Raw genomic sequence first — 72089 nt, forward strand, 5'->3', positions numbered from 1 at the left:
GCTACTTCTTGGTTTCTCAGTTTTATTGATTTCCAAAAACAAAGAATGAGTATTTACATCTCTTTTCCTATCCTCTCAAATATACTTCCTATTCTCCACCTTCCCGATACATCGTTATTATTTTGGTTATATCCAAATCGTTTCACATTATTGGCACTCTGTATGCTCTATTCATAGCTGAGCCAGGTAGTATGCTTAACTGCTCTTCCTTTTTTGCACACCATTTTATTTCTGTTAGGTGTAACTTTTTTTACTTGCTTAGATTTCTGTGTTCTTGTGAAAAATCCATACCCAACCTACCTCAAAGTATGTAGGTCTCTTCTAAATAACACTCAAGTGTATCAGGTATCCTATCATTTTCACCTTGTTGAGCAGTCTCTGCTGTGGGTCCAGCCTGGACCGGCCCCACGGCTGCTGTCTGGCTAGCGACTCCCTTATTCCCACACTAGAGGTTCCCTCTCTCTCTCTCTTCTACTGCATCTTGTGTCCCAAGTCTTTCTGGGCTTATTGCTGCCTTTGGTGCAGTCTATTCCCCAGTAACCTTTGGGAAAGGCAGTATTGCAGGAAAACGTGTCAAGAATTTCTGCGTCTGAAACTATCTTTATTCTTCCTCACACTTAATTGCTTTTAGGTTGCAGTCTTTTCTTCTCAACATTTTGAAGACATTTTCCATTGTTTTCTAGCTTATACTGCTGCTGTGAAGAGTCCTGATAATATTCTGATTTGGACCCTTCAGATAAATCCCACTTTTCCTCTCTGAAAATATTTGTATCTTCTTTTTTTTTCTTCTGTGACCTGAAATTTCACAATAATGTTGTCTCAGTCCATTTGGGCTGCTATAGAAAAATACTATAGACTGGACGCCATATAAACAACAAATACTTATTCAACACAGTCCTGGAGGTGGGAAGTACAAGATCTGGTGAAGGTTCTTCCGGGTTGCAGACGTCCGGCTTCTTGCTACAACCTCGGGTGGTGGGAAGGGCTGGGGAGCTCTGTGAGACCTCTTTTATAAGAGCCCGAATCTCATTCATGCAACATCCGCCCTCATGACCCAAACAATTCCCAAAGGCCCCACTTCCTACCACCATCACCTTGGGGACTAGGTATGAATTCATAACATATGAATTTGGGGAAGACACAAACATTCAGATGATAGCATGTCTAACTGTGGGTCTATTTTCATTTATCATACTGGGCATTCTGTGGGCCTTTTCAGTAGAGAAACTCATGACCCTAAGTGACCAAAAAATGTTCTCTGTTTATGACTTTAATGATGCCTTCCTTTTGTTCCTCTAGTCTTTCTTTCTGAAAATCCTACTATTCAAATGGTGAAATTCTGGGTCTAGTCCTCTAATTTTTTTTCTTTCATTTTACATCTTTTTCTTTTATTTCTATTTTCCAGGTCATTGCCTCAACTTTATCTTCCATCCCCTCAGTTGAAGTATTTTAGTGGTTATGTTATTCTATTTTTAGTTCCAAAGATTCTTTCTGTGGCCCCAGTATGCCTTTTTATAGCACCCTGTTCATAAAGGCAATGTTCTGTTGGAGGTTAGTATTGATCCCTGCCCTTCCCCTCTTTCTAGTCATGTCCCCCCACCCCCCTGCCCCTGCCCCAGCTTCCTTTCTCCGTTTTCTCCTTCACCTTCTAGTCGAGCTCATAGAACTGGATTCTAGGTGACACCATACTGGCTCTTTCTGTTTGTTTTGCCCTCTGCATTTAATACTGGGTGCTTTCCTAGAGAGACTAGTGGGCTGTGACGGTTTGGCTATACTTTTCAGAGTAGGACATTGAAGAGCTGATTGGAAGGTCTGTGAACAAAGTGCGTAGGATGGTTCTTGGCTTCACTGTAGGTGTGAACATTTCATTAGCAAACACCCAGAGTCAGTATCTTTCAGTGTTTTCTCCTGGTGATCAGATTCTCCAGGGAGGACCGTCCCAGTCTCTTGCCAGGAGGAGGTAAGCCTCGCTGCTGGTGTTATATGTTAACTGTCACTGTATCTCTCTGTTTTGGAGATGGTAAACTCTCCCTCAAATGCTTCCGGAGTCTCACAGTCCCCAAATCCCATGTTTCCCCCACATATCCATATATTCTATTGCTAGGATGGAGGAAGGGATGGTTACTTGGTTGCTTGGGGTGAGGGAGGCATCTGAGAGTCTGTTTCTTAAACTGACTTTGAACAACCGTACGGTTCAGTTCCACCTTCACTTCACTTCTTATGGACTCTGGTGCTGCCAAGTCTCCAGTCTCTTGGGGGATTCCGCAGGGTAAAGCAGCTTGCTTCTTGGCTTCCCTCGCTTCTGGCTTCATATTTAGCTTTCTTAGGCCAGCTAAGCCAGTTTGCACTCACCCCACCTGCTCTCCAAAGCTCTGTTGCTGTTGCTTCCTCTCTCTCTCCTTATCCTCAGTAGTTCAGGTCTGGTAATCCCTTCCTCCTACTGTTCACACCTTTAGAAATCCCCTTCCCTTGAGTGTGGCCAGGACTTGTGACTCACTTCTCGCCGATAGAATACGGAAAAAGGTATAGGATGTCCCTCCCCTGATTACCTTATATTGGACAAGACTCTGTCTTAAAAGCAGACTGGACTAAGAGACTCTCCTTGCAGGCTTAATGACATAAGCGGCCATTTTGGAAAATCCCAGTGGCAGGGATGTGTAGGTGACCTCTAGTGTCCCAAGGTAGCCTCTGGCCAATAGTCAGCAAAAAGCCAAGGTTCTCTTTACCACAGCTGCAAGGAAATAAGTTCTGCCCGTAAACTGAATGAGTTGGAGGTGGATTCTTCTCCAGTCAAGCCTCCAGATAAAGAGGTAGACCAGCTAGCTCCTTCAGTCTTGTGAGACCCTGAGCAGAGGACCCAATTAAGCTGTGTCTGGACTCTTGACCCAGGGAAACTGTGAGAAAATAAATGCAGGTTTGTTTTAAACCCCTAAGTTTGTGGCAGTTTTTTACACAGCCATAGAAAATATTCCAATGTCTTTCTCCTTTTTTAATTATTTTATTGCTGTTTCAGTAGCATTCTGGAAGGGAGCTGAGCTGAATGTGTGTGTAGTCAGTGGGTTAGACAAACATGATATATGGTATGTGATCCAACACACTTTTAAAAGACCCTAATTTCAATTAAACAGGCAAATAAAAATTCTAGCTAGTTGTTATGGACTGAATAGTGTCCCTGCAAAATTCGTATGTCGAAGCTCTAACCGCCAATGTGATTATTTGGAGACAGAGTCAGTAGGGAAGTAATTAAGGTGAAATGAGCTGATGAGGGTGGGGCCCTAATCTGATAGCATCGGTGTCCTTATAAGAAGAGGAGGAGACACCAGAGAGCTGTATTTGCATGTGCATGGAGAAGAGGCCATGTGAGGACACAGACAAGACAGAAGAGCAGTCTCACTAGAAAACAAGCCCAACGGCAGCTTCAACTTGGACTTCCTGGACTCCAGAACCATGAGAAAATAAATTTCTGTTGTCTAAACCACTGGTCTGTGATGTTCCGTTATGGCAGTCTGAGCTGACTAATATACTCCTACAGATAGCAGTAAATGTGGACTTGACTTACTTTTGTAATCACAGGCTGCTGAGCCTTAGGACATCAGGGTTACTCATAAAATAACAGCTAAATGATACCTGAGCTCCCTTGCAGACCAAGTAGTCTAGGATTCTAATTACAATTAAATTAGCAGTTCCAATCCTGCTAGGCTGACTTATATAACCCTCTTCTTATTGTAATTCAACTTCCATAACTACTACCCTGGCATAGCCATTTGCCATCCATGTTGCCCTGCTCACATCTCACCTCTCTGTGCCTTAGTTTCAGCAGCTGTAAAACAGGGATAATATTATTCCCCCTTCACAAGCTTATTGTGAAGATTACATGAGTTAATAGATGCACAGCACTTAGAATAATGCCTGACACATAGTGAGGACCCTCTACATGTAGCTTCTTCTTTTATGACTTCTTACCACCACCATCATCATCGTCATCACTGCAATTGTTATTGAAAGAAATCAACACTTGCTTTAAAAATGCCACAGCGGATTGTTAGGAGGCTCTGGAAGCAAGGATGAATCAAAGGGCTTAGTTCTTCTGGGCACTGTGGTCAGGACTGAAACTCAGGTGAGCCCAAAGTGATGGCAGTATGGAAGGGAAATGTTGCTTCCTGCAGTGCCTTCACCTGCTGCTCTCTATCTCATCCAAAAGTAGCAACGGCCATACATGTAAATAACTTCCAAAAGTGCCGACAGTGCATCATGAAAGAAAACCAGGTGCTTTAAGGTCTTTCTGGATGCTGACAACCAAATTCTCCCTCAATTTTCCTCTTACATAGAGAGAATTCTGGGAGTGATGAATCTCGTATCTAACCTCATAAGGCTTGCTTAGGATTGCAGGTAATTTTCAAGGCTGTTATGAGGCTGTAGAAATGGACTAGGAACCAAAAGTCCTAAAAGCGCCCTTTACTGGCTTCACTTTGGGAAGTCACTTCACTTGTCCAAGCCTCTATTTCATCATGTCTGCACTAGGTCTGCCTGGACACCTCACGTCATTGGATGGGGGACCAGATGAAAGTGCCTTGTAAACTGAAAAATAATGCATTTTATATATATATATATATATACTGCTTTATACTTCCTAAGTAACAGCTATGAAGCTATCTGAAATGGACACTTCTATTTTGTTTCTGATTAACTTTCAAAGTTCAGTGACTGTACCACAAAAACAAGCATAAAATCCAACTGGAAGTTTTTGGAGGAAAACGCCTTTTCTCTAGGAAATTTCACCAGTGACTTTTTTTATAAGAAAGTGAACATGGTCCATCAATGCATCTAAAGTGATTTCATGACATCTCCTTACTCCAATTCAGGTGATTAGAAATGTCACATGAATAACGCTATTTTATGAAAAAGGAAACCATAGTTTGTGGCAGTGAGAGGCTAGTACAACTGACATAATTTCCGACAAAAACTTAATCTTCTACATTTATGAAGCAATTCCTTTGAATCAAACCCCATGGAAGTAAATCTCTCCATTTAATTGAAGATAAAGATGGCTGTCATGAAACTGCTGAGAGTTCCTTATTATATTCTCAGACTCCGAAATCAGAAAAATCCATTGAATATTGAGCATGATTTCTTCACTGACATTTAGCTCTAATGTCAATGTGCTCCAAAAAATTTTCCTTGATTTTAGGGTTCCCGGTTTTATTCAGTTGATGAAAACTGAGTTAGCGTGATGTCGTTTGAGGACTCTCCAGTATAAGAAAGTACATAGTTGCCTAAAAGAGGAAAAAGAGGATAAGAATTATTGCTACTATGTTGGAATCAAGCATAAGACCAAAATGAAAATAAGCCTATGCAATTCCTTACAATTTTGGACAGTGTTAGGAAGAGGTTAGGGTGTACAGCATTTTATTAATGCCATAGAAGCTTACATTTGTCAGACATCTCTCATTTGAGAAGAGAAGCACCGTATTTTCAGACGTTGGGGAATGAGATTGGTTTGAGATCACTGAATGTTACTGCTGGAAGGAAACTTAGTGATCTCTTAGTTTTTCTTTTTACTGATGAGGAACAAAGGTCCAAAAAGGTAAACAGATTTATTAAAAGCCCTCAGGCTGGTTGGTGGCAGTGATAACAGGACCCAAAGCTTCTGGATGAGCACATTGAGCATGTGGGGAGGGAAATACGCTTTTTCAAGTTCCGACACTTGAACTTTATCTGAAATCCAAAGAATTTTGATTGGACTCTAAAGTGAGTTGCCCGTGATGGATTCATGTTCTTTCTTCCTACCCCTGAGAACCTTTGGTTTGTTGTAACTCACGTTTGTGTTGGAATGGGTTGAAAGTCTTTTTGAATCTGGGTTTGACAGATGAATCTGATGAGTTTTGCTGCACAAAAGAAAACCAAGTCATTTAGGCATTCAAAGTATTCTTTCAGGTGCCTGCTTTTTCATTCAGACTCCCTCAGAAGATTACAAATACTCAATTTTTCTTCTGCCAAATGTGCATTTACTTTAAAGCAAATGAGCCACCTACCCAGAAAACAAAAGCTCATTTCTGTCACCTAATTTGAAAGTGAAACTGGAGAAGGGGTACAAATCCAGAAGATGCAAAGCCCTCACTGACCACTGCTGCCTTCTGAAAAAGGTCAACAATTTACATTAAAAACAGGGAGATAGGGCTTCCCTGGTGGCGCAGTGGTTGAGAGTCCACCTGCCGATGCAGGGGACACAGGTTCGTGCCCTGGTCTGGGAAGATCCCACATGCCGCAGAGCGGCTAGGCACGTGAGCCATGGCTGCTAAGCCTGCGCGTCCGGAGCCTGTGGTCCGCAAGGGGAGAGGCCACAACAGTGAGAGGCCCGCATACTGCAAAAAGATAAAAAATAAAAATAAAAAAAATGAAAACAGGGAGATAAACCACTGTCAGGCGTCTTTACTTTTGGTTTTGGTGTATTTTCCTTTTCAGTGTTTTTCTCTCTTTGGCCTTCCAGTGAGAAAAATTCTGACTTCCTGCTTTGTAGGGTGGGGAGTGTCCTGTCTTGCTTTACTAACTAAAGGTTTGACTTTAATGCAGTCACACATGCTGTAACTCCCTCCTTTTCTTAAGAGTAGAGAATGATTCATTAGTTTCACATTTTCTGGTTCAAGGGATTTTAGTTCTTCAAGACATAAAATCAAAATCACAGAATATTAGAACTTCTGCTTTGAGTAACTAGTCTAACACTTAATTTTTACATCTTGAGAACATTGAAACCAAAAGGTACTAAGTGACTTTCCCGAGGTCACACAGCCAGTTGGTTACTGAGTCAGAAATACAATCAGGTCTGCCAGCTCCTGGGGTCACAGCTTCCTAACCCACAGCCCTCTCCTATGAAATGCAGACCCAGGAAAATTATTTTATAAAAATGCCAGAGGCTAATTTCCTCACTGTTTTTTTAATTTCAAAACGTTATATTATCCCTTGTTAAGAATCTCTAAATATCCATGTAGTTTTTCATGCACTTAAATCGGCTGATTTTTATCACACACAGAAATTTCTGCTTTAGAACCCTTTCTGAAAGGCCCTCCGTGTCTTGCTAAAAGACACAAGTCTGAGTTAATGTCAAAAAGACAAAACCGAGAGGCAAGTACTTTTGTTCCTAACTACACTGTTCCTTAAGTGGATTGCACTTTTGTGGCAAAGAATGGAAACAAGAATCCTTTGTTTCCATACAAACTTGTCAGTTTGTAGACTGAAGAGCTAAAATTGCAAGTGACAAAGTCAGGTACACCAGCATAAGGGAAAATTCATAAAGATCATTTTACATATTAGAAGTTAATGAAGGCTTCCCCGTCTGATTTTCTGGAGAAGGAAGAGTGGTCTGCAGGAGATCTAGACAGGCAGGCAGAGAAAAGGACCCTACTGATTCTAGATATTGGGAGACAAGTCAGACTATAACAAGCAACACCGTTGAAATGTATTTGCTCACAAGAGCACCCCAGACCCCCATGCCTGAGCATCCTTGAAGCTTTCCACACCCTCGCATCCATTCATCCATTCACTCATTCACCCATTCATTCAACAGCTCTTTAATGAGTATTGACCATGTGCTGGACATCGTGCCAGATACCAGGAATATAACGGGACAGAAACTCAAGGGGTTTACACAAAAGTGGGCTTGCCGTGGGACTGTGTAAAAAAGTGCAAAACTGGAACTTCACGAACTGCCTCCACGGCTGCAGGAGATGATTACCTTTGATGCTTGGTTCCAAAAGCTTAAAGGAGAAAACTTGTTGAGCAGCAGCTGTCGCAGCTACAGGGCAAAAAAGAAATAGTGAGGAACTACACATAGGCAATCGTACAGAGGCAAATCAAGAGCAAAACTGAAGGGCTTCCCTGGTGGCGCAGTGGTTGAGAGTCCGCCTGCCGATGCAGGGGACACGGGAGGATCCCACGTGCCGCGGAGCGGCTGGGCCCGTGAGCCATGGCCGCTGAGCCTGCGTGTCCGGAGCCTGTGCTCCGCGGCGAGAGAGGCCACAGCGGTGAGAGGCCCGCGTACCGCAAAAAAAAAAAAAAAAAAAAGAACAAAACTGAAGAGTGTAATTGTTATTTAGTAGTAGTATTTCCCGGAAGCATTTAATAAGCGATAAGCATGTGGATCTGATGAAAGGATTTCTTTTCTTTTATTTCTTTTCTTTACCTGTAAACAAATCTAGAATGAAACAAAAAGCAACAGTTCCAAAAAACATAATAATTCAGATTCTAGACATTAGTAATTGGCAATAATGGCTAAATCGAAGTTTGTCTTTGAAGTGAAGAGTGTCCTTATCAAGTGAATGGTGCAAACAACAGAATTATTTAGTCCAATCAAGAAGGAGGCAAATTGCTTCTTTGTAAACAGGGGTTTGGAGGCATGTGCAACAATTATGATAATTATAAAATATCCTTATCTTCTTATTAAAACAGAGGCTACATTTTTTAGCTTATTGTCTTTACCTCTCTCTGCAGAATTGCTCAAAGCTTGGAAAAATAACGAAAGAAGTTTAAGTTTTTTTCTATTTTCTTTTACTTACATTGGTCATCCTTCATTAGGAATTCTATTTAATGTTAGAGGCTATGTAATATTTACTACATAAAATTCTAGAAACATACATATAGATAGGCCTTTCAGCATATTCTAAGTGAATGAATAAATTAAGTAAAGGAGCAAAAAGGAATTCACCCCTAAGGAAAGTTTTTCTGCTGGTTAATTATGCCAAATCATAATTTAAAAGTAAAAACAAGTTTCCCCTTTTTTCCTACAATGTTCACATTATATGTTGTGGTTAGTTCTCTACAGCTCTATTTTCAGCAATGAGTGTTTAGTTTCTTTGTCTCCTGATGGAACCTGCCTTTTGTGAAATTATAGAATTTTATTATGCAGGTACCCATGGTCTAACTTCTTATATATGAATAAGGGCCCTAGAACTGAAGGGGAGGGACTAGGTGCCTGGGTTAAAGGAGAAAGAGAGAAATGAATACACATACCTTACTATCCAAGAGCATTCCAAAACAGAAGATGAAAAAGCCCTTAAAAAAAGGAATAAGGCACATGTATTATCTTTTCCTTTTCCAGTAAAGAAAGCATTTATATGTATTACTATTCTATTATATCCCCCAACATTGAAATTATTTCCTTGTCTGTCCCCCTGTTGACTGTGGGTCCTTGAAGGTAAGGATACTGTGTAAACTCCACGATGCCTGGATTAACACAAAGTACGCAAACATTTTTTTTTTTTGGTTGAACATATAATTAAATTATTGCGTGAATAAAGTCTGAAACACACGTGGAGCACCATTTTCCCCTTTGTGTTATCCTAAACCCAAAACAAAGAACTTCCATTTGCTTCTATGTCTTAGTCTTTCTCTAGGCATTAAACAAACATTAACTAAGCGTCTATGATGTCAGCAGTCACTGAAGTCCGACCCCAAGGCCAAGTAGAGGAAGTTGACTATATCAGCATCCTTTCCATCAGGTCCATCCAGCCCTTGGGTAACCCTTGGCAGAGTCTTTCTTGGACCTTGAAATTCTCCTCCCAGGCAGAGGACCCTCAGTTGGTGCCTGTTCAGACAGCGTGTCACCAAGGGCCCTGGACAGCAGTTCCCTAAACCTGTCACCATTAGGTGTGTGCTCTCCATGACTGCCCTCTGTGCCACCACCTAAATGTACCCTGGTTTGTTGCAGTAGGTGGAGAACCAACTGGATTCAGGAGATACCTACTGAGCACTTACTCTGTGCCAAAATGATCTCATTTAATCTTCACATTTACTCTAAGACACAGGTAATAATATTATCAGATAATTAATATTAATAATATTAATTAATATTAAAAATATTATCAGGTACTTAATATTACAGGTAATTAATTAATTAATGAGAGAATTAAGGTAAAGAGAAATTAAATAATTTGTTAGCAGTCACACAGTTGGATAGCATGACACATTTGAGCCCAGAGCTATTTAACTCCAGAGCTCAAATGTTTAACCACCACTACCCTGAGTCGTTGTCCAGAGGAGACCCAGCAAATATTTCTTGAACCAGGACTGAAGGCTCTCTTCCAGATTCACCAACACCTAAGGATTGTTTTGCCCACCTACTCTCTGAATACTCTCTGATCATGGCATGTAAAACCCATCCTTGGCAGCAGAGTTCGGCAAACTTTTTCTGTAAAGAGCCAGAGAGTAAATATTTCAGGTTTTGCAGGTTATCCAGTCTCTTACAACTGCTCAGTTCTGCCTGTGTAAGGAAAACAGCCACAGGCCCTATATAGATGAATGGGCATGGCTGTGTTCCAATAAAACTTTATTTACAAAGACAGTGCTGCCTACAATTGGCCAGGCCCTACTTTATGGCACATTAGGGACTTCTTCTGCACCATTCAGACTCAAAAAGCACTCTGGATTTATTTCCCTTTCCCTGTGTGCTTTAACAGACATCAGCACAAGACAAAGAGGACTGGGTCAACGGCAAGAGAGATTAGTGTTAGCTATGTGAACTCTAACAGATTTAAAACCCTGGAATGGATTACTGAAGAAGCCCAATATTCTGCTTCAGTATGAGAATCACTGTTGGGAAGACTGGATCTTATTTTATTTTATTTTTTTCTATTCACTGTTGCCAGGCAATTTGGGTTATAATAGTCCTGCTAGAGGCAGGGAAATGAGATCGATCACCCCCAGAGTGGTTTTCCCATCCTCAATTCTCTACAATTATTCCAATTACCCGATGATGTAATAGGTTGTTCTCACCGCTCTCACCTGGGATGCATTGAGTGATGCGAAAATAACGTGCCAGGCCGGATTCTGGCTGTCAACCATTGTTCCTATGCCAAACCCCCAGGTGAGCCCTAGCAGGGGGGTCAGAACGAGAAGGCTCCTCCCCACGCGGACGACAGTGGCCTTGCTGTCCTGAGTCAGCCTTTCTCCAACAGCGGGCCTCCAGAGCTTCGTGAGAACTAACAGGACCACCACCAGATTCACAGCCACGATAGTCAGGGCGGGACCCGCAAAGGCCAGGAGAGGTTTGCTCCCATCGGACCAGTTAAGCCAACACACATCTTTCCTTTCATAGCCATTGCTGGGTTGTGTGACCGCAATGGTGACGATGGATATAATAAGAGGACACCCGTAGCCCAGGCAGAACCCGACAGCCACCAACAAAGGCGTGGCCATGTGGTGGAACACCAGGATAACCCGATAAGCCAGCAGGAAGCTTAGCAGAAGCATCCAGAAGAACAAGGAGAGGTAGAAAAAGTGTGTAAAGAACACTGCAGCTGTGCAGACTCCAGACGGGTTCGCCGTGGTGTGCACGGAGGCAGCGACAATAAACCAGATGTCTGCGATCAGGAGGCACAGGGCTATGTTCACCATGCAAATGTGACGCATGTGCGAGGTTTGGCTTCTGCTGACCTGCTTCCAAAACAGAGCTTCGATGGTCAGGCATAAGACAAGACTTCCGATGGAGACCCCCAGTCCCACAAAGGTGATCCATTTCACAACGGGAACGATGGCAGGGGGGACAGAGGGTGACATCAGCACGGAGAAGGAGGTCAGGTGAGTACAGCGGCACGTCACCGAGTCTGGAGTTTCATTCACTAGGTGGCAGCCATTATCGTTCCACTGCGAATGGTTGAAATCCCAAAACACACAATGAGGCTGGCTCAGATTTGATTCTATCTTGGAAAAAGTCAGGAAAATTTCATTGATGGAATAGTTTGGGATAACCATGGATATCACGGGCCCATTGACCTGAGCATTTCCATTTTTGGTAGCAGGTAGAATGTTCCCCAGGGTCAAGGAGGTCATGCTGATGATAGTTTCTGGAAGGGGCTCCTGGAATTGATCTGACCTAATTAATGCATGGCCTCTGATGGGAATGGAAGGGTTTTTTAGGAACATTTCAGTCTGATAGTTGTAACCCAAATTGCTTTGATTTGAGGATGCTGGAATCCCTTTCCAGTTAATGAATTCTTGAGAAAATTCCAGAGGCAGAGCTGTCGAAGGGACCAGAACACTGATGTTTTCCAGTGACGCTAGGAACTGGGACCCGGCATTCTTTTCTTTCTGAAGTAACACTGTCCAGTTGGTCACCGAGGTAGAATTAAGGATGTGGTCAGATATACTGATGACATTCTGAAATACAAGGGTGAAAGTCAGTTTGGATTTTGAGGAAACAGATCAGAGGACGACGGGTGGATAGTCGTGAGTCTTAAGCTCAGGAAAATGGCCCAGAGAATTGGCTCAGTTGAGGACCACATTAAAACTCAGCAGTGAAATTCAGCTCTGGGGCTCCACGCAGTGGAAGCATTGGGTTAAGAAAGGAGAGTCAGGGCTTCCCCGGTGGCACAGTGGTTGAGAGTCCACCTGCCGATTCAAGGGACACGGGTTTGTGCCCCGGTCCGGGAAGATCCCACATGCCGCGGAGCGGCTGGGCCCGTGAGCCATGGCCGCTGAGCCTGCGCGTCCGGAGCCTGTGCTCCGCAACGGGAGAGGCCACAATAGTGAGAGGCCTGCGTACCACCAAAAAAAAAAAAAAGAAAGAAATGAGGGTCAGCAGAATCATGTCAGTTCCACGGTGATCACCCCCGGGAATTCATACTCCGGTTGGGGCTTCGGAGGAGAGGAGGAGAATCCTGCAATGGGTGCTGCAGAGTGTGCATTTTCTTCCTTCTGAGATGGCAAACGGGACTGCATGACTCCTCAGGCTGAGGGTCCAAGAGTGAAACGTTACTTGTAATTGCTTTCCCATATCATGTTTTTTTGCTAATATCAGAAGTTCTAAACTCATGTCATGAATGTTCAAGTTTTAATTCATTTGTATTTATGACTTTTCTTTAATAGAGGAGAATATAAAGCAAAAATCCTTAAACACTGGACATGCAACAAGGAAGCATTGAATTGTTGTGGGTTTTAAGGGTCAGTCTCAGTTTGAGATTCCTTTTCAAAGAATTCCCTGGCAATTCAGTGGTTAGGATTCTGCGCTTTCACTGCTGAGGGCCCAGGATCGATCCCTGGTTGGGGAACTAAGATCCCTCAAGCAGTAAGGCCAAACAAACGAACAAAAACAATAGCAACAACAAAAACCAGGTTCCTTTTCCAAACGTACCTGAAAGGCAGCGTTTTCTCACCCAGGACCCTCACTCACTCTTACGGGTCTGGTTCCCAGGCATCTGCTGTGGGCGTCTATCCCTCTGGCTGAGTCTTACCCTAACTGAGCCCTCTGTGGCTTCTGGCCTGGATCGCATAGTGAGCTTCTCCTATTGCCCCAGCAACCTCTGCCTTCTTTTTGTTTGTGTTTGCTGCTCTGTTTTTGTCCTTCATTTTATTTTTAGCCTTTTTGTGTCATCTTGTTTTAGTTGGTCTCTTGTAAACAATGCATAGTCAGACTTTTAAAAAAAAAACAAATCTGAGCATCTTTGATTCAGGGAGTTTAACTTATTCACACTTAATGTCATCTCTGACATTATGTTCACCTTATACAGTTAAGCAGGATTGTGTGATTATGTAACAATATACATTATATAACCCAATTTTGTAAAATATTATATGCTTTTACATACAAAATGCACACATCCAAAGTGTTTGGAAGGATATTTATTTAACAAATATTTATTGAGTACATGCTATGTGTCCCTTGTCCATTTTCTAGGCACTGAGGTGACACGTAAAATGTAAGCAGTGGCTATTCTAGGGTGACAAGATTACATATCACTTATTTTTCTTTTTGTTTATTTGTATATCTTATAGTGAGCATGTCTCATTTGAGTAATTTTTAAAGTTAATTTTTAAATGTCCAAACTAAGTCATGAATTCCCCAGTCGAAAAAATGGAGCTCTTAAAATATACTAAATATGATATACTAAAGTCAGAGCTTATAGCCATGGGAAGGAACAATTGCCAACTCAATATTAAATATTAAAAAGTTGGCACCTGTGTCATTCAGTGTCATTCAGGGCAGAGGCTCACGCCTTCCCCTCAGCCAGATGCTATCCAGGCAGTCTGCCTGGAGGCGGCTCCCTCTCACTTTGAACTCACATAATTGATCCCGGGGGTTGCTTATACACTGCTGAGGAAGCAGTGAAGCTCACGTCAAGACTGTTACATGGCTCTTTGGTCCTTTTCAACAGCACCCCATCAACTGGGGCTTCTGCCATTCCTCCTGCAAGATTGAGCATTTAAAGTGAGCCATTCAAGCTCAGGCAGACCTTACCTCCATTGTCGAACTGGACACACTGAAGTGTCTTTCTAGGGACAGGGATGAGATATTGCCCAGAATTGACACCACAGAATCCAGATTCCCGGCGGTGGTTGATGGGTTTTGCTGAATGACCATTGAAAGATTCTGCACCAAGGATGACACGGTTGCCTCAGTGGCGTTGCTGGCAATCACACTGAAGTTCTAGGAACAGAAATGGTTATGTTCCAGAAAACAATGAAATGCTTGTGCTTCATCAGACTTAAATCAGATTTCATGGCCACGAATAACCAGCATTTGTATGGTGCATTATAACGTAGGATAATCATATAACAATGATAACAACGATACAATGGCTGTCATTCAGTGCTTTTTATTTTCCATACAGTGCGCTAAACGTTTTACTGGGGATTCACTGATTTCATCTTTACATTACCCTTTAAAGGAGGTACCATGATATTTTCATTTTATGATTAAGGAAATTGAAACTTGAAGAGATTCACTAAGAAGCACTTTTATATAAATTGTTACCCTGATTATACAGAACCTGATGTTCAGTGAGATTCAGTGACTTTCCAAACAGTACCCAGCTAGGAGGTGGAAAGGTAGGGTCTACTTGGCACTAAATCCTATGTTATATCCATTATACTGTGCTGAGAAATCCCTATAGAGGATTTAGAGGGACATAAGTGGAGACTTTGCTACACTTGGTCACTGGATTTGGGGTTTTACTTCTTCCTTGAGGCTCCCATCTGCTTCCACGACACTGAGCTAATTTGGAAGGCAGCCAAGAGGGATATTCCCTTTGTTCAAAGCACATCAACCCAGGATCCCAGATCCCCCCTGTTTTCCTTTTTACTCTTCTCAGCTGACAGAGCTGTTTTCTGCCTAGGGCGCCTGGGATCTGACTGTCCTCACACCCTGGGGTGACCTGGTCCCAGCTACAATTCGTGTCCAGAAACTGGGCCAAAGAAGGCAAGAACAAGGATGAACCTCAGAAGACACCTGCTCCAATCTCCCTCCCCAGTTTACAGATGAGAAAACTGAGGTCCAGAAAGAGAGCAGTAAACCTTCCACGGTCCCTTGGTGAATACTGTGGGGTTCTCTGCTTCCAAAGCAGGATCTCTGGCTGGGACTGAAGTTCTGCTCACTACGAACTATTTGCAGGATAGTGTCTGTGAGCTGGTCCTGGAGTTCCTCTTCCATGACTTGAGTTTTAAATCCTCACCATTTGCTTCCATCTTTCTATCTACTACATCTTAAGTACTTGAAACTTCCTAAGAGAGCGTCATGTGAAGGTCATAGCACTGGACCGGAAATCAAGTGACCATGTTTCTAGTTCAACACTACTGCTACCAGAGGGACCACTAGCCCCTTAGTCTCCCCTTTTCTGATCTATAGAAGGAAGTTGGTGAGGCACATGGCCCTGGAGAGCCACTGAAGTTCTATCATTCTATATGGCTGACTCATTCCCTGCCCCGGTTTCTGACAAATGTACTAAGGTTATAGCTTCTGACTTATACCTTCACTTGGATCTTTGATTCCCAGGCTTTCAGAGGCCAGCTTAGTTGCTGTTCTGCCATCTTCAGCTCTCTTCAGCATTGATTCACACCTCTGCAGCACCCTCCCCCCAAAACCACCCAATCTTACGTTTCTGAGGTACTCACTACTCACGCCTACACTCCCTGGGTTTCCCAGGGTCTGATGTCACTGACTTCTGACCAATGAGACAAATTGATACATTTTACCTTCCACCCAGCCATGCTCACTGGGAGACACCCACTGTGAAACTCAAAACCAGGGCAAATCTGCAAGGCGGAAATGCTTTTTTTACCTTCTTCAGTTCTTCCAGCTCAGAGAGCACACACGTCTCCCTGAGGACATGCCACCCAGAGGGTTGGCACCTGGCCGTGATGATTCCGGAGTAGCCGCTGCTACAGGGAAGAGTATACTCATCATTCTTAGACCCAAATCCAAAGACTATGCTGTTACACTGGGCTGGAAAAGAATGGAAACGAAGAAGAAAAATGTCTCTGAATATTTTGACACTCTCTATAAACTATAAAGCAGTACTTTCTAAGTCATGTTTTCAGACAAAACCCAGGCAAAACTCAGGAGTAGGAGAAGTTTGTCTTTGATGCCCAGCTTCACCCCATCAACCCCTTTTCCTCTTTCCTGATGTCCTACCCTCCCCAAGGCTGGCCCCCTTTCCCTCCAGGTGTCTGATCTATGCCAACAATCTGAATTTAATGGGCTATCAAATAGTTAAGTATTCGGTGAAAATAAGACGGGGTGTGATCCCTCCCAGGAAATATTTTCACTCTTTAAGGGAATACTAGAAAACCAGAAAATCTTCAAGACACTATGGGACAAAGCAGGCATGATAGGGTTAAAAGATGGGCAGTTGCCATTTGGGGGTGACATGTCCTACTTTGTACCCCTTTAAAGGCTTCTCACATCGTGATCAGCCACTAGTTCCTCCTGCAGCTGGCCCTTCATAATATACTCTTACCACGTTGGGACTGCGAAGAGGAAGCCTTGAAAGGAAGAACCACAAGGGCTATGAATTTTGTTTCTTTTCCCCACTGCTGTGTCTTAAGTGCCTAATCACTTTGGATACTTAGTAAATATTTGTTGAATAAATGTTGAAAGTGGCACAAAGCTTGGTAAGAGAGGTTTAAAACTGAATGTAAAGAATTTTTTAAACATCTGAAGAAAAGAAGTAGGGTGTGTGTGTCTATGTATATCTGTGTGTGTTTGTGTGTCTGGGTGTATGTGAATGACCTGGAAAAAATGCTTTCTCTCCTGGGTCCCTTGGATTATGATTTAGGAATTTCATCAGCCCCAGGGCTCTTCCAGCATGTATACCAGGAAACGATTGCTGAATCATTTCCATCAGCGCCTGCAGTGAATCAGTCTTGTGTGACGTTTACACTAAGAACTGGAGGTCAGCTGACCCATGAGCAAGCGTCTGAAATAGTGGAGCTGAAATTGAGTTTCATCCTGGTCGGGAGGAGAAACAGCTGCTTGTTTCTACTAAAAGTCAGTCTTAGAACAATTCCGTTTCGGGAACATCTCCAATATATAATACAATCTACTAATTAGGCTCCCCTAATCTACTTCCCTACAGAGGACGGGAATCCAGTGTTACCTTTTCCGAACACTCTGAAAGAGTTGTCTTCTAGTGGAAACAGCTGATGCAGGCCTGTCTTAGCCTTCTTAGCCGCCTGCCCAATGCCTGACAGCAGTTCAGATGTGTTGCTGGAACCAACAACTTCATACCCAGCAATGATGCTTCCATTTCTACAATGATGATGTGGAAAGAAACATGAGATTCATTCATTCAGTCACTCAAGGCTTATTCTGTGTGGGGATGGCATTGGGTCAGTGGGAATAGATCAAACAGATTTGGTCTTTGCCTTCTTGGAGCTTACGTGCCAGTGGAGAAGGCAAGGCAAATAAGAAACAAATAACCACCAAATATATAAAATCATAATTATAAATATATATATATATATAATTCCAAATTTTGTTAAGTGTTATGAGGGACAAGTTCAGGGATAGAGTTACAGATGTAGAAAACAAACTTATGGTTACCAGAGGGTAAGGTGGGGGGAGGGATAAATTGGGAGATTGGGATGGACATATACACACTACTATATACAAAATAGATAATTAATAAGGACCTACTGTACAGCCAGGGAACTCTACCTAATACTTTATAATGGCCTATATGGGGAAAGAATCTAAAAAAGGGTGGATATATGTATAACTGATTCACTTTGCTGTACACCTGAAACTAAGACAACATTGAAAATCAACAACATGCCAATACAACTTTAAAAATAAAATAAAGTTTTCTTCATGTAGATCTTTAAAAAAAAAAGAATATCAAGTAGACGTGAGGCCCACTTTAAATAAGACTGGTCAGGAAAGGCTTCTCTGTGCAGAGGATCTTTGAAGCTGAGACCTGAAGGATGAAAAGAAACAGCCAGTGATGCAAAGAGAATTGGTACAGCGTGGCCAGCACCTGAGAAGGGCTGGAGGCAAGAAAATGCCTGTGAGTCTGACAAACTTCAAGGCTAACGTGACTAAAATTCAATGAGCAGGTGAGAGATGGATAGGAGATGACCCTTGAGAGGTACCCAGGAGCCAGATGGAAGAGGGCCTTTGAGTCTGAATTTCATCTTTTATTAAAAGGTTTTACTCTTTTTGAAAAGGCATGGCATGATCAGATTTATAATTTAAGATCATCACTCTGGCTGCTGTGTAGAAAATAGGTGAAGGGAGGAAGCAGAGAAGCAGGAAAGCTAGTTAGGAAGGAGAGGGTGGTGCCCTGAACGGATTGAGTAGCAGTGTGTGTGGGGAGAAGTGAACTGGTCAGTTTCAGGTTGTATTTGAAGATAGAGCCAGAAGACTTGCTAACGGAGCAGATTTTGGGTGTGGGAGAAAGAAACCAGGCAAGAACGACCCCAGGGAATTGAAAAACAAACTGTAGTATATTCATACAATGGATTATTACTGGGCAATAAAAAGGAAGGAATCACTGATACTCAGAAAGCCAAGGATGAGTCTCAAAGGCCTTAGGCTGAGTGAAAGAAGCCAGGCCCCCCCAAAAACTATACACTACATGATTCCATTTAGGTAAAGTTCTAGCATAAGCAAAACCAGCCTATGGTGATAGAAATAAGATCAGTGGTTATTTCTGGTAGGGAGGTAGGAATGTACATGGAGATTGGCTGGAAAGGGGCACAAGGGAACTTTGGGGATAATGGAAATGGTCTGTCTTGATAGGAGGTGGCGTGTATTAGTATTTGTCAAAGCTAATAAAGCTGTACAATTAGGTTTTGAGCATATCACTGTATGTAAATTATACTTCAATAATTAAGTATAATTTATTGGAAAATAAATTAAGACAGGATAGCTCTAAGATTTGGGTCTGGAAATGAGATGGGGAAGACAGTGGGAGAAGGAGATGAAAGCTTATGATGGGGGGCAGTTGGAGGACTCCCATTTTGGACCTGTTACATTTGACATGCCTACTAGAAAATCACCTGGAGATGTTAATAGGCATTGGATGTTGGAGTCCAGAGTTTAGGGGAGAGGCTGAGGTCAAGTAATAAATTTAGAACCCATCTGTATACAGATGGTATTTGAAGTTACGAAAGCAAGTGAGATAACATGGATTAATTTAATCCTGCAACTCCATGAGGGTTAGGGTTAGGGTTATTCTCATTTTATAGATAAGAGAACTGAGTCCTAAAGAAGTTGGGTCAAGTCATTAATTATTAATTGATGGATATGAACCTCTGGCTCTCTAAAGCTCAAATTCTTAATCACTACATTGAACTACATTGAACTCACAATAAATAAACCCAAATACCCTTTTATGCTGTGATGATCACAATGCCTTTTCATTGATACGGCCCTTCTATCGTGTTTGAAAAGTATTTTTCTATTATTTCATTTTATGTAATGAGGTTAACTCAAATTCCACAGGTATTAACAGTCCTGTTTGACAGATAAATAAATTGAGACTGTGAGAGACTAAGATTTACTTTAGATCATGTACGTAAAGAGTAAAACCAAAATAGTTGTATTTTATAGACTTATGTGTACATTTACTGTGATTTTGTCTACAAATTATTGGAGACAGTTTGTAAGATATATATATATATATATATATATATATATATGATGGAATATAAATTAGAAATATAAATAGAAAACCAGGACCAAGGAAAAGAAACGTGAATATTGAATACAAAACTGTTGATTGAGTTTCAATGCTGTCTATGAATTCAATGACGGCAAAGTCAAAAACAGAAGTTAGATTAATTATATAGACCTTGATATAAGAAAAAAGAAGCAGTGTTTTTCCTAGCACTGAATTTTAAAGAATATTATATATGTGAGCCTTTTTTATAGGTACATGAGAAGACTTAAAGGATAATGTCCAGGACAGTATATTTATAGCAAAAGCTACTGAAAATTTCCTATAGCTCTTCTTTAGCTGTGAAGAAAGTATATAAGAAGTTAAGTTCTCTGACCTGTAAGTCACTTCCTCTATCAAGCAGACCATAAATAGCTGGTAATCAACACACAGGCGGGTAACTAACCAAATAACTTTTGAATTAAAGTATAAACAAAAGGGTAATTTACTAAATATCTCTTTCTTTGCTGTAGACAATGACTACTGGGCTTTGAACTATGGTGCATACATGATATCTACACAAAAATATAATATTTTACCCAAGGAGCCCCTTCTGGCCCCCAGTTATACAACATCACACCCTCTGTGTTCATGGAAGGAGAAAACGCATCCCTCCGCAACCCACAACCCTTGTCACCACCACTCGCCCCTTCCCATGCATGCACACCACGTCCTCCTGCTTCCTTCCAAGCCATGCGGGTTTCCAATTCTAGTTTCCGATCCATAGCTTCGAGAATGCCATTTAATATTTATATTCGCAAAGGCATTTAAATGAGAATATAGGCTTTCTTCTTAAGATTTTTTAAAGCACCACAGACTTTTATTCAGTTTTAGTAAGAATCCTGCTTCAAAAAGCAGTTGACGTATTTTCTGTCAAGGTCACTTGGAAACAGCATGAGGCATCCTGCAGGACGGGTGCATGATTCCAGGGATGCCCTTCTAAGACCGTTGTATTACTTACCGAAACTGGGTGACTTGAACTGACTCAAAACCTTGGATACTTTTGTAGGCTTCTTTAAGCTTTACAAAGAGAGCAAAGAGCAATACGTTGATCTTTGTTCCCACACAAGAAAGACATTTGAGCAAAAAATGATCACAGACAATAAATAACCAACGGAAGCAGCAAGAAAAGGAAAGAGATATGGTGAGAGGTAGTTGCATGTTGTAGAAATACATTTAAAATGATAGCAGAAAATGTACACACACACGCCTCCGTACACACATATAATTTAATGTTGAGGTTGCTAATAAAGAATGTAGAACCAACTGCTTAGACTAGAGGATGGGTCGGGTGCCAGATAATGTAATAAATTCATCCAAAATCTATTTTCTCCTTCCCCTAAATAAGCCATTGATTTCAATAGATGCTTAAACTGAATCTGCCTGCGAAGTGTTTGTGCATGTCTTCAGTTAGGACCACATCTAAGCCACCATCCTAGGTAGAGGTAGTTTATGTTACTTCATTATGAAGTCCAGAATTTTGGTCAGTAACCCTCTTTAGCCTCTAACAAGAGAGGCTTCTTTAAGGAACAAATCCCAAATGTTAACAATTGAGCTTGGATCATGAAAACTTTCTTTTGACAAATAAAAATCAGAAAATAATCAAGAAGGCTTGATTCACTCATCTAATTATGAGAATAAGGTGTAACTTTGTGGCTGAAGACTTGCAAAGAATGAAGATAACGGGAACTTTTATTCTCAACATAGTGACATTACCTGCAGCCACAGATTCAATATCAGACCTGAGAATAAAGATCCTTAGTACTTAAAAAAAAAAAAGAAAAGAATCAAGAGGGTGTGGTTTAATATTAACCCTAACAAATGAGCAAAACTAAACACTAAAGGAATGGGAAGAAGCCAATTGCTTAACGCTCCTTGAAAGAAAATGTTCAAAGTACATCACTTGTGGGTAGAGTGATTAACTGCTATGTAGTAAGTCATTGAAAATGAAAAATTAAGAATATGTGTTAAATAAATATGTTGAATTGGAAACACCTGAACTTAGGTTTAGGCAAGGATTTCTTTTGTAATAAGTAGAAGGTGCTTACTTGAAGTTCAATTCCAGTGGTATATTTGGAGTATATAGCAGAAGATGAATCCAAAAGATCTTTTGTAAATCTTTCATCAATTTTGAAAGTACCCCAAACCTCTATGGAAAATAAAAAGAAATTTACAGAGATAAAAATTACTCACTTGATATATTATAGCTTAAAGTTACAGAAGTCTAATTCAGCCCATCTATTTGACACTGGTACTTTCTTCTTTGTTTTGTCAATTTTCTTTTTATGATGAATGTTCACCTAAAGTAATATAGGAAGTATCCATAAAACCGGAATTCTCTTTTGTGGATTTGGAAGATAATGGGAAAGTGCGATAATCAAGATGACCTTATAAGCAGGTAAATGAGTAGCCACTCACATGTGGTTATAAAAGGCACTTATCCCAGTCTAGGCCCTGAGCTTAAACGTTGTCCCTATTTAAAAATTAAAAAAAAAAAAAAAATCACTACTTGCTAACTCCAACTTACCCCTTGCTTACCCATCACTGGTGCTTTTCTCCTCTGGGACAGGTTATTCCCCACCTCTGGATGGACAAATCCTGTGTATCTTTCATTCAGGACTTAGTTAAATGCGCCTCTTTAGCAAGACCTTCCCTGGGCCCCAGATGAAAAGAGTCTCCCTCTCCTTTAAATTCTTACAGTACGTTATCCATACGTCCCTTCCAGCCTCTTCACCTACACATCTATCCTATCTGTGAACACACCTCATGTATGTGTGTCCCCACTCTACTTTGGGAATCTCCCTGTGAGTGTAATCCCTATCTGATCCATCTTTGTATCCCCCAAAGATGGATCAGACTTGGGCCACTTTTCAAAGTGTAGGCTTTCATCAAAATTTGTTGAAGAGATCACATTGTCTTCTTTCATGTGTTAACAGCCTCTGGCCTCCCCAGGTAGCTTGCTAATTGATCGACAGCAAGAGAAATGCCTCATGGTGACCTCCCAGAATTTGCCCCAGATCTGGGTATAAAGATGGTGTTTAATAAATACGTGTTACTTGAGGCAGGAAGGATTAGGAGTCTGGGATTAGCAGATGCAAACTATTATATACAGGATGGATAATCAACAGGTCCTACTGCATAGCACAGGGAACTGTATTCAATATCCTTTGATAACCCATAATGGAAAAGAATATGAAAAAAGGATAGATAGATAGATAGATAGATGCATATAAAACTGAGTCACTTTTCTGTACAGCAGAAATTAAACACAACATTGTAAATCAACTATACTTTAATCAAATTTTTAAAATAAATAAAGAAAGAAGTGTTACCTTAACCTGAACTGCTGTGGTTCTGGGAAAGGGACCCAGGGAGACCCAGGAAAGCTGGGCTATTTCAGGTCCTCCTTCACTCTTTGCTCCACTCTACCAAAATCTGGAGCTTCAAGATAACTGGACTAGTCTTTGGGGACGTTTCTTAAAGTCCTTCAAGCTGTCGGAGCCCACGTCATGCGGCTCACCCCATCATCCACTGGGCATCAGCCTAAGTCAGCAGTAGCTCCCTCAGCGTCCACTGGCTCCTAAACTAGACTTTCAACTTGTGTTTGGTTTTGGCAATTCATTCAACACACATATTTGTTGGCAATTTACAGAATTTCTTTCAATGTAATCACTAGGCAGCCCTCCCTGCCTGCACAACTCTAAATTTTTATTTTCTGGAAATTGATGTTGGCCAAAGAAGTAAACAGAAGGTGGGAAGAAAAACGTTATTTACTCAAGCTGTTCCCCTAGTTGGAATTTCAGGGAATCTCCCTAAATCTCAGCAGGATCGTAGAATTGTCGAGGTGAGCTGGATTACCTCCAGGCTGAACTAGCGCCCAAACATCAGCTCGCATTTCTGAATTTTCTGCACTTACGAAGCTCTCGCTGTGTCCAGCCAAGCCTAGCAGGGTACGTCATCACTGCCCTTCCAACTCCCTGTAAACACCGGCTCTTCTCTGGGAGGCAAAGAGAAACACTGGGGCACAGACCCAGTGGTCCTTCTCTCTCTGTCACATGTGGAGGTGGGAGGGGTGTATCCTTACACACTTACTTGTTCTCTCACAGAAATGGACACTCTGGGTGAGGTTGTTGAGATGACAATCACAGCTCTGGAGAGATCCCTCCGTGTGAAGGTAGCATTTCTGGGGATCAAGGCATGAGGGAGGAAACCAGGAGTAGCCGTCGTCACAGGCACAGCGCAGGACCCCGTTCTGGATGCCACAGTCTGCACGAAAAAACAGAGCTTGGTCTCACGGGACCTGGTTAATAAATTGGCTATGGTTGAGTTCTCATCTTTGGTTCTGATATAGAATCTGAACCGAAAGCTAGAGATATTTCTCTCCAAAAGCTGTAAGGATGAAAACAAGATGGAAACAAGTATGTTTAAGGTTAAGGAAACGTCCCACTCAATAGATACTGAGGTTGGATCAGAAACCCAGCTAACATAACAATCAAGTGTCCGGGGCTAGCGTCCAAAAGAAGGATGTGTGCCCAGTCGGTACCACTTACATGGAGAAAGAAGCAGAAGAGGATATGTCGACCTGAGAGTTATTTAAAGGGTTCTAGATGGTATTTGTCCACTGTCTTATCGGAGGCTCCTATCCACCTAGCATCACTCCCCCAAAGTCCCTGTTAGCAATATGGCAAAGGCAGAGAGACCTTTTTGTTGAGAGTCATGATGAAAAATTTTATTAACCAATCCTGTATGCTTGTATTGGACCTAAAACTCCCACCAAAGAACCTTTCCTTTTCAATAGAAAAAAAAAAAAAAATGGGGCAAAGTCACCACATACGGTTGTGAAAATATGCACAATGGTGTGCAGTAAATGGTTCTCAAACGTGATCATGCATCAGAACCTTCTGGGAGGGGTCTCACCCCAAAGGTTATGATTCAGTAAGTCTGGAATGGAGCCAGGGATCTGCATTTCTTTTAAGTTCCCTGATGCTGCTGCTACTGTCGGTCTGGGTACCACACTCTGAGAACCCTTGCTTTAGATAAATCATTTAACTTCTCCTAACCCCATTGTGGTGGTCATTAGTGCTGATGGCCAGATATTTTTTACAAGCATCTATTCTTTTCAGCCACAGATATTGGGGGGATGATTGATTCCCCAGCAGAACCTAACCTCTCCTGACTCACACACCACCTTCCCCATTTCCACTCCCAGTTACCAGAGACTGACTCACACGTGGTGGCCTTTGCTCTGATAATCTTCACTGGCCCAAAAACAGGGCAAGGCTCCAAAAGCTTCAGAAAGTTCTTCACGTCTCTTTTCTCCTTGGAATCTCGATAGGCTACCTGAAGCAGCAGCTCGTATTCCTGGATTGGACCTAGAGAGAAAGAGAGACCGTCAAAGGCTTCTTTTCTCAGGCTGGGAGGGAGATACTGCAGAGCAAGTGACCTCGGAGCGCTTGTCAGATTCAGCCTGAGGGTCACGGACATGGCTTGGTCACTTCCATTCATCCAGACATGGACTAAAAATGAGCATCCCGAGCAAAGCATCAGACGGTCCACAGGTGCCTAAGACACCTCTCTCCTCTGACTTCGGCCAGGCCAGCTGCTCTGTGCTCTCTGACCCACCCCAGCATCGCCCTCCTGACTTTATATACTTCTCAGGTCACATCCAGAGTCAAGTTTCAGGGTCAAGACTGAAGGGAGAAGAGGTGAGAAAGTCCTGGTCACTCTACCCGACTCCTCCCCCAGCTCTGGTCTCCTGGATGTATCTTTGATATAAAACCCCCAGTCCCCTCTTTCCTCTCCAAAGAGCCCTTCCTTCTCCTGTACAAATGTTCCACTAATTAGCTGAGTTTGCTATTGAGATGAAATGCACGAGTAAAACCAAAGCAAACCTTACTTGAGCCTTGATGCACCCTCACCTCCACCCTATCGTTTCTGAGCAGTACCTTTTGTTTCCCTAAGAAGAGACCATTAGGTGTTTTGGGCTGGGAGAGAAGAGGAATCGCACCCAGAATTCACTTAGGCACGTTCACATGAAACTCTGTATGAAGTTCCATGGGGTCTCAAAATCCTCCCAAGGTCCTCTGTGGACCCCAGGTTAAGAATGTGAAGGGCCTCAGAGAAAAAGAGGCAAAAGGTGAACATCCTTTCTTCCTGGGTCTCATTTTGTTATCATCGGCAGTGAACTCTCTTAGAATCCCTTAGATCTCTCAGGACGGGACCATGCTTTCTACAGGCACAGGTGAGATGGGGAGCTTCTATGAGACTGTCCCATTTCTTAAGGGTCCGGGGGAGCTGGGAGATTTAGAGGGAAGAAAAGCAGCTGGATCAATCCCTAGGCTTCTCAGAAGGAAATCCAGAAGCTGCAGCATGTCCCGGGACATTTACAGGAGACTCCTGCCTGCTGTAGTTGCCACCAACTCACCCCTCTCCGCATCTCCTTAAGGCCGGAAACTCTGTCCCGGCCTTGGGAATTACTCCAAGGGATGTAAGCTAGGAGGCCCAAGCAGGTAATAGGTGGGGAAGGGGGGAAAGATGAATGGCTCTGGTTCTGGAGCCAGACTGACTGGGCGTTGAATCCTGCCCCACCTACCCACCGGCCTCGTCAGTTTCACTACCTGTAAAATAAAGATGGAGATTGTACCTAACTCAGAGGATCTTTGTGAGGCTTTAATTCATCTAACACACTTAGGATAGTGCATGGCACTGGTAACACCTTTCCATGGCATTCCAAGCTGAAGCTCTGGTTTCATTTTCCCAACGAATTGTAGCCTTGCTACAGTGTGGGAAGGTCTATGGCCCTATTAGCGCATTGCTGGATGGCAGATTCATGGCACCGTAAAAAGGCTTTTGAGGACTGACCCAGGAACCTAACCACCGTCTGTGTGTACCATTGTTTCCGTGAGGAAATATATACAGTGCTTGAAACATCAGACCCGCAAACCAAATTCCAGACCACAACTCATTCCTGGACTGAAGTCTGTGCCATGCATTACATTATGGGATCAAGGTGAAGAGGGAAAGGACAAGTATGCAGCAGCTACTGGCTGGCTATGGGACAGGATACTATGCCTCTATTATAGTATTTCATCCTCACAAGGAATTACTGTAATTATCGTTTTACGGATTTGAGGTATTTAACGATGTGCCAAAGATCATAAAACCCATCAGGAGCGCCCCTGGGATTTGAACCCTGCTCTCTGGGCTCCAGGGTGTGCTGTACCGTGCTATCTGAGGGAGTCTCACCTAGAGGCTTTTTCTTATTCAAAATGAGTTCTTGCTTTGTTTTGATGCCATCATCACTCTGTTAAGAGAAAAAAAAAAAAAAGAAGAAGAATTACAGCGAGGCTTGGTCATATTGTATTTCATAAGGCCTCGTTGGATTTCCCAGATAAACTGAAATCATGGATCTAAAATGCAAGCCAGGGATGGTGGGGGAGGGGGGCAGAAAAGGACATCGCTGAGGCACCTTTTGAGCACAAACCTGAAGGATCCCTGAGAAAGAACTTCCCAGGAGGAGGGAGGAACAGGTGCAAAGGCCCTGGGATAAGAATATGCCTGGCACGTGAAGGCCAGAGCAGCTAAGTGGAGTCGGGGAGGCGGGGCAGGAGGTGATGTCAGAGAGTATCTCTAGGGAGGCAGGTCCTGTAGATCCTTCCGGGCTGTGGCAAGGGCTTAGCTTTTGCTTGAGTGGGATGGGAGCCCGCTGGAGAGTTCTGAATGGAGGAAAGGTGTGCTCTGCTCCACTTTCTAGAAGGCTCAATCCTGCAGCCGTGTTGGGAATAGACAAGCACCGAAGCAATGAGAGTGTTTCAGGAGCTACCGAGATAATATAGGTGAGAGATGATGAAGGTGTGGATCAGGATGGTAGCCATGGAGTTGGTGAGAAGTGTTTGGATTCTGGATATATTTTAAAGAGAAAACCAGAAAAAAAGATCTAATGGTTTAGACGTGGATTATGAGAAGTGTCAAGCGTAATAATAATTTTTCTGCCTAAGCAGCTGGAGAGACAGTGATACCACTTGCTGAGATGGGCAAGGAGAAGCAGGTTTGGTGAGAAAAAACCGAGAGTTTAATTTTGGACATATTAAGTTGACGGGATATTGGCACCCAACTGGAGATATCAAGTAGGTAGTAGATAGGTGAGTGTGGCGTTCAGGGAACAGGTGTGAGAAGGAGACACAGATTTTGGAGTCATTGGCATGCAGAGAACATTAAAACCATGACCCCAGATGAAAGCATCAAGAAAGTGAGTAGAGTGTGGAGAGAAAGGAACCCTCCTACGCTGCTGGTGGGAATGGAAATTGGTGCAGCCACTATGGAGAGCAGTATGGAGGTTCCTTAAAACAACTAAAAATAGTGTTGCCGTATGATCCTGCAATCCCACTCCTGGGCATCTATCCAGACAAAACTCTAATCTGAAAAGATACATACACCCGAATGTTCACAGCAGCACTATTTACAATAGCCAAGACATGGAAGCTACCTAAGTGCCCACTGACAGATGAATGGATAAAGAAGACGTGGCATAGATGTGGAATATTACTCAGGCATATAAAAGAATGAAATAATGCCATTTGCAGCAACATGGATGGACCTAGAGATTATCATACTAAGGGAAGTGTGTCAGAAAGAGAAGGACAAATATCATATGATATCACTTATACGGGGAATCTAAAGCAATGATACAAATGAACTTACTTACAAAACAGAAACAGACTCACAGACTTAGAGAATGGACTTATGGTCACCAGAGGGGACAGGGGCAGGTGGGGAGTGATAAATTAGGAGTTTGGGATTAACAGATACACACTACTATGTATAAAACAGATAAACAATAAGGACCTACTGTATAGCACAGGGAACTATACTCAAAGTCTTATAATAACCTATAATGGAAAGGAATCTGAAAAAGAATATATATATGTATACATATATATATGTATAACCGAATCACTTTGCTGTATACCTGAAGCTAACACATTGTAAATTAACTATGTAAACTAAACTAAAATATGTAAATTATTACTTCAATTAAAAAAAAGGTTATTGGGAAAAAAAAAGGAAAGTGAGTATAGATAGGGAAGAGGCCAAGGACTGCTAATGTCGATCTCTATGCTTTTCCTCCATCAAAGAGGCCATAGGAGAGGATGCGCTGAGTTAGAAAACATCTCCAGTATGGCTTAGTCCAAGATCCCGGTTTTTGCAGTCAGGTCATCCAAGCTCCAAGAGATGAAGTGACTCATCCAAGGTCACACAGCTAATGCTGGTATTGTTGAGACAAGAACCCAGCACTTCTGATGCCAAGTCTATGAACTTTTGTCACTGCAGTTGCCTAGAGAGTGACAGACGCTCAAAGTGCCAGAAGGACAGAGGGGAGGTGGTAGAGAAGAAAACGGGACGTACGCAAACTTACCCCCAGGAAGCCATTCCAGCCCTCGGTGATCATGAAGAAGGAGAAGAGCCAGGGCATAGGAACTCTCATCTTCCCCTGGCCCCTCCTGCTTCTGGACAGGACAAGAACAGCTGGAGTCACAGTCTGTGACTAGATGTGTGCGCCATGCAAGGCTGAGGCACAAAAACAAGTCATTCAAGCCAACATTTTTAAATGCACACAGGGGTAAAGCCTAGCTGGGCTCATCAGAAGCCCTGAGCATATGGTTATATTTTTCCACCAGAGACAACATCACTTCCACTCCCACTGCAGAACTAGTGAATTTTTCTCTTTACAAACCTACTAGAAAATTTCTCCAGAACTCTCTTCTACGTTTAAGTTTGATCTAAGTGATCAAATTTGACTCAACACAGGCTATTTTAAAATCATGGCTTGCTTTACTTTGTAGCTGGGTGCATTTAACATCCAGCCTTTTATATTTCACTGAGGTTTTCTTTTCATCTCAGTAAAGACAGGCATTCAAATAACCAAGGACCCTAGAACCATTAATACAAAGATAGACTCTGAGTATTTCAGCATAAAAATAATAGTGAACCAATCCAGCAAAGTTCCTTGTTCATAGTTCATGTAATTAGCAACCAACTGTGCTCAAGTTCATGGGTATCTTAGAATAATTTAGACAAAACTCAGCCCATAGTCATGGTCACAAGATTTAATCATTTACACACAGGTTATTTGGTGGCAATGAAAAAAATCACGAGTTAGAACTGTTCTGTCCAATGTAGTAGCCACTAGCCACATGTGACAGTCTACTTTTAATTAGAATAAATTTAATTTTAATTAGAATAAAATGGAATGAAAAACTCAGTTTCTCAGTCATACTAGCCACATTTCAAGTGCTCAATAACCACATGTGGCTAGTGGTTACCATGTTAGGCAGTGTAGACACAGAACACTTTCATCATTGCCAAAAATTTTATTGGGTATGGAATATTACTCAGCCTTTAAAAAGAAAAAAAATTCTGTCACGTGCTATGATCGTGGATGAACCTTAAAGGCATTATGTTAAATGACATAAGCCAATCACAAAATGGCAAGTACTATATGATTCCACTTATATGAGGATCTAAAGAAGTCAGACTCATAGAAATAGACAGAAGAATGCGGTTGCCAGGGGCTGGGAGGAGCGGGTAGAGGGGAGTTGTTATTCAGTGGATATAGAGTTTCAATTTTGCCAAAAGGAAAAGTTCTAGAAATCTGTGGCACAACAGTGTAAATATATTTAACACTGCTGAACTTTACACTTAAAAATGGCTAAGATGGTACGTTTTATGTTGTGTGGGGTTTTGTTAACAAAAATTTTTTTTAACGTTTTATTGGCCAGTATTGACAGAACATGAAAGAATACTTCCCTGTGGCCTTCCTCATAGTTGATGTGGTTAGCAACAAATTGTCCTCAAGTTCATGGTTATCTCAGAATAATTTAGACAAAAGTCCATAGTCATGGTCATAAAATTCCCTTTCTCTTTACATCTCCATAGGAAAAGATGAAGAGCTATGATTCCCAAGCTCAGTAACCCACCATTGGAATAAGTGCCTGGGGACAGCAGCACAGAAGCCCAGGGTTGGTTCTCCAGCCCTTACCTTGCTTCCTGGGTGCACTTTAAACTTCATACACGCCTTGCCATCCCAACAGTGCGGCCTCAGGCTTTGCTCTCTGACCTACAAGAAAAGAGAACAGGTGGGAAAGGATGGAGTGAGAGGCGGAGATTAGCAGATGTAAGCTTTTATATATCGAATAGATAACAACAAGGTCCTACTGTATAGCACAGGGGACTGTATTCAATGTCCTGGAATAAACCATAATGGAAAACAATATTTTTAAAAAGAATTTATATATACATATAACTGAATCACTTTGCTATACAGCAGAAATTAATACAACATTGTAAATCAACTATGCTTCAATTTTAAAAAATATTGATTAAAAAGAAGAAAAGAGAAAAGGCATTAGAGACAGGGTAACGACTGAAGATTGACTTTCAGATAAATAACAAATAATGTTTTAGTGTGCGTATGTGCCACACGATATTTGGGACACTATTCATTGTCCAGAATTACAGCTGTTTTTCTGAAATTCAAATTTAACTGGACTGTATTTGACAACTAATCAAAAGGAGGAAAATCGTTATCTCCGGGTGCATGGGTCAAAACGGGCTCTGTGGCTAGCCTGCAAAGGCTTCAGGTCCTGGCGTTTATCAACCGGACTCCTTTTGACACTTTTTTAGGCTTTCTATGCCTCGGTTTGCTCATCTATAAGATGGGGAAAGTCGTATCTAATTCAGAGGTTCTTCGGAGAATTGAATGAGTCATTGAATATAGAGGACTCAGAACAACGCCTGACAGGTGGTGAGCCTCAATGATTGATAGCTGCTAATATTAGTACGACTAGCTTCAATCTCACCACCAGTTTTTGTAGTTACTTGTTGGATTGTGTCAGAATTTGACTTCAATCTGAGGCAAATTAACTGGTCAAATAAAAGGTGCCCCTGGGTTGATAGCTAGCACTGTATCAATGGAGGGATCCCAGCTTGGAGGTAGTAAAAATACATTTTTACAGTGACTTAGTTATCTGACTCTAAAGAGGGTCAAGAAATACTCTGTGTGTGTGTGTGTGTGTGTGTGTGTGTGTTGAGGTGTAATCTTAAATCCAACTTAACTTTGCCTTCCCTAGAGGCAAACCCCGTGGTATTTTCAGCACGTCCCTTCTAAACTGGAAGGGTCCTGATTATTTTAAAAAAAGTTCTCAGAATCCATGTTCCCTTGCCATAGACGAGAAGCTGTTTTTGTCATCAGAGTGTGTGTGCTTGTCTACAACACACGTCTCTCTGTGCAGCTGGGGGCCAGCGATGCCTGACCTACAGCTGTGTTGGCCCGGGCGTCCATGGGAGGCCCTGGCATCCATGGGAAGACTTGGCCGTGGTGGGACTCCCCTCACTTCCTTGAATTCATTCAAGTGAATTCATTCCTGATAATCCCTGTCCTTCAGTTTTTAGAGAACAATCATTAGAATTTGCTATTACGCCTCTGGAGACAGCTGCCCATTGTCTCCTCAATCTTCCAGTTATGTATTTACGGATCCAAATATCACTTATTTATATCAACAGCTGTCTCCTTATCAACAGTGGTGCTTAACTAGCACTGCTCTCACATACATTTTCTAGCATTTTTAGCAACATTCTATTCTTAGGCAGAGTTAAACTCTTGGGCTGTTTTCCTGGCATCAATATGTATGGGATTATGTTTCTTCCTCTATAAATAGAAGAATTCCCAGTAGAACTGTCACCCTCCTCTCTGCCTTGGACTCACATGTGCACACATGCATAACACACACACACACACACACACACACACACACACACACATGGAAAGAACAGATCTCCAGCTGGGATCTGAAAGAAATCAGGATTCAAATAGAACTGATTAATAGGCAGAGGACCTTTAAAATCTCGGTTTTATTTTACGTCTTATTTTATAAGTTTTTGGTCACATTTTCATTGGGATCTGCCTTTGTATAGGAGTCCTTGGGCCATTTGCCTTTGAGAAGAGTTTCTTTGCATTCCTTTCAGTAGGCAGATATGGTAAAGACAGGTGGGGATATAGGTGGGAGACGGAAAAGATAACCAATGTCATATATGGAAAAATGTTTGGTGGTTTGGTAATTTTTATGAGCTAGACCAACTTCTTTTGGAAGGACTATAAAGTTATTTAAAAGTTCAGTGAGTGTCTGTATAAACATCTGTTCCCAGTAAAATTTTAAACACATATTTTATATTGCAGCATGTTTTTAGTGTGTTCATGTTGAATAAACTTAGTGGGAAAAGACCTAGATGAATTAGACCCTAACTTCAGCATTGTCCCTTATCTGCTAGAATTTGTGAAAGTTAAAAAGAACACTTGCTGGACTCAGTTTCCTTTTCTATAAAGTAAGCAAGAAAATAGGGTGCGCTCAGATCTGTTCACATTCAGATTCCATTATTATGTGCCCATTTCCCAGTTTCTATTTGTGTATGTAATTGTTCTTTTCATTAGTGTCTGTCAGTCAGCAAATCTGAGTCTAGAAAGATTAAATTGTTTTTACTGGACTCTGTTCCTGTGTCCTCCTCATACTGGTTATTATCATTCCGGAACATCTTTGGAGATGGGCTGAGAACCTGATAAGAATTAAGCCCTTCAGTTGAGAATAGCGGTAGGTTTTTTAAGAACTACGGAGTTGGAAGGCTGGAAGAGACAAAAGGAATTATTTAGCTAAGTTGTCCCTTTCCTTGCAACACTTTACCAATCTGTTAAACTTTGATTTGTCCAATCACTTGTGTATCGAGAGCCTTGTGTATTGAGCGCCTCCAATTTCCCAGGCAGGGTGTTCGTGCCACCCACTTGGGGAAACTCCAAGAGCCATGATCAGACCTACTTTTGAAAACAACTGCTGGGTTGCTGGGGTCTCTCTGTTCCCTATTTAAACTCTCTGATGTTTCACTGAATGGATCTCCCTTCAGAGTCCAGTTTGTGGCCATGCCTCTTATCTGATTCTTTTCCATCCAAAAATTGAGATACATTTCTGACGAGGCCTTCTGTCCTTTGCCGCGAATTGGAACTTCAGCTAGAGAGCATTTCTCCTGTTGCTGGTGCTGTCAGCCTAGCTCAGCTGTCTGCTCCCTCCTCACAAGGATTCTGGTTTTTTTAAATTCATTTACCTCTGCTTTGTTTCTTAGAAGAGATACAGAATGACTGGTCGTTCTTAGCTCATCACCCAATACTGCTTTGGGTGTACTGGTTGAGTTTATCACTCACAGACAAGTCTAGCTCAATTCTGTCGTAAAAAGCCTGACTGCAGCCTCAAGGGTTGGCTCTATTCCAACCCCCTGTAACTGAGGATTTGCTCCTGTCACTCATGGTTCAGTAGAACACAAGTTACCACCAAGCCCTTAAAGCATGATTAATGGCATTCCAGGAAAGGTGCCAAGCTCTTTCTTCAGTCAAGACTTCAGCTTAGCAACTGGGGACCCAGCCTTCCTGGAATCCCCAGGTCATTGTTTCCCATCTTCCCCACTCGAATTTGCTTACTGACAAGCCCAGAGAATTTGACCTTCCTCTTGGACTTTTTGCTTGAAAAATGTACCAGAACCGCACTCAAGGGTGGGGATATTTACATAAGAAGAAATAGGATAATTCTTTCTAATTTACAAAATACTTTCATATGTACTGCTTTGATTATTTGGCAATTAAGTGGGAATTACTTGGGTTTTACACTTGTGTAAAATGAGAAGGGTAAACCTAAATTCTAAATAGAAAGAATGTATTGACTATTTCCTTAAGTTTCTCTCCCCAAAGGACCTGTTATTTCTCTCGGACTCTGGGCCCAGTTCGTTTTGTTGCTTAGTCACAATTATTAACATGATCCCCATCCGAGTTCCTGACAATTCAGCTTTCTTTATTCAGGAAAAAGAAGAATATATGTTTCAAAGCTATCCTCCTAACAATGTGAGTGTCACCAGTGTCCAAAGAAACTCAGCTCTTCAAGGGAGAAAACACAATTCATCAGGCCTACTGGAAAGAACCTACAGAACGGGCTTGGTGGGGCCTTCATGGGTGAAAGGTCAGATTAAAGATGTTCCAAACTGTTCTTGCGTAATCTATTTTTCAATAAGAGTGAAACAATATCTGACTTTTCATTCAGTGCTCACACTGCTAAACCTCAATTGTTTCAAATCTACCAAAAAACACTCATTCTTTGAGCTTCCCTAAGCATATGAACAGTGTTTTCATCATAATTTCCTAATAAGTAAAAGCACATTTTCCAATGATATTCCCCAAATGATTTTTCTAGAAATAAAGCCAGTTGCCCGGCATTCTACCTATCCTGCAAATGTCATGCCAATCCACATTCAAAAACCTTCTGGGCTTCACGTTATGTGCAGATGAAAATCTAACACGTTATCATGGCAAATTTGTTATTTAGGCTCCTATAATCTGCCTCAAATGTTCCTTCTGTTAACCTTCTTCTTGTGCATCTTTAATTCCAGGTTATTACATTTTGAGTTTTGATAGACATGGCCAAATGGCCCTCCTAATTTGTACCCATTTACAGTCCCTGGTAAGGTGTAGAAATGCCTGTTTCATCACACTGGCCCCAACATCTTTATGATATTTGCCAAACTGATAGGCAAATATTTATCTAATTGCTTTAATTTTTATGCCTTTGATTATTAATAAAATTAAGCATTTTTCAGATGTTTATTGGTCATTTATATATATTTTTTTCTGGCTTGATTATTTAAGTCCTTGTCCAAAGTGTTTCTATTGGAATGTTCACCTATTTCTTAAGAACTGCTTCTAGGAGCTGATCATAGCATGGATATCAGCTCTTTGTCACTCGTGTTATAGATAGGCGCTCATCATTTGTCTTTGGTCTTTAACTTTTTACGTTGTCCTGTTCGGCACAAAAGTTTAAGACATTCATCAATGAATGTCTCTGTCAATCCTTTCCATTATGGATTTTAAATTGGGGTCATGCTAAGAATTTTTTTTCTATAAAAAGATGGCAAACATATCCTCCTATAGTATCTGCCAGCGCTTCTTTCAGTGAGTTAGTTCATTTGTTATATACTTTAAAATTCTCAGTCCTTCTGGAGTTATTTTAGGTTTCGGTATAAAATAGGGGTTTACTTTCATTTTCCTCCAAATGCATAACCAGTTATGCTAACTACATTTCTTGACTAAACCATTCTTTATCAAGACCACCTGTAAAATTCTTTATCAATGTTAAAGGTGCACATGGTCATATAATAAAATTCTAACCTAAATATTTTTTAAATTCTATGCTATCTGTGTCTTTTCTTTTGCTAGTTACTTGCTTAATTGGCATCTTTGTTGACAATGTAGAAGAGTGTTATATGCCTAAGAAATACGTTGTTCTCTTAGAAATAATTAGCCTGATTCTCTTAAGAGATTAAACACAGGAATGTCTTTAAGCAAAATTAGGCTAACGTACAAACACAAGTGTGAAAAGTCGTCATGGAAAATATAATCTGCTTAATACAAAACCTCTTTACCCAAAACTTTGCAGGTGTGAATCTGTTCTGTTGTGACAAAGCTGTCCTAACACCACAAACTTAGAGTAAATGCCTGCTTATCCCTAATAATAAAGGAATTCTTATGATCAGGTTTTTAAAAATTTTGTCTTATAAGAAAGAAGCAAGTGATAAGGAAATTATCTTCAAGACTTTACTTAAAGTCTTTAGTTTAAAAGACTTTCTTTAAAACAAAACAAAACAAAACACTAGAGTTTCCATGGTTTGTGAGCCTCTGGGGATCAAAGACTGACATTCTCACTGAGGACCCAGAGACACGATGAAGACCAGATGACCTTCATCAACAAGATTTAACTATATTTTGCACATTTTAGGGCTACATACCTCATGGCTGTTCACCTCTGCATTTTATTCATTCAACTGACTGTGCATGGGAAATTTACTATAATTCTAGGAAATGCCAGGGCACTTTCACACTTATTAATTCTTATGGATTTTTGGCCTCAACATGCCAGAGCCCAGGTTTTCATCTGCCGTTGAACTGGAGCCTTGATGAGATTATCTGTGGCTTGCTGGGGCGGGGCGGGGTAAGAAGCCACCCCCCACCCCCACCCCACCTGCCTCCCCGCCCAGTTCTGTGTACTACAGTGGTGGAATTCAGCAAGGCTAGAACCAGCTGGGCATGGGAGAGAGGATGATGTTCTAGATCTTTTGCACCATCCCTCCAGGTTTCTAAGATTATTTTCATAGCTATCAAGACCGTGTATCCAGTCCAGAACTATGGAGACCTTGACATCCTGTGAGCACATCTCTGCTCAAACACACTCTATGTAGCTATGGGTATTCCCTGCCAAAGACCTTTAGAAAGAGAACAAGGCAGACCATTTTGAAAGTGGCAGAGACATACGTTTAGATTGGGTAGAACGTGGTTTCTTAAGGAGCGGCTGTAAGCAAAACTGTGAATTCAGTGACATTGTCCTAGGGATGCCATCCCTCTACTTTCTGGGTCGTTCACCCTGGCGACACACTGCTGCCACTGCTCGTGTCCTTCCGTACCCAGTATCCTCTTGCTTCATCCAGTTCACAATTGCTCCCAGCCAAGCTGCTAAAAAATGTCACTGACACCCTAGTTTGATTGAATGTGTTCATTTACTTTTTCTAGGAGGATATTTGTATCCCTTTAATTGTGGAATGAATGACACCAGAGGGCACATGGATGCCAAAGTATTGTGCTCGCCTAACCCTCAGCACCACAAGAGATAAACCCTGTGATGGGAACCCTGTCCTTGCTTTTAAAAAGGAATAAAGAAATACACTGTCTTTTTAGAGAAGCAAGACATATGTACCTTTGAGGCCTGTCGGCAACAATTTCAGTCAACTTGTGGTCATGCACAGAATAGGAGTGTTTGAAAGTCAAGTTTCTAAGACTCAACACAGACAGGCTCTCTCTTTTTTTTTTTTTTTTGCGGTGCGCGGGCCTCTCACTGTTGTGGCCTCTCCCGCTGCGGAGCACAGACTCCAGACGTGCAGGCTCAGCGGCCATGGCTCACGGGCCCAGCCGCTCCGTGGCATGTGGGATCTTCCCGGACCGGGGCACGAACCCGCGTCCCCTGCATCGGCAGGGGGACTCTCAACCACTGCGCCACCAGGGAAGCCCCAGGCTCTCATTTTAACACTTCATGCTCATGGCTATCATTTTGCAAATCAAGTGACCAGAATAAGGAAAGCTAAATAATTTGCTCAAGATGATGTTACTTGTTAATGGTTGAATAAAGTACTATATGTGGCTACATAATATACAATCCTTTTAAATTTGGGTTATGGTTGAATAATTAATAGTGGTTTTATTAAGAACATAACAAAAGGCTTGTGCTAATACTCTGATAAATTATAGAATGTACTTTTATCTGTTTTTGTTACCTCTCTTGTCTCTGTAATTTCCAGCCTATGTGTGTTATTATCAGGTCTAGTTTAATGGATTTCTCCATGGAAATGCCAAAGTCATCATTTTTCCACATTTCTCCACCCTGACCTTCTTCCTATACCTCCTTTGGTAACTTCTCATTATTTAGTATCTGGCCTGGATGGATTACATAGAATATCAGGTTTGCATAAATTAATTCTTCATGAAAAAGAAAAAAGGGAAAAGAAAAATGACTAATTTTCAAGTGTATCACTTTATATTTATTGGGGGAGGGAGCAGAGGAAAGGATTAAAAGGGTCAGTTTGTGGAGGTTTTAGAGTCTAGGGAAGGAGTTAAATTGGGAAGCACTTCCTGGAAATATACCAATTAGGTCAAAGCTTAAACTAATTCGTCTTAAAGTGAAAATAAACTTGATCCTATCAAGAATATTTTTATTTCAAGAGATGGCGAGGGGAAATCTATGACTGATTCATGGAAGCCGCGAGATTGACGTTTTAACAATTACCCTTTATTCCAGTCAATCCATTTCCCAGGCACACCCCCAAGAATAGGGGTCACCGTGTTGCAATCGACAGAGAGAAGGCTGTGCTTTGAGTCAGCAAACCTCTAGTCTGAGACTCACCAAACATCTCGATTTATATAATTACCGAGAAGCTGAACTCTGTCGTATCTGCTCATTGTTTTTTCCACTCTCTCTTCCTTTAGTTACCCTTCTTTAGGAAATGGGATATTGAAATCAGAGTTTTCCTCATGCGGAGGGGAAAAATCATCTCAGATTAACAGGTGATAAGGATGATAGTAAGACACATTCTAAGGAATCAAATCACAGCTTTGAGGCTTACCTGTGATTCCTCTCTTCACATCACAGCCCCAGGGAGCCCTTCCTCTGGTGTAACCGTGGCTCAATCACTTCTTGTTCTGTTTGGAAAGATAATCGTAATATGTGAGCCACAGGGGCTCGCTGGCAGGTGTACAGGCCACTGATTCACCAGCAACTCCTGCAGTACGTTGCTGCCCAGTAGGCAGACAAGCCCAGAACACACTCCCTTCAAGAAGGAAGAGAGAAATACCTTTATGTTGACTCTCCCTCCCACTTAAGTCCCTAACAGGCCTGGTAAGAGGAAAGAGCTCAGAGTCCAAGACCTAATGATTCTCCCAGCACACAGAAATCACAGAAGGAAAATGGGAGAAAAATGCTCTAGGGGAATGCAGGATACTTCTGTCCTAGATTCACGTGTCACATGATGCCACTCTGTCAAGCTTTCACATCAGCCTCTGGACACCCAGGGCCATAGCCCATAAAGCAGAAGGAATGTAGCCTTTCATGCATAAGTTTCAGCTGGGGAGAGGTGGGTCTTTCCAGGGAGGTATGGGGAGAGGTAGATATCATTTTTCCTTTTCCCACTTTCTCACTCAAGGCTGAAGAATCAACCTGCTACTTTCCCAGACAAAGGCACCTCGGACTTCTGGGTGGAATACTATGTAATGGGGGTGGGCAAAAGAGAGCAACGGCGTCCACGCCCAGGGCAAATGCTTTCGGTATATTCTTTGTCCTTAGAAAACCTCGAGCTAAACCTTACTAACTTCTTTCATAAGTTTCTTTCTAAGGAGTCATCCGATTTGAAAGCTGACACTCCACATTTACCAATGACTTGAGGTAGTTGACACTTTAAACCGCTCTATAACTTACAAATGATTTGAGGCAGCTTACAATATTAATGCATAAAATTACATTAGAATAGAAATAAAGAAACATAAATGTTCTATACATAAACTATATGTATGTACATGAATTATAAAAAGGGGAAACTATAAGAGTGGAGAGTCACAGGAATAGTGACGTAGACATAGAGAACAGACATGTGGACATGGTGCGGGGGGGAGGGTGGGATGAACTGGGAGATTAGGTTTGACATAAATACGCTACCATATGTAAAATAGACAGCTAGTGGGAACCTGCTGTATAGCACAGGGAGCTCAGCTTGGTGCTCTGTGACGACCTAGATGGGTGGGATGGTGGGGGGAGAGAGAAGTCCAAAAGGGAGGGGATATAGGTATACATATAGCTGATTCACTTCATTGTATAGCAGAAACTAACACAACATTGTAAAGCAATTTTACTCCAATAAAATAAAAAAAGAGTACGGAGTCAACTAAGAAAAAGAATGTAAATAAAAACCTATGAGGTAGTTACAGTGTTTTGTAAATTTAAAATGTAACTCTAGGGACAGAGCTTCCTAGCAATGAAAAGAGGAAGCTAGTCAGATACATTGTTCTTATTATCAGAAAAGAGGAAGCAGCCATTTTCTCAGGAAGGACAAAATGGTCTTCGGGGCACTAAAACCTAACAGAAGTCTCTCTCTCTCTCTCTTTTTTTTTTTTTTTTTTTTTAGAGTGAACAATATTCCCCATATATTAGGGTCTATATTTTCATTTTGAAAACCTTTAGTGCCAATCAGGCCTAAACTCAATGTGATCCTCTTGTTTCCAACACCATCTGGGCCACTTGGTCCTCATCCTGTCTCTTCATGACCAGGTCTGGATCTGGTCCAGTGGAAGAGCTGTCAAGAGAACAAAGCCATTCAGACAACCTCCAATAGTTCAAGGGCATCAACCATCTCTCCTGTGTCCCCCACCAGCCTGGGTGGAATAAAGCTGATCTCATCATTTAGTCAAGTTAATTCCTTTCTCCTCATGTGCTTTTTCTGCAGGGTTCTGCCTGTTTTCGGGATCCACCAATGGTACGTGGAGACCAAATTTCCATTCAATACGAAGGGTCGAGGACTTCTAGAACTATATACTCTTACTCAGTTGATCCAATGTCTAACATCCTAGGATTAGATGCCATATTTTCAGTTCAGTGCTGCCCTTTTCCTATTGTCTGGATGAAAATTCAGGAGCTTGTAGGAACATACAAGTCACTGACATCTCAGTGGGAATGTGTCGATAAAATGGACTAATAATTTATTCATTACTTAGGGAGAAAGTAGCTATGGAATTGGGTGGTGGGCGAGGGGGAGGGGTAAGGAAACAGCAGAAGAGCAGACCAAGTGGCCGATCAGTGTGGAGCTCAGCATGGTGAGGGCTGGCAGCTCGTACGGCAGCTCTGTTATTCACTTCCAGCTCTTTTTGTCATGAAGCCCACCAGCTTCCTAGGGGCTGGTGTATAGTCCTCAGAACCAAAGGGACCCCTACAGTTTCTTATTAGTTCAAAACCATTCAGCAGATACTAGAAAATTAGGCAACCAATAAACATCAGTGATTTCATGAGTACATTGATTTTGGTGAAACCCTGAATTCAAATAAATGTATGTGTTTAATAGTTAATTCCATATTTTATAGAAGGAGATCATAGTATGCCCAGTATTCAGGTTGTTTCACAAAGAGGGTTACCGATGACTCACCACCAAGCCATTTAATCACCCCTTCCAGCTTCCTCCTAATAATATGCTAACACACACGATGCTGAATTTTTCAATATTTCCTGGTTCGGGGATGGGGCTCCCCCATCACTGCAGAGGACAAAGACCAAAAGGAAGAAGCATGCTTTGAGCCTTGTGCTGGCATTGTGACATGTCTTTGTTATGAGCCCAAGAAGAGCCACCTTCTGTGAAGGCAGAGCTGAGGAAGTGTTGCTGCTCTGATGCAATGGCAATGCTCCTTCTGCCCCCCAAATCTCACCCACTAACCTATGAAGCAGAAACAAAGTTGTTCACCTGAGGGTACAAAGGTAGCTAAACCAATGCGTTTTGGTCCATCTGGTCAACCTGACATTTTTTTCCTCTGGTGAACTTGACCACAGAGCTTCCTTGGCGAGTCTGGGTCTAGCATCCTGCAAATGCCGAAGAAGAACAAGAAGAAAGACCGGGGGCTGAGGAAGAGCTTCAGGCCTCCTAACTCCATCTGTTTGTTTTGGTCTGACGGCTTGGTTTCCCAGCAAAAGAGAAGAGTCACAGGAATAAACAGCAACAAGACTGAGGCCTAGGAGAAAGGAAATAGCAAACAGAATCGTGTTACTGGAACTAGTCATCTAACTCTTATGACCTCAACAATCTTTCCCTGAGTGACGGCAATCTTCCCCTGAGTGGGTTTGAGACAATATCTGAATTTGATCAGCAGGTGGACCTGCGAAGGACATGTACCCACTCTGAGGAGTGTCCTTCCATCGGAAGTGCTGGGTATCCTTTGCGTTTGGTCTTTGAGAAGCTCTGATCCAGGGGCTGCAAACACAGAGGGCCACATTGAATGACATGGTGATTCAAGGGAGGGATATGTCCTGAACTGTTTCCAGTGGCTTTATTCCATAATTGTGAAAGGGTTAAATGCAATTTTTAAAATTCAGGTATAATTAGAAAGAAAAACTGAAAGGAGGGCTTCCCTGGTGGCACAGTGGTTGAGGGTCCACCTGCTGATGCGGGGGATGCAGGTACGTGCCCCGGTCCGGGAAGATCCCACGTGCCGCGGAGCGACTGGGCCCGTGAGCCATGGCCACTGAGCCTGCGCGTCTGAAGCCTGTGCTCCGCAAAGGGAGAGGCCACAACAGTGAGAGGCCTGCGTACCGAAAAAAAAAACAAAAACAAAAAACAACTGAAAGGAGAAGTAAAGAGGGGGAGAGTTGACTGTAAAATGTAAATTACAGTGAGTAATATGGTAAGTCTTACAAATATGGTAAAACAATCAAAAGTGATGTAGTCTCAATGGTGGGCCAGGACACTAACACAGGCTGACTTCAAAGTCTGTTTTCTGAACCTACACTCCATTGCTTCTCTAAGACAGATGAGAAATGCAAAGAGAAGTGTCAAACACTTGCAAAATAACCAAAGAAAAGATAAAGGCAAGGCTATGTCTCAGGTGCTAATGAGACACAGCGTTCTTACCATCTGAACCTTCCATAATAAGTCAGAGAGCCACCAGAGCCCCATAGAATGCACAGTTCCATTTTATTCAAGTAGCTTCAAGTATCATTAAATTCAAGGCCCTGGGTGCATTTAACAGGGTTGGGCAATCTTCCATCCATTGCCCTTAATCAGTTCAGAATGTACTGTGTTTGAATGCCAGAGGTAACACTGAGAAGAGAAAGCCATGGGCTATAAAAGTATTGAACTTTTTTTTACCCCTTACTCTGCCTGTCTTTAAAACGCGAATTATAGAGCACTAAAAAAAGAAAGGGAATTCCATGGCAGTCCGGTGGTTAGGACTAGGTGCTTTTACTGCCAGGGCCCAGGTTTGATCCCTGGTCAGGGAACTAAGATTCTGCAGGCTGCGTGGGTGTGGCCAAAATAAGAAGAAGAAGAAGAAAATAAGAATTATACCGCACCAAGCAGCCCACCTTTCCAAGCTCAGCAGACCCTCACTGGGCACATGAAAGACACAACCACAGACACCAGCATATCCCCTGTGTTCACGTGATGCTCAGGAAGTCAGATGAGCATCTGGGCAGCCTCAGGGGGGAAGTTGGTCCTGATGCAGCTTACAAGAATTCTGCTTTTACTACACGGGTTCTAGAGTCCCAGACCCTTAACAGGAAGATGCATTTCTCCACCAGCCGAAAGCAGCAGAGAAAAGTAACACCAACAAGACTTGTGGAGAACACTCATGAATCTGCTGGATTAGAGGCGAAAACCCAACAGACTGTCATTCAGTGCCCCCAAGGGTGCATTCCTGTGGATAAAAAATTCTCCCAGAACAAAATAAATCTGATTCCATCCCTAGGCACTTTTTCTTTGATATTGTGGCTGTCTTCAGCTTCTTCAAGAGGACAAACATATGTAGAAGATGTGGCCTGAGATTAAGGCATTCTTTTTTACTTAAGTATTGTTTCTTTGTAGCAAACCACAAGTTGAACCCAGGGCTCCAGAATGTCTTTTAAGCAAAGCGAGACATCTAGTGGCCAAGATTCACAACGTGGAAGAGGCCACCTGTAAACAAAATCGGGTACAAATGTTCAGCTTGCCATGAGTGCACTGGGGGACTTGGGGGGTTGGGGGGAGGTAACCTCTGAGAACCTGAGCTACTTTGTCCAAATGTTTGGCAGGGATTCTATTTGCAGTGGAGTTCATTCATTCATCTACTTATTCATTCAACAGACATTCATATTAAATGTCTACTAGGTACAAGATACTGTGCTAGGCCCTGGGGATCTCAAAATCTATAAATATTTCTAAATTTATAACTTAATAGAAAGGCTTGAGTTTAATAGAAAAACTAGGCCACCAACAATCAATTAAAATCCTTTGTGATACAGGCTGACCACACTATGGCTTCCCCTAGAAGAGGCACTTAAATGAATCTTTGAGGGTAAGAGGAAAACATGTCTAAACCACAGGTCTCAAACTGGCACCCTGAGGGCCCCATCTGGCTCACAGATGTGTTTGCTTGGCCCAGGCAATGTTTTTAAAACTCTGAATTAGTTGTTAACATTTAAACATCCGGGGATTTCACATGAAAATCCAGATTTCAGCTTCTTTTGAAAAGTGGGCAGGTCTGACAATACTGTTTCCATATTTCTGCCTTGGTGACATTTAACTGAAGCTGAGCAGAGACTGTCCATGTTCCTGTTGCTTTCTTTCATCACAGCAAAGAATTTAATTAGTTCAATGAATTTTTGGTAGATTTTACATGAACGAGGTACAAAACCCCAAATTACAAAAATATATTCATTAGAAAATTAATCTGCTACAACTCTTGTTCCACAGCTCACAGATCATCATCTACAAAAACACCCACCCTCAAATATGTATCCCTCCCTCGCAACTTACACCAGAATCAATTTCATCTGGGTTAAACATGTTAAAACAAAATATGGAACTATAAAGATACTAGAAGGAAACAAGGAGTTGTTGCTCTTATATCCATTCATTTGTTGATTTAATGAGAAAACCTTTCCGAAGTGAAACCATAACCCAGAATGACAAAGAGAACCAAACGGTATTTGACTATATGAAAAGGTGGGAGGGGATTCTTCACGGCAAAAACCACAAAAAACAGCATCCAAATATAAATAATTACTTGGAAAAATATTTTCAGTGTATGTCATAAGTGAGTCTTTTATTGCCTATGTAAATAGTTCTTATAAATCTATAAGAAAAAGTTATGTCTGTTGAAATAACTTTCTGGGCCCAAAATGGATCCACTTCTGCCTGGAGTGCCACAGAGGCAAACTCAAACTTGGGTGACTTCTGTGTCCTCGTAAATGTTCCACTTGACGCGAAATGCAGTCTATCCTGTTAGCCAAACACCAAGCCAGCTCCGGGATCTACCCTTATTTCCTTGTTCTTTTTCACCCCAAACAAGGTAGACTCTGCAGCCCCAGTCAATCAGATAGGTTTTTTTTTTTCTCTTCCTTATTCCTTATTCTTTACCTATAAAAGCTTCCTGCCTTCTACCCCATTGTGCACCTTTCCGAATGGAGACTGTCTACTTCATGAAGTGTTAAATAAAGCTTGTTTGGATCAACTAAATTGTCTTCTTTAACCATTGTTAATACAACCAAAGAGAGAAATGGAAAAAGGGATATGAAAAAAAAAAAAAAAGAGGTAAAAAGACTTCTGAAATATATGAAAAGCAAGGAAAAGTCTAATCTAACTTGAAAAAATAAAAAACAAAACATTAATGAAATATTACATTTCATCTCTCAGGTGGGGCAAAGAGCAAAAAGGTTAATGCTATTGTTGCGGGTAGGAGGAAATAGGCAGTCTCATATATAGCTAGTGGGAGTATAAATCAATAAGTCTATGCCAAATTTTAAAATGTACATATCCTTTAACCTAGCAATTCTATTTTCTAGAAAGAGAACCTACAGATATACTTGCCCACGTGCAGAATGATATCTGTACAAATATGTCCAATGCAGAATTACTTGTGATATGTGAAAATTGGAAGCAATACAAAAGTCCATCAATAGGTGTCATGGCTTCTATTTATTTAAAATACGTTATATGCACAAAATATAAACCCTTTTTGTTTTAACAACTGAAATTGTTACCACCATGAATCAATTTCATCTGGGTTAAAAATGTTAAAATATGAAACTATAAAAATACTAGAAGAAAACAAGGAGCTGTTGCTCTTATGTCCCTTAATTTGTTGATTTAATGACAAAACCTTTTCAAAGTAAAACGATAACCCAGAATGACAAAGAGAACCAAACGGTATTTGACTATATAAACAGGTGGGAGGGATTCTTCATGGCAAAAAACCACAATAAAGAGCATCCAAATATAAATAATTATTTGGGAAAATATTTTGTATGTATATTATAAGTGACTCACTCTTTTCCATTGTTACCACCATTGACTTAGTTGGCTAATACAGAAATTAGTTCCAAGAGTGGGGCAAAAAGTTCCATAAGAGCAATTTGAAAATTAATGGCATTTGCTTCTGGTCTAGCTAATGGGCAGCAAAGAAACTGTTACAGGAGACTAAATTGAAGGCAATCTATGTAATGCAGTAAAACTTTTGTGAGAACTTGTCTGATAGATAATAATATGCTGAATAAGCTTGTGGTCTTAGATAAAGAAGTTAGAACCCCTTTTAGCACAGCTAGTGGCTCTCTTGACAGTGTAACTCTCTTAAAAACGTAGTTGGCTTTTTATCTATTTTATTCAATTAGCTTTTTGTGCCAATCGTTATGCCCCAGTTCTTTTCCAGGCAGGTATCTTGAGCATATCAGGCTTTGGTGGGAGAGCCGTACCTTTGGTCTATTTTCCCGGAGCAATTTTGTCCAACTGAAAGGATTTACTTAGAACCACCTTAATTATTCCAGATGTTTAAGCAAAAGGTTTTGATGGTCATACCCTTGACTTGCTTCTTGTCATGAGGCTTAGTAGTAATTGGCCTTAATCACTCAAAGGCCATCTCGGTTTTATATTTTTCCAGTTAGAAATGGGAATTAGTTACATCTTCTGTCTGACAGATCCTGGAGTTTGGGGACTTATTTTTTTGTCCTTTTCTTCCTTTTTGAGAACAGCCGTCTTTTTCTTATAATGCATAGTCTAAACCAGCCAAAGCAATTAAAGCTAGTAACTTTTTCTCCAGCTATTTACCCATTTGTTCCAACGCTGTTGATTGAATAATTCATCTTTTCCTTATTGATTTGAAGTACCACCTTTATTAAATATGAAATTCCCATGTTTCTTTGTGTCCATGTATGGACTTTACATTCCTGGCATTCGTCTGTATGTACTCAAGAACCAGCTCAACACTATTTGCTGTAGCTTCATAACACACTTCTAGATATTTACCCAAGGGAAATGAAAATAATCTATCCACACAAAGAATTGTATGCAATGTTCATAGCGGCTTTAGTAATAATTGCTGATCTGGCAACAATTCAAATCTCCATCAATAGGCACAGGGACTAACAAATGCAGATATAGCCGTACAATGGAATACTACTCAGAATATATATAACATTCTTAGCGTGATATCTGAGCCTGTAAGGTATAACAAGGAAGTTGTGCTCTGTGCAAGAACAATGCTGTACAAATACAAGGAATGCCTTCTTTGGTTTACATCTGTACTCATCCTACTTTGAATTATAGTGTCTCCATGCCTGTTTGAATGGATGATAAACTCAATTCTATTCAACAAGTATATACCGAGACCCTCTATGCATGGAGCCCGGCACAGAGTACTAATATCTAAATACTGTTAGAGACACAATAAGAAATCAACCAGGTCCCAGGATGTAAGGAGCTGACAGTTTTGCATGGGAAAGAGCACTAATGCATTAAAAAAATTGAGAACAATGTTATACGTTACAATGAACATTTCCAATGCCTGTTACCTGCTTACATTCAATAAAAGCAACAAGCAGAATAATAACCTCAATATCATAAGAACTTAATCAAAACCTTAAGCTATGCCACACTTGCGGGTCCCCTCTCACTTCCACGTGGTGGGACAGCCAATTTGCCCTATGATGTCATCTTCCACAGATCGGGGCTCTAACTTTTGGTTTTCCTGCTTATTTTAGTAAACCAACAAACACAGTGTTATCATATATTAAATTTTTAACCCTTTGCTGAACTTATTTTGTCTTCAGCACGTGGCAGCATCTCATGGAAGTAATTTTAACCCCTCTTAAAAGAGTGCCTTTAATTTGCCTTAACTTTAATTGTTAGACCTCAAAGCACACTCTTATGCAGAATAGTCTCCAATTTAGTGCTCCTTGCATATATTCTGTATGCCTTTATTCATAAATTGATTGGACACAGTCTCATGCTTACACTTTGCAAGCTGGCGACCTAGTTTGTAATTTGTCATGTGCAAAACTCTGTAACAAAAACTTTAAAAAAAAATCCATATAAATTTAGAAGCTTTTAGGAGGAGGTCTAAATTTATCTTTATAAATCCATATTCCCTTTTTTGGTTCCTTCACATACAGCAGCTCACTGTTAGGCAGCGGGTCAGCGTTTGGGGTGCAGATACTTAAATGCAGAAAAGCAAATTTAAGTGACCCATTGAATGCCTGAAGATACTAACACAAGACAAAAGCATGCATAATTTACCAAGTGTAATTCGTCAGGGTTCTCCACAGAAACAGGACCAATAGGAAATACGTATACATCTATATAGATCCAAAGAGATTTATTATAAGGACTTGGCTCATGGGATTATGAGGCTGAGAAGTACAAGATGGGCTGTTGACAAGCCAGAGTCCCAGGAGAGCCAATGTGTAGCTGCGGGCTGAGTCCAAAGGCCGAAGAATCAGGAGAGCCAATGGTGTAAGTAAGTTCCAGCCTAAAAGCTGGCTGTCTCAGGATCCCAGAAGAGCAGAGGTTTCAGTCCAAGTCTGGAAAACACCAGTGTCCCATATCAATCAATCAGGCAGGGGATGTTCTCTCTCTTCACAGGAGGGTCAGGCTTTTTGTTCTATTCGGGTCTTCAGTTGATTAGATGAGAGCCACACATCACATTAGGGAGGGCAATCTGCTTTTTTCAGTCTACCGATTCAAATGTTAATCCCATCCCAAAACACCCTCATCGACACAGCCAGGATAATGTTTGACCAAATATCTGGGGACGCTGTGTCCCATTTGACTTGACACATAAAATGAACGGTTGCACCAAGCTAACTAGCTATAGACGGTCCAGCCCAGAGTCTACAGTTCCAGATTTTTCATGCTGCTCTTCCAGGGCTCCACATAATTTTTACCACGTTCTTTAAAAATCATAAAATTATACCCTTTTGTTGCGACCCATCTAGTTAACCCATCAGAAATAGATAAGAATCAAGGAGGTACAGGCATAACACAGAAGCCATCAACAGATCAAAACCTGCTATCCTTGGTCAATGGTATGGAAAGTTTCCAGCGCTTCACCTGCATCACCTTAGCCACCCTCATCCCACAGATGACTCCTACGACCTCAATCAGAGGACACACAGCACATGACGGGCCCAACACTACGTCCAACTGCCCCCAACAACTCTGACTAGCTAAACAATATCTGGACCGTTCAGATTTACTCACCAAGCATCATTACTGTGTTCACCATGACCCAACATCCCAAGAGGTCTCCAAGGGCAGTGTCTTTTCAGAGGGACCACTTAGGCATGGGGAATACACTCAGAGGTACTCATATAAGTTCTAGTCATTAGGGCACTTTCAGGTATTGGCTTGCACACAAGAGTCCAGAAACAAAATCCAAGGAAAAGAAGCTTTCGGCTGAGGGTAGACCATCTTGGGTGGCCTTTGGGAAAGAGGTGTAATGATTCACAGAACAGGTTTCTGTACTAAGGAACAAGGAGAATTGTCCTTCGGCGAACATGTGAGGATTCTCCCTCTCTCTGGGGCGGGGGTTCGGGACGGGAGGCAGTGAATTTCTCCAGGGGTAACAGCACCTGTGCACTTCCCCCACCGACTCATGCAACACATGAAAGTGGTTTTCCATGCCGTTGTCCCACAACAAACACACCACAGCACTTCCGCCACCCACCCGGCCTCCTTTGCCACCTACCCCTTCCTAGGAGACGCAAATAGCCTCTGAATGAAAATAGCCGAGGCAGTACCACTAATTTATTTCATCTTCTAGTTTCACATTTATGGGACACTGCCTAGTGCCAGGGAATCCTCTGGATATATTTTCTCAAGTAAATTTTACAACAACCACCTATGATGGGTTCCGTTTTTTCTTCCCTTGCACAAGGATGAAACCAAGCCTTTGAACGTTTAGCCAGCTGACCCAAGGTCACACAACCAGTGGCAAAGCTGACCCCGGAAGTCAGGTCTATCCACCTTGGGTTCCTGAGCTTTTCATGATTGATCTTGAAATCATGCCTTAGTGCCTCTCTGTCCAAATTTAGGAATCACAAGACCTTAAGGAAAGCAAACTTTACAAGAAGTCTTGAGACATTTCAATGGACGAATCTCCTCTCCAATATGCACAATGCATAAAAGTTTGTGGGCCTATTGTTTAAAAGAGATGTCACTTCAGAGGTTTCATTTGGGTCCCAGAATATAAATTTAAATTGCTAGATCCTTTAAGGATTTTAGGTCCTTAAAAAACGTTCAACCATTTGAGAAGGAGACAATGGAGGCTCTGAGTCTAACTTCTCTGTAACTCTACTCAAAATCACATGGCTGAAAATAAATGTTTTCTTCTTTTTCCAGCTTTATTGAGATATAATTGACATACAGCATTGTGTAAGTTGAAGGTGTACAATGGGATGATTTGATATATGCATATACTGTGAAATTATTACCACTAAAAAATCTGATTTAATTAATTCAACTTGAGAGCCCATGGAGAGTTCCTTCCATTACTGAGGGACTTACTGAGCTAAATACTAACAATCTTCATCCTCAGGGAACATACAAGTTAAAAAAGGTCACGAACAAATAGACAGAAGGGTGATACCACGTCACTTATAACAGGAATTCGGGTCAAATAGGACTGATGATGAGCAGATTCATCCAGGTCATTTCGTTAGCCTCCCAATGAATTGACCCTACACCATTTGAACCTGAATTTGGAGGATGCCGTTTCCATTGTCACAGCAGGATTTTCTAGAGCATTAGTATAATGGCTAAGTGTTAGATCAGCAGATGCCCAAAAGAGTACTGAGCACCTAACCCATGTCTGATCACAAAAAATGTATGTCAATTGCACCCACTCTGCCAATCAATCTCCACTCCCCTTTCATCTCAGGACACCCTCTTGTCTCTCCTGTTCCACCATGAGAGGCGGTATAGGGCAGGGGTCAAGAATAAGGGCTCAGGGAGACATACGTTGGGTTCATCATCTGATGATACTGAATGAAATATTTCACTGCCTCCCTCCCCCAGCCTCATTCATAAACCTAGGAAAATTCATGCCTACCTTATAGGGTTGTTGTGAAGATTAAATCAGGTAATATGTGTAGAGTGCTTTGCTAATGACTAGCATTTAATAAACGCTTTTAAAAAGTAGCTTCCTGGAATGCCCATTTCCCTGTTCTCCATCTCCTCAAGTCCTACGCAGACTTTGTGGATGAAGAATGTCGCCTGCCATATCAGTAAACAAAGGATATTGCAGCCATCCAGCCACCAGCCACTGCAGCCAGCCCGGGGCTGTGTACCCTGAGGGGTTCAGGGTGGAGAAAAACAGGATACCGGCCTTAGATAATTAAGGTGCATATCAAAGGAGTGATTTCAACAAGCCCAGACTCTTGCATCTTCCGGTACATAGAAAAGTGCTAAATCATTAACTTGAGATGTCTGGTTTTCTTTGATTAACAGTAGTCTTTGGATGTTCCGACTACCTGGTTTTTGCTGCAAAAATTCCTAGATCCTGACGTTTCCCTTACCTCTTCAGAGCAGTCCCTCAGAGCTAACCGAGAGGCTGCCTCCCGGGCTTTAGTCCTCAGCAAGGCCAAGTCTGTGAATCAAACATAATTCTCAGCTTTTAGGGTGTGCATTTTCTTTCAGTCGACAACTTTAAAGCCTGCATCAAGCTCTCTTCTCCCTGGCTACTTTCTCCCTGACTACTCCAGCTCTTACGGGAATGGCTTCCCCTAAGTAACCCACACTACACACTTAAGCCTTGGACAATAGGCTTATTAGATGCTGACAGTGCCTGAAAAGGAGGTGGTGGCATTTGGGTGGGTTGGGGTAAATATGGGGCAGACAGGAGAGCACTATTTCCCCAGTGTCGCTTATGCTGGTCCAGGCTGGCCAGGTTGCCAGAGTGTCCCCAGGAGGGGACAGAGGGGACCACAGACTGCATTTCTACTTTACCATCCTTCTCCCTCAATCTACTTTCTAGCTGTATATCCCAAGATAAGGCCAGGCCTTGGTTGCTTTATCTGTAAACGGGGCAAGCTCCCATTTTCCCCAGCTGAGGTCAGAGGGTGGAACCATACCCGAACGTAGGACCGCCTGCAGCTCCAGATCTGGGATTCTCCTGACACATGTGGCCCTGGGTGTCGGAGGCTACATCACCCTGCAGCTGAGCGCCCTGTACCTACGACCACGCCGGAGGCCTCCATACTCTCTGAGTGAACAGGACATGTTGTTCTTGTTTCCCTCAACTCCCTCCAAAATCTGGAATCTCTTTCCAATCAGGCCACGAGCCAACAGCTACTAATACCCAGGCTGCCAGCAGGGCAGTGCCCAGAGCTCACTAATGTAAACACTGAGAAGGAATGATTGAAGATTGGCTCTGCCTGTCCCTTTCTATGCTATCCTCAGCCAAAGGCCTGCAGGCTTTCATCTGCTGAGCTGGGCTGTGTTCAACAACATTTTTCTTCCTGCCTGCCTTGACTCCCACCCCTTCCTCTGGCTGCTGTCTCAAAGGAAATAACCAGCAAGGACAGGACAGCCCCAGCCATTTAGACTTCTTGTAAATTGGAAGGATGCTGAGAGAGACAGCCAGCTCTCTGCTTCCTTTAATATGGACCTGGTGACAAATCTCAAGGAGGAATGAGACACAGACAGAAGAGGCGACTGGAGACTTACTTTGGCTGGAGAGGAGGGAGAGATTCGTGATCAAAGAGTCCTGACCCAATCTGTAACCAGGCAAGGGTTATGGTCTTCCAGGTCTCGCCTAGGAGCTGCAGGAGAAGGTCCCTGGTGACAGTGACCAGCAGTCAAAAATTCATATTTTTATGGCAAGACAAGAAAAATTTAAACAAAAATTCTTCTCTGCCCTTTGGTCTCCCCCCTCCCCGCACGGTGCGCTGTGTATCTGCATTTGGCGTCGACCAAACCTCCCCCGTTGGCAGAAATACCTGCTCGATCATAAACAGCAACATTCTCCTCGCATCAGCAAGACAACTCCTTAAAGATAACATGTCTTCTGGATCTCGTAAGGGGTCACATGACCCACCGCAACGGCGCTTAGATCTGGACGATATAAACTGTCAATAATGGGTCGTTTGATGTACAGTCCTCTGCCTCAAAAAACTTACAGACTGTGCCTTGACTTCTAAGGGGCAGAACAGTTCTCAGAGCTTTCTGAGATGCTCTTCCTGGGTTATAATCCTCCAATTTGGCTCGAATAAAAGTTTCCATTTCTTTCTTAGATCAACTGATTAATTTTTCGTCAACAAAGCAAAAGAAGAACAATCACACCATCATATTAACTCGTGCGAGAAAACATGTCAACATTCAACATCTATTTATGATTTTAAAAATACCTCTCAGAAAGCTAGGAATAAAGAGGAACTTCCTCAACTTGATAAAGAACATCTACAAAACGTCTACAGCTAATATTATGCTTAGAGGTGAAGGACTGAGCGCTTTTCTCGGATCAGAGCAAGGCAAGGGCATCCACTCTCATCACTCTTTTGCAACGTGGTGCCGGAACTTCTTGCCAACGCTAAAAGGCAAGAAAGTAAATAAAAGGTATACGGAACAGAAACTAAGAACTAAAGCTGTGCCTCTTTGCAGATACTGTGATTATCTACATAAAAACATCTCAAGGAAGCTACCACTCACACACACACACCCCTCCTTCAACTAATAAGTGAGTTTAGCGAAGTTGCAGGATCACCATGCAAAATCAGTTGTATTTCCATATGAAAGCAGTCGTATTCCTGGGCATTTGTATAAACATATGGTCATACAAAGCACTGTATATGAATGTTCATAGCAGCTTTATTCATAACAGCTCCAAACTGGAAACAAGTCAAATGTTCTTCAACAGGTAACTGGTTAAACAAACTGTGGTACACCCATACCATGGACTACTATTCAGCAATGAAAAAGCTATTGATGCATGCAACAACCCCTGGATGAATCTACAGAGAATTACGCTGAGCAAAAACAAAAAAAGCCAATAAAAAAAATTACATACTCTATGACTCTTTCTATATAGCGTCCTTGAAATGACACAATTGCAGAAACGAAGAACAGATTAATGGTTTCCAGGGGTTAAGGAGGACATGTGGATGGGAAGAGAGTGTATATGACTATAAAAAGGCAACACTCGTGACCCTTGTAACAATGCAAATGTTTTATATTTTGACTGTATCCATGTCAATATCCTGGTTGTGATACTGAGCTATAGTTTTCCAAGATGTTACTCTTAGGGGTTAACAGTACACTGGGTTATTCTGTACTGTTTCTTATAACCCATGTGATCCTATAATTATCTCAAAATAAAAAGGTTAATTTAAAAAATGTAAGGTAAATGTAGTATCAAGTTTTTAAGAAAACAAACAAAAAATAAAAGCCCTGCAAAACACACTCTTACCCAGTTCTGTGGGTTCCAAGTGAGTCATAACACCATTCCATGCTCAAGGAGAGGGGAATTAGATTCAACCTGTTGATGGGGTCAGAAACATCACAATTTTCCCCTTTAATTGGTTCTAGGTCCTATAACATATGGACAGGAACACATGTCTCATCCATTGACTTGCCTTATTTCTTCCTTTGAATGTTTTCACTTCTACTTTATGCAGAGTCTTTAAGGTGACAGCTTAATATTTGAAGTCATAGAACATTTGAGCTGGAAAGCACTTAAGAAATCATTGTGCCTTACCTCCTCTGACTCTGGAAATCCTCCCCTTCATACGGAGAGCAGTTGAAAACATTAGGAAAGCTTAACCTAAAGCACAAACTCAAGGATCACAAGAGCCTTAAGGTTGTTGAAAGATTCTCCTTCTCCTTTCTCTGAACTTGGGGGATCAGAGTCCAAAAACTTGCTAAAGGTCAAAACATCCCAATGTTGGAAAGGGCTGTTTTCTGTTACAGAATGTGCTCACCCATGGACAGAACAGACACTTCACCTGGATGCTCTATAGGGGTTTTTGAACCTCAGAGAATTGTAGGATTTAATGACTTTGAGTCTTCTTTCTGCCCTGGGATTCTAGAGCTGTGCTATCCAATAGGATGGCCACTAACCATCGAGCACTTGAAATATGGCTCATCCAATGTATAAAATACATATTATTAGCTTTCAAAGACATAGTAGTAAAAAAATGTAAACTATCTCATACATGTCTTTTGTGTTGATTATATGTTGCAATGACGATATTTTGAATTGTTTAGGCTAAATAAAGTGTATTATTAAAATTTGGTTCACTTGGTTCTTTCTACGATTTTGCACTGTGGCTCCTAGAAAATTTTAAATTCCATATGTGACTATGTGTCTGACATGATATTTCTACTGGACAGCACTGTTCTAGCTAATTTGAGGCATTTTCTCACCTCCGGGCCTCTCACTTTACTTACGCTAGTGTATCTTCCGGCCAACTGTGACATGACCCTTTCCCACATCATACCTTGACATTTACCCAAAGACTCATCCTTTGGTTAAATGACACTGACACTGTGTGACATCATTTCAAGAAGGCGTTTAATACAAATTTTCTATATGAATGGGAAAGATAGAGATTCTCTGACTCTCCCCCATTACCCGTTAACATAGATTATTTTATAAGACTGGAAGATTAGTTTATTCGACCTTGAAAAGAACATCTGGCTCAAGTTGAATTTCAGAGGTGTTGAATTTCAGAGGATGAAACAAAGTGACATTTAGGTCATCAGGAAGATGGAAACCAGTGGTGAAAGAAGCAGGGTAGAATGACACAACCAGGTCTTTATGTTGGGTGGCTAGAGAAGGATGGAGGTCTCAGGGCAGAGCAATACCCAAGGTGATTGGCAGGTACCATAGGCCATTGATTGGCAAGGGTTCACAGATAAGCACCTTTGCCTCCTTACCACACTCTGTCCAAAGACATCACCAAAAGCAAAGCAGGCTCTTGCTTAAAAAAACAGAAAGATAGATCAATGGAACACGATAGAAAGCCCAGAGATAAACCCATGCATATATGGTCACCTTATCTTTGATAAAGGAGGCAGGAATGTGCAGTGGAGAAAGGACAGCCTCTTCAATAAGTGGTGCTGGGAAAACTGGACAGGTAAAAGTATGAGATTAGATCACTCCCTAACACCATACACAAAAATAAACTCAAAATGGATTAAAGACCTAAATGTAAGGCCAGAAACTATCAAACTCTTAGAGGAAAACATAGGCAGAACACTCTATGACATAAATCACAGCAAGATCCTTTTTGACCCACCTCCTAGAGAAATGGAAATAAAAACAAAAATAAACAAATGGGACCTAATGAAACTTCAAAGCATTTGCACAGCAAAGGAAACCATAAACAAGACCAAAAGACAACCCTCAGAATGGGAGAAAATATTTGCAAATGAAGCAACTGACAAAGGATTAATCTCCAAAATTTACAAGCAGCTCATGCAGCTCAATAACAAAAAAACAAACAACCCAATCCAAAAATGGGCAGAAGATCTAAATAGACATTTCTCCAAAGAAGATATACAGACTGCCAACAAACACATGAGAGAATGCTCAACATCATTAATCATTAGAGAAATGCAAATCAAAACTACAATGGGATATCATCCCACACCAGTCAGAATGGCCATTATCAAAATATCTAGAAACAATAAATGCTGGAGAGGGTGTGGAGAAAAGGGAACACTCTTGCACTGCTGGTGGGAATGTGAATTGGTACAGCCACTGTGGAGAACAGTATGGAGTTTCCTTAAAAAACTACAAATAGAAATACCATATGACCCAGCAATCCCACTACTGGGCATATACCCTGAGAAAACAAAAATTCAAAAAGAGTCATGTACCAAAATGTTCATTGCAGCTCTATTTACAATAGCCCGGAGATGGAAACAACCTAAGTGCCTATCATCAGATGAATGGATAAAGAAGATGTGACACATATATACAATGGAATATTACTCAGCCATAAAAAGAAACGAAATTGAGCTATTTGTAATGAGGTGGATAGACCTAGAGTCTGTCATACAGAGTGAAGTAAGTCAGAAGGAGAAAGACAAATACCGTATGCTAACACATATATATGGAATTTAAGGGGAAAAAATGTCATGAAGAACCTAGGGGTAAGACAGGAATAAAGACACAGACCTACTAGAGAATGGACTTGAGGTTATGGGGAGGGGGGAGGGGGAGCTGTGACAAAGCGAGAGAGAGGCATGGACATATATACACTACCAAACGTAAGGTAGATAGCTAGTGGGAAGCAGCCGCATAGCACAGGGAGATCAGCTCAGTCCTTTGTGACCGCCTGGAGGGGTGGGATAGGGAGGGTGGGAGGGAGGGAGATGCAAGAGGGAAGAGATATGGGAACATATGTATATGTATAACTGATCCACTTTGTTATAAAGCAGAAACTAACACACCATTGTAAAGCAGTTATACCCCAATAAAGATGTTAAAAAAAAAAAAAAAAACCCCACTGCTGAACAGGAATCCTTCTACCGAATGGCATGTGTAAAGCCTCTTTCATAAATGAACCCCTGCATCCCGAGGCTATTGAAATGATTGAATGAAAGTGCCTGGTACAGAGTATATGCAGAGTATATATGCTCAGTACGTAGTCGCAGGTATGATGTGTCTTTCTGCTGCCACCTTTAGGCAAATATTTCACATGGATGAACCTGAAGATGCATTCCTCACAGCCTCACAGGATTTCAGTGAGCCTGTGCTTATGAAAAATAAAATAGCAGAACACACATTCAAATTAGTTGTGTTGCTAGTACATGACAGTCAAATACAAATCCATTTGCAAAAGTCATAAATCCAAATTGTGAAAGTGTTCCCTGACCCAAAACTGTAATTTTATCTTCAAAATATTAAAGTGCATTAAAAGCGCTTAGCCATTTTAATGTTTGACTAACAGCAGGGAATGTTTTGTGCTAGCTAACACTCAGTAAACACTCCACAAATGCTAAGGAGGAGAAAATTCATACTCTTGATTATTAAAAATATTGGGTAAGCCAAATGGCTTTAACTCCTTTCTCATAGCATACATCCTCTCAGGCGAAGCTCTACAGTGGTTAATACTTGAGACTTGTAAGTTACACCTGTCCAACTGGAAATGGTTGAGAGTCTATTCATTCATTCATTCCTTCATTCATTTATTCACTCACTCAGAGAAACATTTATTTAGTTTTGGCACTGTGATAAATGCTGAAACAAAAATGAGCAATGCTGGTAATAAAGGGCTATGAGTCCATGTGAAAGAGTGTACAGAGAGCCGTGAGACTCAAAGGAAGGTACCCTTGGTGGCGCCTGGAGGTAAGGGATGGGTCAGTATTCAGGAAAAGTCTCCTAGGGATTAGAGGTGAAATAACTCTGGAATTGGGTCTAAAACAGATATGTAGATAATGCGTCCCTGCAGTGGGTTTAGGGTGGAGGGAAATGGACCAATAGCAAGTTGGAAAAGTCAGAAAAGGGACAGCATAATTCTGGGCAAAGTGAAAAGAGAGTGCATGTTTTTTTTTTTTTTTTTAATTTATTTATTTAATTTATTTATTTTTGGTTGCATTGGGTCTTCCTTGCTGTGCGCGGGTTTTCTCTATTTGCGGAGAGCAGGGGCTACTCTTCGTTGAGGTGCTTCTCTTGTTGCGGAGCACGGGCTCTAGAGCGCAGGCTCAGTAGTTGCAGCGCACGGGCTTAGTTGCCCCACAGCATGTGGGATCCATCCGGACCAGGGCTCGAACCCATGTCCTCTGCATTGACAGGCGGATTCTTAACTACTGTGCCACCAGGGAAGCCCGAGAATGCATGTTTAGCCTGTCTCTGTGGGGAGTGGAGTGCAAGAGGTTTAGATGAGAGATGAAACTAGAGAACTGAGTGGTAGGCGGGGGCTGCATGATTTCTTGGTCCCACTAAAGAGTACGGGCCTCATATGAAAAGCAATAGAGAGCCACTGAAGGAAGTTCACCCCAGATGCTTTGTAGGAGGTAGACTGCAGACAAAAAAAACGGGAGGCACGAAGAGCATTTTAATAATCCAGGGAAAAGTCAAGGACGGCGGAAAAGGAGGGCAGTGGATACGTAGCAGAGGTGCTGTGGAGGTCAAGTCTACAAGATTTGGTAACCGACTAGCCATAGGAGATGAGAGAAGGAGAGAAAGCCAGGATGTGCGCCCAGGTTTCTGACTCAGGTGAGTAGATGAATGGTGGTGCTCTTTCCTGGATTGGGGTACAGGAGGAAGAGGGGTACAGGGTACAGGTTTTACAGGAAAGATGAGTGCAATTTTGAGTATGTAGAGTTTGAGCTGCCTGTATGGTATTCCAGGAGAAGAGATCTTGAAGGAAGCAGTTGGAACTTAGGGCAAAACGTGGGGTAGAGATACAAACGTAGGGGTCATCAGTACGCAGGTAGGAGGTGAACCACGGACATGGGAGAAATTACCAGGAGAAACTAAGAAGGGATAAGATCCAGGCATCCTGAAGAGCTTCAACAGTTGAGGGTTGATGTGGAGAGGAATGACCAGAGAGGGAAAAGGAGAATTAGGAGGTGGTGGTGTCTTAGAAATGGAGAGTAGAATTTCCAGAAGAAAGGAGTGACCATGGAGACAACTACTACATAAAATCAAACAAGCGGAGGGTAAAATGAGCTCTTTGCCTCTGACAATTAGGTCCTTAGTGTCTTCTTCCAATCGTTTTCATGGCCTTGGGAGCTGGAAGTGGGAAGCTTGTTGTCAGGGAGTTTGAGGGTTTAAAGAGGATACCGTAGTCGTGAAGAGTGAAGCAGGTAAAGTGTGGATAGAAGTGGAGGTGTTTAATATAAAGCATCCTTTGAAAGATCTTATCTGGGAAGGGGAGAGAAAGGGAAGCTATCGGGGGAGATGGGGAGAAAGACAGATTAAGGGAGGGTGTTTTTAAGAGCTGAGAGAGACTTGAGCGTCTTCATAGCATATGGAAATGGAGCCAGGTGACTAAGAAAAGGACACTACAGTGCAGAGCAGACATACCTGGGAACCAGCCCCTGGAGGATACATTCGGATGAACAGCACAACAGGAGGCACCAGCAGTAAATTGGAGAGAGGCTGCCTTTGTCTGAAACCGGAGGAAAAGAGCCAAGTGTAGGGTTCCAGGTGGCTTCATCTTCTCCCCCCGGCTAGAGGCCAGGAGGATTGCTGGCAGAGGGGGCTTGAGGGGAGGGAGGAAGGCTTAGGAGAGCAAATGCGGAAGAGGCAACATGACCTTTGTCATGATGCTTGGAATGAAACTACCTAAGAACACTCTGTTAAAAACTGTTTTGGCTACAGCCCCTAGAGGAAGTTTTCCTCCGAAGAGATAACCAGCTTCCTTGGAACTTCTTTTGCCCTTTATTTTTCCACACTTCTGTGTTCGTTTTAATTAGATTGGCCTTTATTTTGGTGAGTCATCAAAGAATATTCTGGGATGGAGCATGTTACAGCATGCAAAACCGCTACACTCCTTTCTCCCCATGGATCGAATTAGGGGCCACCCAAGGCTCATCATCACCTGCTAATTCAAGTGACACAGCTGTCCTTATGGTGGAGAATTAGTGCAAGTCTGGTCTGGCAATCGCAGAGCTTGTTAAGGATCCTCGTGAAAGGGGCAAGGTTCCTGGTACCAAGGGGACAGGTCTGCTCTGTGTAACATGATTGTGGCAGCAAAGCTCAGACCAAAAAGGGCACAACATCTCCTTTGGAGACCAGATCATGGGGCCAAGCAAGATGTTATCTGGCCCTGTCAGCCTCAGGAAAAAAAAAAAAAAAAGATGGTCTTGAAACAATTTGGGCAGGGAGACAATAGAATTCTTTATTTCTTGGCACAGAAATGAATGAATCTTTATTCCAAATGCAAAGCAGGCATTAAATCCAAGGACAATAAATGGTGAGACCAGCATTCCAGGAACAATCATGGGCTTTCTCTGTGCCTTCACAGTGAAAACAGCCCCATGGGGCTTCAAAGAGACGTGAACTTCTTTTCTCTTCTTAAGCAAAACAAAATGAAGAGAAAACAAGCACTTCCTACAGCTGTGAATGCCCAGAATTTCTCCCTACCCAATCCCAACCCTGACCCCAATCCAAGGAGCCCTCATCCTCTCTGACCTAAAGCAGCGCGGTACAGCGAGTGACCTTGAGGTTGAATGGGAAGCTTTCTGGGCACTGCTTTAAGATCAAGGTTGAAACATTCTCCAAAGCATAATGAACTTTCCTAACCCCCTGTACTTCACGGCCTCTTCCCTATTCTTTAAAGATAAATTTATATGTCTTTGAAAAAGGCCCAACTTTGATCAAGTGATCATGTATGCTTGCAAAATAGATAAACTTGGAAAGTGCGGGAGGTGAGATGGTCCGTGTTGGAACAGTGTGCACTGGGGTACTTTGACTTGCCAGCTCTTTGATACCTTTTTTTTTTTTTTTGCGGTACGCGGGCCTCTCACTGTTGTGGCCTCTCCCATTGCAGAACACAGGCTCCAGACGCGCAGGCTCAGCGGTCATGGCTCACGGGCCCAGCCGCTCTGCGGCATGTGGGATCTTCCCAGACCGGGACACGAACCTGTGTCCCCTGCATCAGCAGGCAGACTCTCAACCACTGCGCCACCAGGGAAGCCCAATTTTTTTTTCTTTGATGCATTTTAAAAATTAGTTTTTATTTATAGAGATACGTGAATCTGGTCTTGCAGGACGAAGAGACACAGCTGTATTCCTTGAGCTCAGGTTTTCCCCTCCTGAAGGAGAAACGTCATGCTAAAACTGAGCCTAGAAAAGCTGGTGCTGGTCAGGATGAGACCTGCAGTCAGCTGCCCCTTTGTCCTCCACTGCCGGTCAGGCTGGCAGGGGGACTTCTCCGTAAAACGTCTTGTCTTTGAAGAGGCCGGCAAGGCTCTTCGTGGGGTCACCTCTTGCTACTGCCCAGAAGTCACTCCTGAGTCAGGGAATTACAAACAAAGTTTGCGCCACATCACATGGTCCCCTCCTCCCACAAACATCCCCCCCTTGAATCCCACAGTTTACATATTCCCACAAGGTCAAGTCAAGGACATTCGGTCACATGCAGAGTTATGGAAACAGCACGCAACAAGGGCCAGCCACACACCAAACTCAGAGATTAAAAATTTCTCTTATTTCCATGTAAGATTTCACATGGGACTGCTTCCCTTTGATAGAGAGCTGTCCTTTTCCCAGAGCAAGACCACAGTGTGACCCATCTTTAGGACAGACTATTCTGGTTCAGTTCCATGAATATTTCTGTCCTGGTCCTACCATTTGCTAAACATGAGGGTCTTAAAAGAAACTGAAAACCGGGTCCGGGTCTTAAGGGCCTTAGAATCCAGACAAAAAAACAAGAAACATACACACACACATGAAATAGTTTGTTGATTCATTCATCCAATCAACAAATTTTTGTGAAGAATCTCCTTTGTACCAGGCACTACAGGAGATACTGGAGAAACAGCAAAGAAGTCTCGATTCTGTCCTTAAAAGGCTTGCAGTCTAGCTGATGGAAACAGACCCATCTGTAAGCATAACCTCTATTGAAAGGAAATGTGTCAGGGCCGGTGGTGGCAGGAAATTGTTAGGGACAGAAATGACATACAATAAAAGCTGTAGGAGTTCGTAACTGAAGAGGTGAAGGACAGTGAGAGATCAGGAAAAACTACATGGGGAGATAAGGTTTGATGTGGCTCTTAAAGGGAGGTTAGAATCTGGATAATTAGAGAAGAGGTGAGGCCATTCCAGGAAGAGAGACCCATCTGAAATTACGAGCAGAGTACTTCCCAGGACAGGGAGGGGACAGTCACAGCTGGAGTGAATTACTATGCATACTTGAGTCCTTTAAAATGCAGCAAAGTATCCAGCCTCACACTGAAGCAATCTGCCACAAAGAAGTAATCATTGAAATGATGATTAAAATATAATGTAGACATATATAACTCATCTAACTGTGTTGCTTATTTGCTGTGTATCCTTGGATCAGTTATTAAACTTCTCTGGGCCTCAGTTGCCTCGATTTTCATGGTAATGCCCACTAGATAGGACTGCTGTGTGACTAAGTGTGTTACACATGAAATATATTGTTAGAATAGTGCCTGACACTTAATATGTGCTCAATAAAAACGTGATTATCAAATATATAAAAAAGCACTGGGAGATATGATAATAATGGCTAGCATTTATTGAGGGCTTACTGTCTGCCAGGGAATGTACTAAGTGCCCTATCGTTAGTATTAGATAATTTCATGTACACCAAAATATTAACGTCTCTGGGTAGCGGAGGCACCAGGAGATGGCATGGAAAAATTTCTCCCCTACACTACTTAAAACATCCATTAGTGCCTGTTCTTGGTCAGGTACCTAGATATAGAGCTTGAGACAGGGATTCTAACACATGTGAAGTATTGAGGGTGCTCTCAGGAGAAAGGTGGGGGGAGAAGGAGATGGGGCAGGGAAAGAGCTAGCCTAGGATGTGGCCTCACCAGGGATCTAGCCTTAGCCTAGTCCCACAGGGACCACCGGAGTGTGAATTGTACCAGAACCAATGCTGCCTTGAGGCAAGGGGACCACCTTTTGTGACAATCAGTCATTGACTGCAGGGTGGTGGACATAACCTCCCCTGTGACCCCAGCCAGCCCAGGGCAAGTCTATTGGAAGGGCGTGGCCACAAGATCTTAGCAGCCCACACTCACAGTACCTGGAAGATGGATACACCGGCTTGGGAAGAGGGATTCAGGCTCCACATAAGAAAAAACACCCCAAACTAAGTGGCTGAAAACATTTATTTTCCTTACAATTCTACAGTCTGAGCAAGGTTTCTCTGAGACAGTTTGTGTTACATGGTATCAGCTGGGGTAGCCTGAAAACCAGAAGTGACCTGACTGGGTACCAGGACCATCTGAAGACTCATCCTGACTGGAAGTTGGTACTGGCTGTTGGCTGGAACTCCTACCCATGGCTTCTCTGGGAGGCTGCTGGGCTTCCTCCCTACTCTGGATTCTGAGAGTGAGCATCCCAAGAGGAGAAGGAGAAAGTGCCTGGCATTTTTGTGCTTAGCAGTAATCTCTTGATGTTTGACTACATGGCTTATTTTTTGTTTTTTACGTGTTTTGTTTGTTTGTTTTTTCAGCAAAAAAAACTTCTATATACTCTAGTTCCTCCCTTACCTCTTTGGAAGAGTTCCTCAGAGCTATCTGAGAGGCTGTCTCTTGGGCTATAGTCCTCAGTAAGGTCCCCGAATAAAGCATAACTCAAAACTTTTAGGTTGTACAAGTTTTGTTCAATCGATGGAGCTCACTACAGCTCTACTGGCACTGTATGTCCACCTGCCGATGCAGGGGACACGGGTTCGTGCCCCAGTCCGGGAAGATCCCACATGCCGCGGAGTGGCTGGGCCCATGAGCCATGGCCGCTGAGCCTGCGCGTCCGGAGCCGCAACGGGAGAGGCCACAACAGTGAGAGGCCCCCGTACCGCAAAAAAAAAAAAAAAAAAAAAACAGACCGAAACCACACAGCTAGTAAGAGGTAGACCTGCGGAGTTCCATCCTGGATCTGTCAGACCCTGAAGTTCCTTCCCTTTCTGCAGTTCCTGCTGCCTCCCTGCCACCTGTGTTTTAAGAGAAGGCTGTTATGTCCTTGAAGATCCATAACAATTGAATAACAGCCACAGTAATCAAGAGGATAACAATTCTAATAAAGATGACAAGGACCTTGTTGTTGTTTTGAATACCCCTAGAATTCATTCCCTTCCAGTCCTGGAATATTTACAGGTCTGGAACTGTCATATTTATCTGAAAGGAAGGCCCAGCTGGCTGCCACTGGCTCTTGGCCATGTGTAGACAATGGCTGGTCACTTCTCAGTGTTTCCCAGGGGTGCCTGCTTCATGTTAAAATCCTGACAGCATGCCTCATTTCACTGTATAATTGTACTGGCCATGGCAAGGCTGACTAAATTCTCCTGATGCTTCTGCTAATTCTACGAGCCCTGCAGGTTTGAAGAGCCCAGAAACAGAACAGGGCACACCCAGAAGAAGTGCAATCCGAAGGCTGGAGGCTCCTCTGGTTTTTTGATGTGAGTAAACTTTCATTGTCAAAATTTCAACATGAAAATACAGGTAGGGCTTTCTTCTCAGCTTGTATAGAATGCTAAGACTGGAATTGACATCAATGATCCCCTAATACAGTGTTTCAAACTGTCCTCTGAAGAGCCCTGAGATGGTGGAGTCAGGAAAAGCTGAACAGGTCAGGGTCTTGGTTTCACACCCCAGGTTCAACCAAATCAGCCATACTTCTAACTATGGCTGTCACATTACATTTATTTGGAGAAAGGGCCCCCAGCTAAAGCAAGTCAGAAGACACTCTGTTTTACTGGTGTAGAAACTGAGGCTTAGAAAGGGTTTGCCGTGGCCGGACCATGGGGAGTTAGAGGCAGGGCTGGAATGAGTAGCTGATTCCTCGGCCAAAGCCCTCCCTGCTATCTGGGCTCCATCACCACTCGGAGTCCACCTGTCTCCTTTGTTCTGGGCTCTTATTCTTATGAATTTGCAGCCAGTTATTCCCTGGCCGCTCAGCTGTCAATCAACTCATCCTGAATTCTCAAAAGCCCCTCTGTGAATCAAGGTTTCAGTCCAAGTGTTCTCGGCTTTTCCCTACTCAGTCCTACTTACGGTACATCTTCTTCAGTTGAGTATCAGGCTGAGCCCTGTTGGAACCTGAGGCAAAGGAAAAGTGTGTGTACCTATATACACTTACTGAAATCTCCTCCCAGATTTTGAGCCAAGGGAAAACATTAGTGAAAGCTCTACAATGAAAAAAAACGTATCTATATATAAAGCCCAGTGATACCTATTTCGTTTGCTCACCAGTATCAACCCTCATACACACACCCGAAAGGACGCAATGTCAGTGCAGACCCAGGAGCCAAGGGTGGATCGGAAAGGGCTGTATAACAGAATCATTAAAAAAAATAGTAACAGCTTGTTTATATGTAAAATTTTGCTATTTTATTCATCAGGGATTTTTACATGAGTTTTTATTAAGTATTGCATTCAATGTTTTTTTTATTTTTTATTTTTTTGTTTTGTTTTGTTTTGTGCGGTACGCGGGCCTCTCACTGTTGTGGCCTCCCCCGTTGCAGAGCACAGGCTCCGGACGCGCAGGCTCAGCGGCCATGGCTCACGGGCCCAGCCGCCCCGCGGCACGTGGAATCTTCCCGGACCGGGGCACGAACCCATGTCCCCTGCATCGGCAGGCGGACTCCCAACCACTGCGCCACCAGGGAAGCCCCAATGTTTATTTTTGATGAAAAAAATCTTCATTACTTGATTCTTGAATACTGAGGTGTTGTTCTTTTTGGAATGCTCCCTTAAATTTTGTGCTTCACTTGCCTGACCCTACTTCAAGTGCTGCCGCTTACTTGTGCAGTATGACAGCTGCCCCCACCGCAGGGCTTCCCAGAACCGTCTTATGTACAGAACACGAGGATACAATAGCCCATATGGTCAGCCAGTATTTTACCTCTTGTGTCCCCCTTAAAAATCTTGGAGATCCACATTCCTTTATTATTTATCTCAGCCCTCTCCTCCCACCCAGCTCCACATCAAGAATGCTCTCTCAAATCATAATTCCATTTGGAAAGTGATCTGCTCTTACTCCTTCTACCAATCCCTTTGCCTGTGGATGCTGAATCAGAACCGGTGCAAGACTTGGTTATCATTAGAGCTAAGTCAGGTATGTAGATTCCAGAAAACTATGTGAAGGCATTTCCAACACGTTCATAGATGGTTTGGCGTTTCCGGTTTAACTTGTATCCCTAAGACTTCTTCAGTCTTTGTAATTCCTTGTTTAGACAAAAATAATATAGAATTGGGGGGCTGGCTTAGTATGGACTTCTCTGATACCTTCATTCCCCCACAGCTATTGATTATGAAATAGCCAACACCTACTTGGAAACTGTATCCTAAGGGAGGATGCAGTATGGGAATAAACCAAGGGATCGATAGCAACTAGGTTATGCAACTGTCCCTACACTGTGGCACACCAACACAGGTGCAAAAAACACCAGGTTGAAGAGAGGCAACATGTTGTTTTGCTCTTTTCTTCCTCTGCAATATCTTGGAAGCATAATTAGCAATATACTTAGCCACTTCTTTACCCAAATTCATCCACAGTGCCGGTTGTGGTTGGCTGTCGCTCGTACTCACCTCCCTCTCTCAGGCCTGGGTCAACCAGCTGCAGGAAGCAGGCTCAAAATAAAAGCTCCCTGAGCTTCTTACACATTTCCCATCCTTCCATTCTAGTGACCCTGCACTTTTTGTTTACATGCCCATAGTCTTGCTTGTATTCCTAAATCTGGGATGTCCCTTCTGAATTCTATTTATTTCCTTCCTGTTCTCATTAAGGCTAGAGGGGGTCAGGTCTCTGGGGAGTGCCCTTTTATGCTGCGGTTATAATCTGAGACTGCTGTTGGGTGGGCCTGAAACTCTGCAGTGGGAAGCATATCTGTGAGGCATGAGTCAAATGAAAATAATTTGGAATTTTATTTTATTTATTGACTTCCTAGTTGTACCTATGGCATTATGTTTTTAGAGTTTGCTCTAGAGATTACCATATACATTCTTAATTTTTCACAGCCAGTCTAGAGGTAATACCGTACTACATTCATGTAAAATATAGAAACTCACATCATTTATATGATAGTTCTAATATGTATCACATCCACATAAATTATAAACTCCATATGACAATGTTACAATTTTTGCTTTTCCTTACATATAGGTGATGTTTTCCTGTTTCTTCATACATCAATCAATTTTGGATTATATCAATATTTCAGACATTATGAAAAATATGTTATAGAAACTCTGGATTCTGTTATGTTCCGCTGAAGAGTATTGATTTTTTTTTTTAAAAGTCAGTTTCTTGGGCACACATGATTCAGAGATCATTTAGTGATTTAGGCAGCGCCTGGAAACAGAATTTGGGGATTTTCCCCTCTGATTCTTTCCTTTTCAGGATTTTCTCTTCACTTTCCAGCAGCTTTGGTTGTCTGGGATTCCGTCTTTTGGTTCTTCAAGCCAGAAGGATACAATATTCCACTGGCTTTATTCACCTTCCCAGGCCACAGTTTGGGGCCTGTTCTCAGGCTGAAAGCTGTAAATTAAAAAAAAAAAATTAAAAATAAAGGGAAGTGTACCCAGTGCTATCCACTTTGTGCATGAATCAACTCTCTTCCAGTATCTGCGTGCTTTTATTCACTTTCTAGTGCCTTCAAGTAACTGGGTTTTTCAGTAGGTTTTGTCCACAGTTTATAGTTTATATCTTCATGAAGGTTGGCTCAACAGACGCTACTTAACCCAACCAGAAGCAGAGCTGTCTCACATGCTGTTGGTCTGATATTTCTTCTAATGTAAAAATGGGATAGGAGAGGCAGAGGGACAATCTGAAGTTTTATTAACAACCTGGTGATATTTTCAGCCTCACAAATATTTTTGAAGTGCCTTCCAAGTTCTAGGCACTGTGACAGGGACAGAGGATACAAAGATAAACAAAGCCCAGTAGCCCTGCCTTTGAAGCCATTTACACTTTCATTCCAGTTAAGAGGGAAGTAAATCTTCCCTTCCTTCTGACCCGTAAAATGTGAGCTATTTGTTGGCTTCTGCTGGGAAAAGAAAGGGGTTAAATTCGTTACCACAACTGACGGGGATGGGGAGAGATGAACACATTTCTGTACCAGGTGTATCCTCACCTGTGCTATTTCACTTTTCCCCCATACCAACCCCAGTGATGTCATTGCTGTTTTGTTCTTCGCCTTCCTCTTGCAGATGAAAAAGAAAATAAAAACCAATGAGGTTCTGAAAGGTTCAGTGTAACTCGTCAGAAGTCACATCACTAGTCAAGGGAGGAATTGGCTCTAAATTCTGGTTTCTTTCCACTTCCCTTAACCAAAGTTGGAAATATCTGGTCTCTACCTCGCCCTTTCTACCTGACTCTGAGCACATCAGGAGACTTCAGTTTCCTTGTCTGTATAAATAAAGCTCACATGTGCTCTTGGTACCAAACCCCACCCTTCAAAGATAGACCAGATGATTTAAGGACCCTTCAATTACTCAGAGCTACACTTCAAATACTATGAGCATGAATCATCCAAGGTGTTTGGTTTTAATCTAGAAATCTCTGAGTTCCAGGCAACCTGCAAACATTACCCTTGGTGGTGTCATTCTTGGAATTCCTGTAGCTCTTGTTCAACCCCTAACTCAACATTTTTCACCCAGGCCTTTGAGCATGCATGATCATTCAGTCCTCTCTGCAAGGATTCCAGCACATTAGATGCAGCAGTGGAGTCTGATAATAAAAAAAAATAATAATAAACATAACAACAGTGCCGTATATCTAAAGTGCGTCTTTACTTTCCAAGGTTCTTTTTGAGTCGTTATTTCATTTGACCTGCACAATGCTTCGGGGTCGCCCTCCCATTTCCCTTTCTCCTTTTCTAAAGGAAAGACTAATTACATTTTTCATGTCTTTTTTTAAAAAACAGAACATTATTTCTATTTTAGGAAGGCAATTTTTATGTGCCAAAGAACATAAGATCCCAAAGAGATTTTCAGTCCATCAATGTCCGGGATTGTTTTCTACTATTTTCTGTTTCCCAATCATCTAGCCCTGTATTTATAACATAATCAGCATTTGACAAAAATAATAATAATAATAATAAACCTCTTACTTATAAGTTTCAATACAATATCTCATTTTATAAATGGTGCATAAACAAATGTCAAAAATTCAGGCTCAGAATGCCAACTCTGCCATTTGCTAGTATCAGGATTTTGGCCAAATTTCTTCACCTCTCTGGGGTTTCGTTTCCTTACGTGTACAGCCTGAACAATAATCCAGTGTTGTGAAAAGTGAGGGTACATTTTTCTTTCTTTTTTGGCTGCGTTGGATCTTTGTTACTGTGCACAGGCTTTCTCTAGTTGCGGCTAGCGGGGGCTACTCTTTGCTGTGGTGCGTGAGCTTCTCATTGCAGCGGCTTCTCTTGTTGCGGAGCACGGGATCTAGGCGCATGGGCTTTGGTAGTTACGGCACAAGGGCTCAGTAGTTGTAGCACGTGGGGTCTAGGGTGCAGGCTCAGTAGTTGTGTTGCACAGGCTTAGTTGCTCCATGGCATGTGGGATCTTCCCCAGACCAGGGATGGAACCCGTGTCCCCTGATTCTTAACCACTGCGCCAAGGGTACATTTTAAGGAAAATCTATTATAGTGTCTGTGCACAGCATGCTCTTCAAAATACTAGTTCATTGGTTTTTAAGTGAGGAGAATAGCATTTTCCCCTATTTTTTAAGATGTAAAAGCTAAGGCCCAGTTTGTCCAAGGAACACAAAACTTGGCAATGTCAAAGATGCCCACCCACCCCCGCATCCGCTTCCTTTCCACGGCCTCTCAGTTACACTGTGGCTGCCCTAATCCTGACCCACACAGTAGAAATTTAACAAATGATGGTAATAATATTCCCTGCCATGAAGACCCTGCTATCTGCTGGGCACTGACAATTTCTATACTCACATTCTCCAAGCATTAACAATAACCTTACACCCTGTACCTGGTTTATAGATGAAAACCCAAAAAAAAAAAAAAAGGAGATTTCGAAAAGTTAGCCCACTCACTCAAGGGCTTACAGTCGATTAATGGCAGATCTAGAATTTGAACCCACTTCCCAAAACCTGAGATCTTTCCATTGATTCTTTTCCCTTTGCTATCTTTCCAAAGGAAAAAAAAATAACATGGAAATATGACAAATTATTGGGAAATTTTTACACTGTGCAACCTCTTGATGCAATGTATTCAGGGACAAAAAAAAAAATTTTTTTTCTTCCTAATTGCTGCAGTTCTCAGGTAGTTTATCAGGCAGTGCTGTTTTTGTCCACCCCTGAGATGCAAAGAAGAGGGAGGATCTGCAAAGGCAGCTCACCCCAACAGTGATCGGCAAGGCGGGTCCCACATAACAAATCCACCAAATGAAGTCCAAAGGCTCATGGGCTCTAATCCTGTTTTCGGGAGGAACACACTGAACTGAGTCATTTGGGAATAAACACGTGTTTCTTCTCAGTAGAACCAGACTCCTCCAACAAGCTGTTTCAGAGATATAAGCTGGACCAATCTGTTTGCTTGTGAGGGTCGACTCCCAGCTGATGTATTTCAGTTGTTCTTGGCTCTCTAAGCACACGGCCATAAGGAAGTGATTGCTGCGGCTTCCCCAGCTTGGCAACCAAAGCTCCTGGGTGGTTTACTGGGCATGTTCAGTCCTAACACCTACTTTCAGCTCTTGGGAGGGACACAGGCAGAGAAGCAAAGAAGAAAGCCAAGTGGTAGGCAAAGAAGAAAACGTAGGTCAAGCCAAAGATGGATAAGGAATTGTCCAATGACCCTGAAAATACATGATCAAGACAAACAAATTCTCTTCTGAACTTCCATGGGGCTTCACCCTCGTACTGATTCAGATGTTCTGCTCAGA

At 42.1% G+C, this 72089-nt stretch overlaps 1 protein-coding gene across 3 annotated transcripts; it reads right to left on the bottom strand.

Moving 5' to 3' along the window:
* Window positions 1-4635: 4635 nt before the first annotated feature.
* Window positions 4636-39375, bottom strand: ADGRF1 (adhesion G protein-coupled receptor F1). Of its 3 annotated transcripts, none has more exons than XM_070046712.1 (16): window positions 39174-39375; window positions 30961-31038; window positions 29338-29428; window positions 27168-27225; window positions 25151-25294; window positions 24015-24188; window positions 21971-22071; window positions 20884-20942; window positions 17361-17512; window positions 16044-16207; window positions 14225-14413; window positions 11425-12147; window positions 9004-9045; window positions 7730-7789; window positions 5819-5885; window positions 4636-5273 (listed from the first exon to the last, which is right to left on the bottom strand). In XM_070046712.1, the coding sequence occupies exons 3-16, from the start codon at window positions 29404-29406 to the stop codon at window positions 5200-5202; spliced, it is 2076 nt and encodes a 691-aa protein (XP_069902813.1). In that variant the 5' UTR covers window positions 29407-29428; window positions 30961-31038; window positions 39174-39375; the 3' UTR covers window positions 4636-5199. The 3 variants fall into 3 exon arrangements, with proteins under 3 accessions (XP_069902813.1, XP_030726384.2, XP_069902814.1); XM_030870524.3 differs by having other exon boundaries at window positions 10774-12147; XM_070046713.1 differs by lacking the exons at window positions 4636-5273; window positions 5819-5885; window positions 7730-7789 and adding an exon at window positions 8076-8176.
* Between the last annotated feature and the right edge of the window lie 32714 nt (window positions 39376-72089).

Source organism: Globicephala melas, chromosome 11, assembly GCF_963455315.2.
Source record: "Globicephala melas chromosome 11, mGloMel1.2, whole genome shotgun sequence".
NCBI classification, from domain to species: Eukaryota; Metazoa; Chordata; class Mammalia; order Artiodactyla; family Delphinidae; genus Globicephala; species Globicephala melas.

Bases quoted from the DNA above. Each gene is read 5' to 3' on its own strand.
- ADGRF1 (XM_030870524.3), bottom strand. From the start codon at position 29,406: ATGAGAGTTCCTATGCCCTGGCTCTTCTCCTTCTTCATGATCACCGAG. The intron at 22,072-24,014 runs GTAAGTGTGTAA...TATTTTCCATAG, and splicing joins CCATTTCTGTGAGAGAACAA to AGGTTTGGGGTACTTTCAAA. The intron at 5,274-5,818 runs GTGAGTTACAAC...TTCCTCTTTTAG, and splicing joins CAACCCATTCCAACACAAAC to GCAACTATGTACTTTCTTAT.